This window comes from Lithobates pipiens, unplaced genomic scaffold, assembly GCF_037356315.1.
Source record: "Lithobates pipiens isolate NorthernLeopardFrog02 unplaced genomic scaffold, aLitPip1_a1.2 Scaffold_16, whole genome shotgun sequence".
NCBI classification, from domain to species: Eukaryota; Metazoa; Chordata; class Amphibia; order Anura; family Ranidae; genus Lithobates; species Lithobates pipiens.
Window position 1 is genome coordinate 211595004 of NW_027507748.1, and position 66646 is coordinate 211661649.

Genomic DNA, 66646 nt, shown 5'->3' on the forward strand with positions numbered 1-66646 from the left:
CTGCTCTACCTGTGGTAGCCTGTTCTTCGCCAAAAGGCCTTTGTTTGGTGGGCACGTTATTCTCCTCCTCTGAATCTGTAATGTGTCTCATTGCTTAGCACTGGCTTGTAATTGGAATCAGAGTGAGAAGCGGGATCAGATACAGAGAGCTCCCCACTAATCTCGCCGGCCACACTTAAAATGTGGAATGCCTCCTCACTTTAAAAAAAATTATAATTTACATGGTGGTGACACTGGTGAGCTTGCACTGATAGGTGCTGATGAGGCTGCACAGATGGGTGCTGATGAGCCTGCACAGATGGATATTGATGAGGCCGCAGCACTGATCAGGCTAAACTGTTAGAGCAAGAGCAATAATATGATTTTTGTACTCACCGTAAAATCCTTTACTCTGAAGTTCATTGACAGACACAGCTGCTTTAAATCTTGACCGCAGGGTAAAAGAAAGCCAAGGCTGATATCTGTCCCTTGATGGTGCGTAAAGCCAGTTTCTGGTCTACTCCTCGCTGTAAGAACAACAGGATCCTGGTAATGGAATAGGTGCGCAGACGCCACTCCATCTCCTCACACATGGAGAAATAAGCCTTCCACGTACAAATGGTATATCTTCCAAGAAGAAGATTTTCGTGCCCTCAGCATAGTGGAGATTACCGAGTCCAACAGACCTTGGTTCCTTAGTACCTGGCTTTCAACAGCAATGCCGTTAAAACCAGCGACGGTAAAGCAGGATGGTGTATCGGACCTTGTAACAGAAGGTCTTCTCGCATCGGCAACCGCCAAGGAGCATCCGCCACCAGGCATACTAGGTCGGCATACCAGGGACGCCGGGGCCAACCTGGGGCGATCAGTATCACTGGAATCCTCTCAGCCTCCACACTGCGAAGCAGACATGGCAACAGTTTGAGGGGAGGGAAGGAGTAAATCAGCCGTTACTGCTCCCATGGAGCCACCAACATGTCTGACGCATCCGCCCAAGGATCTCTTGTCCTGGACATGAACCTCCGCACCTTTCAATTGAGCCGAGAGGCCAGGAGATCCACCTCTGGGGTGCCCCACCACAGGCAAAGAAGCCTGAACACCTACGGATGCAACGACCATTCTCTTGGGTCCAGCATCTGGCAACTTAAGTAGTCTGCCTGCCAGTTTTCTACTTCCGGGATGTATATGGCCAACAGGGCCGGTACATGTTGCTCTGCCCACCGGAGGACGTGAGCAACCTCTCGTGCTGCAGCCGAGCTCATTGTTCCTCCTTGATGGTTGACATATGCCACCCTTCAATAGGCAGAAAAAAACTGAGCTGCAGGAAGCAGGCTGAGGGGTTATAGCCAGAAGGACTGCCCCCTGGGCGGAACTGTAGAGTTTTGTTATTTTCACATGTATTACATGTTCTGCCTAGTCCTCTCCTGAAGGCGGCTTGATAACCCTACGGTCAAGATTTAAAGGAGCTGTGTCCGTCAATGAAAGAAAGAGAAAACCCTAGCGCCAGACCACCTCTGTAACTCTAAACTGCTAAATAGCGCCTATGGAGAGTAAGTACTTAATCGCCGTAGGTGTACTTCGGCTTGCGCAGGCGCAGTTGCGGGCTGGCACACGCTCGTGCCCTCTTTGGGAGTGTGCCTGTGGGTCTGAGCGGACTCAATGTCTGCCGACGACCTGCGATCACCTAGTACAGAGGCAGAACGGGGATCTGCCTTTGTAAACAAGTCAAATCCCCATTCTGACAGGGGACATGTCAGATATCTACTGTTCCCAGTGATCTCTGTCATGTCCCTGGCAGCCCACCCCCCCTACAGTTAGAACACACCTAGGGAACACAGTTAACCCCTTGATCACCCCCTAGTGTTAACCCCTTCCATGCCAGGGTCATTTTTACATTGATCAGTGCATTTTTAAAGCACGATCAATGTAATAATGTCACTGGTTCCCAAAAATTGTCCTTTGGGGTCAGATTTGTCCGCTACAATCCTACTAAAGATCGCAGATCACCGTCATTAACAATAAAAAATAAAAGTCCCTAAATCTATCCCATAGTTTGTAGACGCGATAACTTTTGCGCACATCCATCAATATACACCTATTGGGATTTTTTTTTCTCCAAAAGTATGTAGAAGAATATATATCGGCCTAAACTTATGAATAAATTACATTTTTTTATATTTTTTTTTTGGATATGTATTATAGCAAAAATACGTTTTTCACAGTTGTCGTTCTTTGGTTATAGCACAAAAAATAAAAACCACAGAGGTGATCAAATACCACCAAAAGAAAGCTCTATTTGTAGGAAAAAAAAGGACGCCAATTTTGTTTGGTTAAAACGTTGAATGATCACACAATTGTCAGTTAAAACAACGCAGTGCCGTATCGCAAAAAATGGAATGGTCATTATGGGGGCAAATCCTTCTGGGGCTGAAGTGATTACATTTTTTTTCCTTCAAATTGCGTTTGCAAAACCGATGCACAAATACCGTGTAATATAAAAACTTGCAACGATTACCATTTTATTCCTTATGGTCTCTGCTAATTATATAAAAGAATTTCTAGCAAAAAAATACTGAGTTAGCCCTGGTGCACACTGAGTGCGGGAATGAAAAATGGTGCGCGTTCAGCTGAACTTGTATCATTTCATTCCCGCATGTCAGTCATGATTTTGGCAGCGATTTCAGAGACCTCTGTGCGTGTTTCTGCACAGATGTCAATGGAAATCGCACCCCGAAGTCGCAAAAAGTAGTACAGAAACGGCTTTTTGAAATCGGTGCGGCATCATTGCCGCCGATTTGCCGTGTCAACTCGGACTAATGTGAACCAGGGCTTAAAATTGTAAACAAAAGTTGCCTGAAAAAAGCCTGGTTGGCAAGTGGGAGTCCTGCAAGCAAGGCCATGGAGAAGAGTCCTCTATAAAAGGCGGCAGAACAGAACACAGCCGCTATAGAATGAATGAAATCTTCTATCCCGCATTCTCCTCAGAGAGTAGGCCTGAGGTATCCCTGCGGTCTCTGGCCCCAGCCTGCCTTCTACACACCAGGCACTAGATGGAGAAGGAGGGAAGGACGGGGGAAGGAGGAGTGAGAGGAGGAGAAGGAGGGGGGCTGTTTTTACGTCTGGTTGCGTAGGAAAGATCATGGCGGCTGCAGATTGAGCTCCCTGTACTAAAGCCCGGGAGGGAAAGCAGTCACTGAGCCAAGGGGGTAAGTGAGCACTGGGGCTGACCGCTGTGAGCGGGAAAGACGGCGGGCGTCTACTACCTCCAACCTCGTCACTTTACGGCAGTGTTCGAGGAGGGTGAGGGAGCCTGGTCCAGCACTGGGCCCTACTGGAGCTGGGAGAGAGCCTGGCTGCTTGTGTTTATAGGAGAGGGAGGGGAGGAGGGCTCCGTCCATTAGATGAAGGTGTCACATTAGACTAGGAGCTTATTGTGTGATGGAGACAGGGTGACAGCTTCCCTTAGTCACAGCTGGGGAGTGTAAACAGCACCAGGGGCTCTATTGTATGGACTGCTTTCACCTCCTCATCAATGACAGCTGGGATCTTACTTCCCTGGCTGGTCAGCTCTAGGTGCTGCCATTATCCCTGACTGCAAACGTCATTGTTCTGTTCATGTCTGTAGTCTGTACATAGTACACTGTATACGAGCATCATAATACAAAATAGTATACATCAACAGTGATTGCATGTTAAAGTAACATCATACACTGATCAGCCATAACATTAGAACTACCCACCGTCACAGTAGGCTTCACATTTGCCAACAAAACAGCCTTGACCCATCAAGGCATGGGCTCCAAAGTAACATCCACATCAGGGGTCTCCAAAGTTTGTAAATAAAGGCCCAGTTTATTGTCCTTCAGACTTTAGGGGAGTCGGACTGTGGACAGTGGGAGTAGAAAATGTCAGTGGGAGGAATAGTGCCCCGTCATTGGTGTCAGTGGGAGGAATAGTGCCCCGTCATTGGTGTCAGTGGGAGGAATAGTGCCCCGTCATTGGTGTCAGTGGGAGGAATAGTGCCCCGTCATTGGTGTCAGTGGGAGGAATAGTGCCCCGTCATTGGTGTCAGTGGGAGGAATAGTGCCCCGTCATTGGTGTCAGTGGGAGGAATAGTGCCCCGTCATTGGTGTCAGTGGGAGGAATAGTGCCCCGTCATTGGTGTCAGTGGGAGGAATAGTGCCCCGTCATTGGTGTCAGTGGGAGGAATAGTGCCCCGTCATTGGTGTCAGTGGGAGGAATAGTGCCCCGTCATTGGTGTCAGTGGGAAGAATAGTGCCCCATTCTTGGTGTCAGTGGGAAGAATAGTGTCCCGTCGTTGGTGTCAGTGGGAAGAATAGTGTCCCGTCGTTGGTGTCAGTGGGAAGAATAGTGCCCCGTCGTTGGTGTCAGTGGGAAGAATAGTGCCCCGTCGTTGGTGTCAGTGGGAAGAATAGTGCCCCGTCGTTGGTGTCAGTGGGAAGAATAGTGCCCCGTCGTTGGTGTCAGTGGGAAGAATAGTGCCCCGTCGTTGGTGTCAGTGGGAAGAATAGTGCCCCGTCGTTGGTGTCAGTGGGAAGAATAGTGCCTCGGCGTTGGTGTTAGTGGGAAGAATAGCGCCCCGTCATTGGTGTCAGAGGTAGGCATAGCGCCCCGGCGTTGGTGTCAGTGGGAGGCATATCGTACCGTCGTTGGTGTCAGTGGGAGGCATATCGTACCGTCGTTGGTGTCAGTGGGAGGCATATCGTACCGTCGTTGGTGTCAGTGGGAGGCATATCATACCGTCGTTGGTGTCAGTGGGAGGCATATCGTACCGTCGTTGGTGCCAGTGGGAGGCATAGCGTCCGGTCGTTGGTGCCAGTGGGAGGCATAGCGTCCGGTCGTTGGTGCCAGTGGGAGGCATAGCGTCCGGTCGTTGGTGCCAGTGGGAGGCATAGCGTCCGGTCGTTGGTGCCAGTGGGAGGCATAGCGTCCGGTCGTTGGTGCCAGTGGGAGGCATAGCGTCCGGTCGTTGGTGCCAGTGGGAGGCATAGCGTCCGGTCGTTGGTGCCAGTGGGAGGCATAGCGTCCGGTCGTTGGTGCCAGTGGGAGGCATAGCGTCCGGTCGTTGGTGCCAGTGGGAGGCATAGCGTCCGGTCGTTGGTGCCAGTGGGAGGCATAGCGTCCGGTCGTTGGTGCCAGTGGGAAGCATAGCGTCCCGTCGTTGGTGTCAGTGGGAGGCATAGCGCCCAGTCGGTGTCAGTGGCAGGAATTATGCCCCACTATTGTCGACAGTGGGGGGAATAATTTCCCAGGGGCCAGACAAAAACAAGCAAAGGGCCGCAGTCTGGAGACCACTAATTGCATGAATGGCAGGTCCCAAGGTTTCCTCGCAGAGCATTGCCCAAAACATCACACTGCTTCTGCCAGCTTTTCTTCTTCCCATACTGCATCCTGGTGTCATCTCTTCCTCAGCTAAGTGAGGTACACGCACTGGCCATTTACATCAAGGATATGCAATTAGTGGACCTACAGCTGTTGCAAAATTACAAGTCCCATCATGCTTCTGCCTCTGGGAGTCATGCTTGTGGCTGTCAGTCTTGCTATGCCTCATGGGACTTGTAGTTCAGCAACAGCTGGAGGTCCGCTAATTGCATATCCCTGACCTACATGATGTATAATGTGATTTAACAGACTAGGCCACCTTTTGCCATTACTCCGTGGTCCAGTTCTGATGCTCACATATCCATTGTAGGCACTTTTGGCTGTGGGCACCCTGACCTGTTGGAGGATACACAGACCCCATATACAACAAACCGCAGTGCACTGTGTGTTCTGACAGCTTTGTATTGGAACCAGCATTAAAGAGTTTGTAAAGGCTTATTTTTTTTCTATAAAATAAATGTTATACTTACCTGCTATGTGTATTAGTATTGCACAGAGTGGCCCCGTACCTCCTCGGCTCCCTTGCCGATGCTCTCCATTCTGCATCTTCTCCATGTGTCTCCATAGGAAGCAGCTTCCTATGGGGGCACATGTGCAGGTTCAATCCTAAGCTGGGCTGTGTGCATCTGTAGATACACACGGCACGGCTCTGCCCCGTCTACAGCCCCACCCTCCCTCCTCATAGGATTTGACTGACAGCAGCAGGTGCCAATGGCTCCCACTGCTCTTAGCCAAGCTTGTAAGATCAGAGAGAGGGGAGAGTAGTTTAGAGAAAACCTCACTCTCTATGTGTACCAACGACCCTTTCGTCAGTTCGTCAGATTTCCTTCCTTGGACCACTTCTTATAGGTCCTGACTACTGCAGACCAGGAACTTCTCACGAGCTACAGTTTTGGAGAACAGAATCCAGTCATCTGGTAGCCACAATTTGGCTATTCAAAGTCAAAGTTGCTCGGGTCCTTACACTTGCCCTTTTTTTTTTTTTTGTGTGCTTTCAACACATTAACCTCGGGGACAACTTGTTCACTTGCTGCATAATATATCCTGCCTACTTTCAGTTGCCATTGTAACGAGATAATTAATGTTACACTGCCTTGAAAAAGTATTCAAACCCCTTGAAATTTTCCACATTTTGTCATGTTAAAACCAAAAAAAAAACATAATTTATTTTATGTGAGAGATCAACTCAAAGTGGCACATAATCGTGAAGTGGAAGGAAAATTATAAATACGTTTAAACCATTTTTTACAAATAAATATCTGAAAAGTGTGGCGTGCATTTTTTTTCAGCCCCCTTTATACTCTGATACCACTAACCAAAATCTAGTGGAACCAATTGCCTACTTAGGTCACCTAATTAGTAAATAGATTCCACCTGTGTGTAATTTAATCTCAGTAAAAATACAGCTGCTTCGGTGAAGCCCTCAGAGGTTTGTTAGAGAACCTTAGAGAACAAACAGCATCATGAACGCCAAGACACACCAGACAGGTCAGGGATAAAGTCGTGGAGAAGTTTAAAGCAGCGTTAGGTTATAAAAAAAATATCCCAAGATTTGAAAATCTTGTGGAGCACTGTCCAATCCATCATCCGAAAATGGAAAGCGTATGGCACAACTGCAAACCTACCAAGACATGGTAAACTGACAGGCCAGGCAAGGAGAGCATTAATCAGAGAAGCAGCCAAGAGGTACAGCCATGGTAACTCTGGAGGAACTCTGCGATCCACACTTCAGGTGGGAGAATCTGTTCACAGGACCACCATTAGTCGTGTAGTCCACAAATCTTGCCTTTATGGTAGAGTGGCAAGAAGAAAGCCATTGTTGAAAGCCATAAGAAGCCCTGTTTACAGTTTGCAAGAAGCCATGTGGGGGACACAGAGAACATGTGGAAGAAGGTGCTCTGGTCAGATTAGAGCAAAATTGAACTTTTTGGCCTAAAAGGAAAGCGCTATGTGTGGCGGAAAACTAACACTGCACATCACCTTGAACACACCATCCCCACTGTGAAACATGGTGGTGGCAGCATCATGTTGTAGGGATGCTTTTCTTTGACAGGGACAGGGAAGCTGATCAGAGTTGATGGGAAGATGGATGGAGGCAAATACAGGGCAATCTTATGCCGCGTACACACGACCGCACTTTCCGACAGAAAAGGTCAGACGGAATCATTTCATCGGATATTCTGATCCTGTGTGGGCTTCATCTGACTTTTTTTTTTTTTTCAAAAATTCTGACGGACCTAGAAATAGAACATGTTTTAAATCTTTCTGACGGAATCAATTCCTATCAGGAAAACCCTTCGTCTGTATGATATTCCGATGGACCAAAAACTACGCAAAGGCAGTTATTGGCTACTGGCTATTGAACTTCCTTTTCTAGTCCCATCGTACGTTCTAAAGGAACAGACTTTGGTGTGATCATGTGTAGGCAAGTCTGTTTCAGTGGAACTCAGTTGGAAAGACCGTCAGAGTTTATTCTGACAGAATGCCCGGTCGTGTGTACGCGACATTAGAAGAAAATCTGTTAGAGTCTGAGAAAGACTTGAGACTGGGGTGGAGGTTCACCTTCTAGCAGGACAATGACCCTAAACATACAGCCAGAGCTACAATGGAATGGTTTAGATCAAAGCATATTCATGTGTTAGAATGGCTCAGTCAAAGTCCAGACCTAAATCCAATTGAGAATATGTGGCAAGACTTGAAAATTGCTGTTCACAGACAGTCTCCATCCAATCGAACAGAGCTTGAGCTATTTTGTGCTAAAATGTTACACTCTAAAGGCCCGTACACACGGTCGGACTTTTTGACAACAAACATGCAAATTAGCTGTTTTGGAGCAACATCCGACTGTGTGTACGCTCCATCGGACAAACTTTTTCTGTTTTCATCAGACTTTTGTTGGCTGTGCGAACGGACAAACTTTCTGGCAACAAAAGTCCGATGGAGCAAAGTCTGACCGTGTGTACGCAAAAGCATCGGACTTTTGTACAAGGTACAAACACGCATGCTCAGAACCTATGCAAACGATCAGACTACAATACAGAAGTTGACCAAAGGTGGCGCTGGAGTCATTGAACGTCCTCTTTTGAAGTGGCGTCCGTACGTTGTGACGTCACCACGTTCGTGTTTGTTGTCAAAAAGTCTGGAAGACGGAACTTTTTTCTGATGTCGGAGCGACTTCAGTAGTGTACATTAAGACGGCTCTCATTCACTTACATTGATTTTATCATGTTGTGTGACTTGAGGCAACTTGGGACGACTTCAAGTCGGATCCAAAGTTGCATCTGTGTGAATGGACTCTAAATGTGCAAAGCTGGTAGAGACATCCCCAAAAAGCCTTGCAGCTGTAATTGCAGTGAAAGGTGGTTCTACAAAGTATTGGCTGGGACACTGAATACAAATGCACACCACGCCTTTTACACACTTCTTTGTAAAAACAAAAATGTTGAAAGCCATTCATCATGTTTCTTCTACTTCACAATTATGTGCCACTTTGTGTTGGTCTATCACATGGCCCTCCAGCTGTTGTAGAACTACACGTCCCACAAGGCATTGTAAAACTCTGATATTCACAGACATGACTAGGCATTATGTGAATTGTAGTATCTTAACCACTTCAATACAGGGCACTTATACACCTTCCTGCCCAGACCAATTTTGAGCTTTCAGCGCAGTCGCACTTTGAATGACAATTGCTCGGTCATGCTACATTGTACCCAAACTAAATTAAAGAGCTTTCTTTTGGTGGTATTTAATCGCCTCCTGGGTTTTTTATTTTCTGCTAAACAAATAAAAAAAGACAGAAAATCTTGAAAAAAAACATGTTTTTTTTTTGTTTCAGTTACAAAACTTTGTAAATAAGTAAGTTTTCTCCTTCACTGATAGGCACTGACGGGGCTGCAGTGACAAGCACTGATGGGCACCGATGAGGTGGCACCCTTGAAGTGGCATTGATAGGCAGCACTGATAGGTGGCACAAATAGGCACTGATAGGTGGCACGGATTGGCATGGATAGGCAGCACAGATAGGCGGCACGGATGGGTATGGATGGGCACTGATAGGCGGCTAGGATGGGCACAGATAGGCGGCATTGTAATTTAAAGTTTTGTATGGAGGGATGCCAATCAGTGCCAAACAATAATGCATGCCAATCAGTGATGCCCATTGTGGGCACTGATTAGCATCCATTATGGGCACTGACTGGCATTCATTATGGGCACTGGCTGGCATCCCTGGTGGTCTAGGGGGCATACCTGGTGCTGGGCATCTCCTGGTGGTCTGGTGGTGTCCCTGGTGGTCCAGTGTGGGCATCCTCGGGGGGGCTGTGCTGATAATCGATCAGCAGAGACCCCCCCTGTCAGAGGAGCAGCCGATCGGCTCTCCTCTACTCACGTCTGACAGACGCGAGTGAGGAAAAGCCAATCACCGGCGCTTCCTCTTTACACTGTGATCAGCTGTGATTGGACATGGCTGATCACGTGGTAAAGAGTCTCCGCCGGAGACTCTTTACCGAGATCATAGTTGCAGGGTGTCAGACTGACACCCGGCAAAAAACAATCGCCGCGATTTGCGCCCCGGGGGCGCGCAGCGGCTTAATATCCGGATCACGTTATATGACGTCTGGTCAGGATATTAAAACCACTTTGCCACCGTCATTTTGCTATATGGCGGGCGGCAAGTGGTTAACAACTGGAGGGCCATAGTTTGGAAACCCCTGGTCTATCACATAAAATCCCACTAAAATACATTTACGTTTTTGGTTGTAACACGACAAAATGTGGAAAATTTCAAGGGATATACATTTTCAAGGCTCTGTAAATGGTCACAATGTTATGGCTGATCGGTGTACATGCATGACAGCAGCTTCTAAAAATGTAAGGTCATGTATTTACATGTTGAGGAGTTTCTTGTTATATATTTGGATCATTTGCCAAGCACTTCCTAGAATTCATTGGGGAAAGGAGAAGCGTGGGTTTTGTTCTGATCAGCACCTGCTAAATTTTGAGCAGTGCTTTTCTGCACTCGATGCCGCTGTCCAGCAGATTTGTACAAGGCCTCAAGATGAAAGCCAGCTTGGGCTTCAGTAAAGGTGTTGGATGCACTTAGTCATCCAAATGTTTTTATGCTTTATATAAAGCCATCAAATTTACATACTTTGTTCCTGCTTACGCTCTAAGTCCCTACCTCATATGCATACACGTACTAGGACCAATATAGATAGGAGCCAGTAAATCTACCAGCTTGTCTTTGAAGTGCGGGAGTTAATTTAAACAAGCACAGAGAGAACATGCCAGCTCCATGAATATAGTGGCCTGAGTGGGATTCCAACTGAGGAACCCAGGGCTGCATGGCAGATAAACCACTAAGCCACTGTGCTGCCCAGTTATAGGCACATTATGAGACATTTAGTGACACATTCTGTAGTATTGATAGTTACCATGTGTGGGTTTCCTTAGTGGAGGCCACTGGGCTCATAGCTTGGTCACCTTACACAGTTCTCCAACATGCTATAGTGGGGGTATAAAATGTAATATTGAAGGAAGTCTAGTCAGTATAGTTTTCTTCCTGCCCCCGGATCCCACCCCTGCAAAGAAAAAAAAAAACATGGCTTTGAACAGGCTTTGTTAAAGCTCTCTGTCTGAATGCGAGTCAAAGCTCCTGTCACTAAATAAAATGGTTAGCTTACAGTCCTGTTTATACCTTGCTTTTTCTTGGTGCTTCAATGAGGCTTCGGTGGAGCTTCAGTGGGGCTTCAAGCGATCTTTGCCATAGACTTTGAAGACACTTTGAAGCACTACTGATGCTAAGTGGGTGTCTTTTTTTTTAACAGCCTGTCCGAAGCCTCGTTGAAGCAGAAGGAAGGTGTAAAAACCCACTAGTTTTTCTTTTTTTTTCCCCCAGACAGAAAACGCCCCTGCCGAAAACCGCTGATTGCCTCTGTGTGCATGGACACATAGGATAACATGCTGGGAAGTTTACTGGCTGCAGAAAAAAAACACCTGAAGCCAAAAACAGCAGCTGTAATAACATCCAGTGTGCATGAGGCCGAAAGCGTTTGTTACCCCAATGTTTCATAATCCTGATATGTGCCTGTTGTACCATGTACTTGTATGAGAAAGTATCCTGTTCTCTTTGTGTTGCTTGCTTTATGTGAAATCCCTGGTGTTCCTGTCAGTCTATCTGCTTTCCTATTTAAAAAAACTGACCACACTAAGCAGGAGAACACACCATGGTCAGTTCTCTAGCATTGCTGGGAACTCAGCCTGCTCTCCTTCAATAATTAGACGTCCTGATGCACACCCCCCTCCCATAGCCACTCACTGGCAAACTTAGTGCGGACAGAGGGAATGTGATCACAAAAAAAAAAAAAAAAGAAAGAAGTGCTTTGTTCATGTTTCATGTCTAAACTTTACAACCACTTTAGTATATCTACTTTTTAACTCAAAATTATAGTAAGAAAATATGTACAGAAGAGCCACACTTTTTATGTGAATGTATCGATAACTGACACCATCACTGTGAAAATCGTCTTTCTCCTGATACTAATCCCGTATACATGTTTGTAACTTGTGTTTATTTCAGATACACTCCAATGGCCAGCTTGAGAAACAGAGCGTGACAGACCCAAGAATTGTATATACAAATGGATCATTTGAAAGTGTAACAGGAACCACCTGCTCAGCTGTCCACGTTCCACTGTCCTACTCTCCCAAGGCTGTGTGCTGGAGTCAGTCCCTAGAGTTTCCCTTCGCCATTGTGTGATCTGTCACCTTAGGAACCTGCGCATCATTGCTTGGCTCCTGGAATCATGAGAAAACCTGGTCACTTAAGGGGTAATTTTTTTACTGAGATGACTATTTACATGGGTATGTTGGCTTTTGAAAAGAGGTTTTTTTTCTGCATGTTTAAAAACTATATAATTTTAGATCGTTGTTACTCTTGGTCCATCTATGCTCCTCCTCAGGGTAACAGGGCTTGATGTTCAGCATTGGAATATTTTATTTGCATCATTGTGTAAGTGGTTTAAAGCTGAACTCCAGGCAAACAGCTACATGAAGTGCACTTAAAGGAGCTGTTATACCGGCCAAAGGATTTGTACTTCTGCCCATCCAGTTCTGGGTGGTGGGTAACAACACCTTTTTTTTTTTTTTTTCTCTCTCTGCTGCAGTTTATTAACAATTACACCGATCAGCCATAACATTATGACCGCTGAGAGGTACAGTGTATAACAGAGATATGCAATTAGCGGACCTCCAGCTGTTGCAGAACTACAAGTCCCATGAGGCATAGCAAGACTCTGACAGCCACAAGCATGACACCCAGAGGCAGAGGCATGATGGGACTTGTAGTTTTGCAACAGCTGGAGGTCCGCTAATTGCATATCCCTGATGTATAACATTTATTATCTCATTAGAAAGACATTAGAAAGTAGGTGGGATATATTAGGCAGCAAGGTAACATGTTGTCCCTGAAGTTCATGTGTTGAAAACAGAAAAAAAGGGCAAGCATAAGGTTTTGAGTGACTATGACAAGGGCTAATTTTGTAATGGCTAGATGACTGTGTCAGAGCAGCTCCAAAACTGTAGCCTTTGTGGGATATTTCTGGCTTGTATTGGTCAAGACCTACCAAAAGTGGTCCAAGGAAGGAAAACCGATGAACCAGAGACACGGTCATGGTAAAGCTGCACGATTCTGGCTAAAATGAGAATCACAATTTTTTTGCTTAGAAGATAGATCACGATTCTAGCGGCATTTTAGCTTTTTCTTTTATTCATCGAAGTGTATTTTTTTTCCAAAATATTGCGTTTGAAAGACCACTGGGCAAATACAGTGTGACATAAAATATTGCAGCAATTGCTATTTTATTCCCTAGGGTCTCCACTAAAAAATATATATATATAATGTTTGGGGGTTCCAAGTCATTTTCTAGCAAAAAATATTGACTTTAACTTAAGAAAGACGTGTCAGAAAAAGATTTAGACTTTAAGTGGTTAAACTTCCTACATTTACATGTTGTTGAAAACTTGGCAGACTGCCTGGATTTTTTTTCTTTACAAACAGAAGTGTATACCTTTGCTCTAAGAAGGAAGCTTAGTTACAATGTTTCATATTAAAAACTTGGCAGACTGCCTGAATGTTTTCTTTTGACAGCTGAGAGAGCAGATAAGTCTCTCCACTTATATGAAAGAATCGGCAAACTCTGCAATAGAGATCGTCAGAGGGGGTTTAATCAGGATCGCGATTTTGTAACGATTAATTGTGCAGCTCTAGGTCATGGGCAGCCAGGACTCACTGATGCCCGTGGGGAGCAAAGGCAATCAAACAGAAGAGCTACTGTAGGTCAAATTTCTGTAAAACTTAATGCTGGTTCTGATAGGTGTTAGAGCACACAGTGCATCGCCGTTTGTTGCGTATGAGACTTTGTAGACATAGACCAGTCAAGAGTACCCATGTTGATCCATGTCCACAGCCAAAAGTACCTACAAAGGCACATGAGCATCAAAATTGGACCACAGATGCCTGGGTGCAGAAATATTTCTGGCGCCCTTACATGGGTGTGGTCATAATACTAACTCCTCCCCTTTACAAATGTTTCTATGGCAGAAAATCAAACACAGTTATGCTCCCCTAAGTAGTCTTCAATACCCTGGGATCCTCCTATGATCTCTTAACAATAAACAAAATACAGGAAGAGAGTACTCTAATGCGACCTGGGGGGGAGGGGGGTCTCTCTGTCGGACACAGAGAGGGCTTCTGTTAGAAAGAGCCCCCAGACATACTGCAGATATAGTACAGGAGATGGTCAGAGACTGCAGACATACAAGAGATCAATGCCTCAAATGCAGCTTATTGGTGTCCATGAAATGAAGCCACATCAGTGCCCACCAAATGCAGCCTACCGGTTCCCACTGAATGCAGCCTATCAGTGCCCACCAATTGCAGCTCATCAGTGCCCACCAAATGGAGCCTACCAGTGCCCACCATTTGCAGCCTGCCAGTGCTCCTGGATCATGCAGAGCGGCGACGATCTCCTACTGTCACTGAGCTCGGATTTGAATCTACCGGGCGGCCACTGTAACTGCTTCCTATACCTGCTTGCGGCTCCCATGATACACGTCACACTGATTCAATTTCACTGCATTGGATTAGTGTTCCATCTATCAGGGAGGACTTACAGCGCCGCTGGGCATTTCAGACCAAAGCTTGTGTGGTGTGTGTGTGTGTCTTAAAGGGGTGTGGTTAACTAGAGTTTGAGAGTATTATTTAGTTCAGAATGTGTTAATGTTATATAGGGAGTACCTGGGTCCTGGCCCCACTGAGTGAAGTGGCACATGTGTTTCTTTGGTAAGAGACACCCCCCCCCCCCCCTTGCTAGGTATATAGAGTGGCAGTGGGAGTACCTGGGTTCTGGCCTTGCTGAGTGACTCCTCTCAGCAGGGCCAGAATCTAGGTGCTCTCATTGCCACTCAACACCTGGGCTAGCTGGAGGGGGGGCTCCCTTACCAAAGGAACGTGTGTGCCACTCCACTCAGCAGGGCCACCAGGTACTCAAGAGTTTTCCATTTCGGGCTGCCACAGTCGCCACCATGTCAGTACAGGCTGAAGCAGCTTCCAATCCAATCCTCATTTCGGCACCCAGCTCTCTCTCTTCACGCTTTACCCTTGCAATTGTATAGGGTGCGCAAATGCCGGGGGAAGGTCATCCAGTACCGAGAGCAAACACGGCAAACACCTCACCCCTATATACCCCCTTCCAAGATAAATTCCCCCAAAAACCAAATTCTCTTACCCCCCCATCCCTCCTCTCAGCGAGTATCCCCCTTCTCAGCACAGACACCCCACCCCCCAACTTCCATCTACCAGAAAAAATCCCCCCTTCCAGCACAAATCCTCACCCCCCCCCCTAGTTTTCCCTTCCAGTACAAATCCCCACCTCAGTACAAATACCTCCTCAGAATAAACCCTTGCCTCCACCTCCCTTTCCCAACTCAACCGCCCCCACACCCCTCATTCCAGTAGAATTCCCCCCAAATCCTTCCTTCTTACAGAAATTCTCTTACTCCTCAATCCCTCCTCTCAGCACAAATCCTCACCTCTAAATACATACCCCCTTCCATCACAAACCCTTGCCTCCATCTTCCCCCTCCAAACATAAATCCCCCAAACTTCCCTTTCTTATATAAATTCTCGTACCCCCCCCCCCAACCCCCAAATCCCTCTCTCAGCAAAAATCCTCCTTGGGGTATAAATCTTGCCCAGACCCTTCCCTCCATCTTACACCAATTTTCTTATTCCCCCAACTCTTCCCTACAAGCACAAATCCTACTCCCACCCCCCCCCCCTCCCCCAGTAAACCTGTCCTCACCTCCCTCATTGCAGGGAGATCTTTTTCTTCCCAGGCTCCTTCTTCTGTTCTGTCAGAGCAGCCTGCTAAGCTGTAACCTGTAGTGCCCTAGACTACAGGGGACTGAAGAATGCCATCCTACTATGCTGGGACTTGTAGGCCCTCTGTGGGGAACTGAAGATTCATCAGTCCTCCCACAGCATAGGGCATTAAAAGTCCCAGCACTCCTCCATTGCTTCAAATTTCCCACCTACACCCCTTTCTCGTGCACAGAACTTTCCAGGGATTGGAGTGTGGGTGGGGCAGACACAGAGGAGGGGGCGGGAGGAGGAGAAGCAAATCAATATCTCTCTCCTCTCCTGTCCTGTCTCTGCGGAAAGGGGGAGTGTGCTGGCTTGGCTTTGGGGGAAATCAACACTCTCAGGTGCAGCCAGCCCGTCCGTCCCATCCTGCCCTGACCCAACCTAACCTGACAGCTTCTTCTGACCGACATTTAGCAACACTGCCCAGGCACAATCGTCATCCTGGTAGGTGTTGCCTGGGGGGGCAGGCACAGCGCAGCTCCCTAGATTCGGCCATGAGCTGTCCCCGCTGCTCCAAAGCTGAGACCATTCGAAAGTATTTTATTTACACACACAAGGAAAGGAGGAGGGAGGGGAGCACTCGGGCACTTCAGAGCCCCCCCCCCCCTTCAGGGCCTGGGTGCGATGCACGCGGCCCACCTGCCCAGGATCGGCCCTGCACAGATCAATCAAAGAAAGTGATACAAAAAGACGCCACCTGCTCACACCTATAGCTGGCTATCGCAGTAATAAACTTGGAAGGCTAACAACAGATACAAACAAACCCAAGGATAAACCGAGGAAAAAAACAAGCTTTACTTACCACCAGCCCACAGACAACCAATTAACCAATGAAAGAAGGTGGCCTGATCTGATGAATCGTGCTTTCCTTTACATCATGTGCATGATCGGGTGGGTATGCATTGCTTACCTGGGAAAGAGTTGTCACCAGGATGCACTATGAGAAGTCTGATTCGTGGAGGCCCCACCTTGCACGTTACAGGATCAGCTACTGATGGCTTGGTGCCAGATACCACAACATACCTTCAGAGGTCAAAAGAAGTCAATGCCTCAGCAGGTCAGGGCTATTTTGATGGAAAAAGAGGGACCTACTCAATATTAGGTGGGTCGCCATAATGTTATGACTGATAGATGTATAGGTCTCATCTCCACCCCCACTCGCTGACTGGAACGTGAAAGGAAAGGCAGCAAGCTGGTGAGCTGATCTCTCTGGCACTCTGATCTCTCCTTTTATCAGCATATTTCTTACACTGCAGCACAGCTGATTGGCTCCTTGTGCTGCTTCTCTCTCGCTCTCTCTGAACTCTGATGTATAGTGTGTTACAAGAGGCAGATGACAAGTCATTGATCTATTTGCACCAATTGCATTTAGAAATATAATTACAAATGAGTTAATGAATACGGAGCTGCAACGACCTGCCTGTTTGTATCTGTCTGCAGTTCAGCTTTAAATTGTCAAATATTACATTATGTGAGATACAGCTTGACCTGGGTAGGATAGTAGGCTGATTATTTCACTGTGCTGCTTATCTGGTACCTTTAGGTGAATAATAGCTATGCTTTGGTGTCTATTTTGTGTATCACTAATCAATCCATTGCCATTTCCCCACTATTTCTAATTCCATGATAGTGATCCGGTCTCCCCAACTGCACTCATACATACGAATGGCTGACATGCATATACACTATTCATTGCATGATTTTCAGGGCCTCCAGTGACAAGCCAGTTTATGCTTACACAATTATTTTGCCCATTGCTCTAGCCAGTAGATTCCCTATTATAGGTAGCATGGCCCTGCAGGTTTTCATTGTTTATTTTTCAAGGATTCACAGTTTCTTTCATATAGTTTGGCTTGAACTGTGCATGTGAGTAGTATTAACAGACCTTTATTTTATCTCCGTCATGTAAAAGTTATATCTCTGAATGTCAGCTTTAGACAACCTTCAAACTGCTGACATATATAAAACTACAAATAACATACTGTGTATGTATCTCATCAGTGTATATCATTTTTTAGCGGCAGACTGGAAAGATGGGAGGAGACATGTCAGACCTGCTGATACGCATACTCATCAAGGTATAGCTAATCCTGTCTGTAATTCATATTGGCATACATTAAAATATATCCATATCCAAAACAGCCAAAATCCCCAGATTTTAAAACCCCTGTATAGCCAAAACCTCTAGCTTAAAATTTCTGCTTGGCCATCCCATGGTTCTAGCATTCTTTCTTGGTACAAACTCATAGTTCTCAGCAGAAATCTCTCAGTTCCTAGATAAATAGTGGACGGAAATTAATATATTTTAAGTGCAATGCATAGTCTTTTTTTTTTTTTTTTTTTTAGATACACATATAAAAGAGATCTGCTTGATCCAAGTAATCTAGGTGTTTTTGTTTTTACAAAACATTGTTTCTATGTAAGTTTTTTTTATTTCTATATGTATGTAGTGCAGGTAAGTTCATTATCTACACATGTTCTGCTTCCTCCTTTGCAGGCCTACACAATGTTTGAGCTTTACTGCTTCTTCTAACCGTGCGTCTGCTGACTCATGGGAAACAGTGCACTCCCAGTGTAGCTGATATGTTGACTTAAAGTGATGCTAAACACACACTGTTTAGTTTTATATTCTCCCTTCTATTTATGTATGTGGATGATGACGCTGTAATTATTTTTATTTAAAAAAAAAAAAGAAATCTAAATATAAGCAGAAAGAGCTTCCAGTCATCTGCTGCTGGTCACAAGGTAAAAAAAAAAAAAAAACAGTTTTTGGAATAGAGTAAAAATAAATAATATCAATAAACTGTTTTAAATTGTCATACAAATATATACCGTATATACTCGAGTATAGGCCGACCCGAATATAAGCCGAGGCCCCCAATTTACCCCCAAAAAAACTGGCAAACTTATTGACTCATGTATAACCCGAGGGTAAGACATGCCTGTCCATCCCTGTGTGTGTGTCCGTCCATCCCTGTGTGTCCGTCCATCCCTGTGTGTCCGTCCATCCATCCCTGTGTGTGTGTGTCTCCATCCATCCATCCATCCATCCCTGTGTGTGTGTGTCTCCATCCATCCATCCATCCATCCCTGTGTGTGTGTGTCTCCATCCATCCATCCATCCCTGTGTGTGTGTGTCTCCATCCATCCATCCATCCATCCCTGTGTGTGTGTGTCTCCATCCATCCATCCATCCCTGTGTGTGTGTATCCATCCGTGTGTGTGTGTGTGTGTGTGTGTGTGTGTGTGTGTGTGTGTGTGTGTGTGTCCAGCCTACCTGTGTCCCGAGCCTTTGTCCCGAGCCTCCGTCCCGTGCCTTGCCTCCGTGCCTCGCCGCCGTGCCTTGCCTCCGTCCCGTCCCGTCCCGTCCCGTGCCGTGCCTTGCCTTGCCTCCGTCCCGTGCCCTCTTCGTCGGCGGCCATTGTAAAATTCAAAAGCTGCGCCGCCGCCTTCGCCTGTGATAGGCGGAACACTGAATTTCCCAGCAGCCTGTGTTCCGCCTATCACGTACATCGTATCATCCTCGTCCGTAGTACGAGGATGATACGATGTCCGTGATAGGCGGAACACAGGCTGCTGGGAAATTCAGTGTTCCGCCTATCACAGGCGAAGGCGGAGCCGGAGGCGCGGCTTTTGAACTATAGAATGGCCGCTGTCTGTCTGCTCGACACGCTGATCGAGCGGGCAGACAGCGATGACTCGAGTATAAGCCGAGGGGGGCACTTTCAGCCTCAAAAAAGAGGCTGAAAATCTCGGCTTATACTCGAGTATATACGGTATTTGAAATTGATTGAAAATTGAAAATCTTTTTGTTGAAATAACAGGGTGTGGGTGAATTTCTGCCAGCCATGGTTTGTGTCAAACCCCTCCAACCTATGTCTTAGAATAAGAGGGAGGTGAAGCCTCCATCAGTCTACATGTAATATTCTGTAGCTGGTTAGTGGGTATGGAGGAAGTGGGCTGTCATTTACCACTATGTATACCCCTACATGTGTGATTCTATAGTCACATCGGTTGCTCAGATTTGATATGGAAGAAATGCTCAGCATAGAAACTCTTTGAAAACTGAGCATGTGCAGAGATGTCCACACTGCTCTGCAAAATCCTTAGCTGAATTGAGGGCATGAACAGAAGGTGGAGAACAACAGGATCAACCTGTTTTTTTGAAGAATACAGATAAGGAATCTCATAGTGACTAAGTATGAACAGCATGTAAAACAGCACTTGTTTATAGCTTTAGTGACACTTTTAACAGTTGTTGGGCACAATAATTATAGTAGCAATGAATGCTGTACGCGTATAGCCTAGTGCTCCTAATGTTTTGACATAATTATAGTAGCTAGTCTGCCCTCAATGGCTAGTCTACATATCTCTGAATTTAGGAAAATGGCAAAAAAACTTGTAAAAATATAAAAGACACATAAGTTGTTATCTCTGTAATAATCTATCTTATGTGATGACTAAAATTATACTGTAATTATTTATTTAAAGACCAAATCTGTGCACCACACTTTCCATAGTCTTAAAGGGCAAAGTTGATAGTTACACCCTTCTTGTAATCAATTTTTTTTTTTAAAGAATAATGTTTTATTCTTTTCCAAGTTTAAGAACAAACAGTTAATATGTACAGTCAGTGTAAATCCAGAATCATTTCTGATACAATAGGTAAATTACATTCAGAAAGAATGTAGAGAAGGCGAATAAATATGCAGTTATGAGGGACTGTCCTAACATTGGCTGGGTGATTGGCTGACTGAACAAGGTTTGCCAGCAGTCCCATTTAACAGAAACCGATCCAATGATTGCCTTTCGTCGAACTGGAAGGGCTACACACACGCAATTCGGCTGGTCTCTGCTGAACCAGCTGAATTTCGATCTGTGTGTACCCAGTTTAAAGTATAAGTTTATCTTTACAGAAAATCTGTAAGGTGAACTTACGCTGCATGCCCTCCCCATGGCACCGGTCCCGCTGACCTAGAGTCCAGCAATCACCTGCTAGGAGACATCGGATAGCCGCTTTACCGGTCCAAGGATTTAAAATCCCAGCGGCTTTCTCTCTTCTTCTCTCCCACTGACAGGACAGGCTACGGGGGGTTGTGATTGGTCGGGGCCGACCAATTAGAATGCCTCCTATATGTAACCTTAAGGAGATTAAGCCAAGGGGAATTCTAAGCCCTGGACTGGTAAAGCGGCTGTCCGGTGTGTGTGTACGGGGATCGCCAGGTCAGCAGGACCGGGGGGGGGGGGGGGGGTGAGGGGGGGGGGGGTCCAGTGTAAGTTCACCTTTACAGAAAAATCTGTAAGGTGAACTTACCCTTTAAGTCTACCTGATGGTGTACTGACAGAGTGGATGTCAACAAGAACCTTATGGTGGTAAGAAGAAGCCACAGGGTATATACCAGTAGCTCAACTGGCAATAACAAGTGGTATATCTCCTGATCTCTATGCTTGTTCTGGGTCTTTGATTTAAAGTATTGAAATCTTAGCATGAGCATAATAGCCAGAGAATTAACATTCCTATAATAAAGGTCAGCAATGGTAGCCTACATAACTCTCATGACCGGTGCAATTTTAAAGGAAAACAGCACTTCTTTTTTTTTTTTTTTTTTTTTATCTGTTTATTGTAGATTGTCAAGAAAAAAAAAAGAGAGACTATGTACATAGGGTTACAGTGGATATTGATACTAGACAAGAGAGTATCCCAGCAATGGATTAGGATATCCACAGGTATATCAACAATAAGACTCATATAGTGGAAGTCTAGAGGTCAGTACATCTGAGATAATAATACAATCAGAGTTAGCTGCAGAATAGCACAAATACGTAAGGCCTATAGGGTTCCCCCTGAAGGCAGTTGTATAGGGTCATCAAAAACAGAACATCCAGTGCTAGAACATCCATAAAGTATGTTATATAAATAACTTTTGTAACAAAAGTTCTACAACTATATCAAATACAAAGAGAAGAATAACCGAGGGAAAAATGAAAAGTAAAGAAAAAGTAGAAGAGAGTTCAATCGTCAGACAATTCCCAACACCTCCAAGTAGTTCAATTAGATATTCCAACTATACAGGGTGAGGTCATGTCCAAAAGTTTTGTTTAATTTGGGAATATTATTATTAAGTGGACCTGTCACATGTTGTGAATACGTTTACTGAGATCTATATGGGAAGGTGGTAGCTGCTGTTTCCACTTTAGGGCTGTCAAGCATCTAGCTGCAGTCAGGATATGGTTTATTAATTTGGTGGCTAGTTTGGCTGTATTCGGCATGGGCACCCCCAGGAGGAAGTGAACTGGATCCAGAGAGAACCGGAAAACAAACAGATTCTAGACTTCTAATGATTTCCCAAAAAGAAGCATGTCGGAATAAAACAATGGAGCTACTATTGTTCATTTGTTTTTATATAGTAAGTTTAGGGAGTAGCTTCCTTATTCTTGCTATGCTACTTGGTGATTCCGTGACCTGGAATAGGTATGCAGGTAAGCTGTCCCAACAGTACTCCGATGCATATTATTTCTGGATCTATGACTCAATGAGTAGTGACTCAAGGATATGACTTCTACAGTTTGTAATGTAGTCCTGTTGGTGTATACATTGCCTCATTCTTCAATTAGTGTGATTATCATTTACTGCTAATAGTGTTTTTGTCATGTTAACACAATCGGCTCATTTCGCAAAGCATAAGACACTTTTTTTAATTTAAAAATAAGACAACATTAAAGTTAGCCCATTTTTTTTAGTATTGTGAAAGATAATGTTGCGCCGAGTAAATTGATATCCAACACGTTTCAAAATTGCGCCCGCTCGTGGAATCGTGACAAACTTTTACCCTTAAAAATCTCCATAGGTGACATTTAAAAAAAATTCTACAAGTTGCATGTTTTGAGTTACAGACGAGGTCTAGGACTAGAATTATTGCTCTTCCTCGAACTATTGTGGCAATACCTCACGTGTGGTTTGAACACCGTGTTCATATGCAGGCCCTATTCACTTATGCGTTCGCTTCTGCACGCAAACTCTTTGGGACAGGGCACATTTAACAAAAAAATTTTTTTCCACTTAATTTATTATACCTTTTTATTTTTACACCGTTTAAAAAAAAAAAAATTAAAATGTGTCACTTTTATTCCTATTACAAGGAATGTAAACATCCTTTGTAATAGAAAAAAGCATGTCAGGACCTCTTAAATATGAGATCTGTGGTCAAAAAGACCTTAGATCTAATATTTACACTAAAATGCAATAAAAAAAATTCATAAAAAAAAAGAAAAATGGTCCTTTAAGAGCTGTGGGTGGAAGTGACGTTTTGGCTCGGTATCGGGACCGATACCGATCATTTGCACGAGTACTTGCGTAAATGCTCCCAATGCCTGATCTGATACCTGGGAGAGGCGGTGTTTCATCAGATTAGGCAACCCGGCGCAACTGGAAGTCAGCGGGCGGAACAACGGAAGTGGCGCTTGTGACAATGTTAGCGTTTGCACATCCTGACGCCCATCTTGGTACACCCTGCACTAGGCCGCAGTAAGCCAGCAACAGACATTTTGTTACACCCAGCCCATATAGTTTGGGCTGGGTGTAGCAAGATGGCCGATGCCGCTTTTATGCGGCCGAGTGCAAGGAGTACCAAGATGGACGTCGCAGGCAGCCTTTCCTTTCATGGCATTTCAGTGCCTGCTCATCAGTGCCCATAAATGCCACCTATCAGTGCCAGCCACCTGTCAGTTCCAGCCATCAGTCGGTGCTGCATATCAGTGCCCATCAGTGCAACCTAATCTGTACTTTGCTCTGAAAACCTGTCACATGACATTAAAAGAAAAGTATCGGTATCAGCGAGTACTGTGCTTCTGGAAGAATGGTCAAACATTCCCATAGACACCCTTCTAAACATTGTGGACAACCTTCCCAGAAGAGTTGAAGCTGTTATAGCTGCAAATGGTGGGCTAACTCAGTATTGAACCCTACAGACTAAGATTGGGGTGCCATTAAAGTTCATGTGCGTGTAAAGGCAGGTGTCCCAATACTTTTGGCAATATAGTGTAGTTAAGAGTCTTTATTCGATCTTTAACTCACAATATGCCTTTCAGTATGTGTGAAGAATGAAAAAGTTGGTCCTGCAGGGAAAGAGATATCGTTACATAAGGATACTTGCAGATCTCCACATCATCATTGATCCACATCTTTTCTGTCATAGGTTTACAAATATATAGGAAAGACAGAGGTCAAAGACATAGCATAGCAGTACCTGTATATTAATAGCAGCTCAGTCTGGCCTCCTTTTAATATGTGGTTGGGGGGGCAGCCGTTGAGCCATAGTTTTAAGACCCCCCCATATCAATCTAACAAAGTGGTTGGAGGTGGTTGTGTCAAAAAAATAAAACCCCAGTCACATTCGTTCAAGTGAATAGGGCTGCGCCACAATCTGCCCGCTGCAACATGCAATGCTTCTGGTGCTGTGGTGTAGACTTTACAGGGTTAGAACAGGCCGTGAGGAGGCGACATATCGCCTCCCAGCTGCCTGTCAAATGCCTTCTGAAAAGCAATCTACCACATATAATTTTTAGAGGGCAGTGCAGGTGTACACAAGCCCTATGTAAGAATAGGTGTCATGTCCCACTTACTGTTTTCTTTATGGAGAACACAGAAGAGTCGGTGAAATGAACACACTGCATTTTCCCACTTTACACCCCGCAATGGTGGGGCAGCAGTATAAGTATTACTGGTCCTTTGCTGATCACCTCGCATTATAAGTGACACAGAAAAGGCCTCCATGTGCACATACCATAACTAACTTCCTAGCCCAGTGATGGCGAACCTTGGCACCCCAGATGTTTTGGAACTACATTTCCCATGATGCTCACCTACATTGCAGAGTGCATGAGCATCATGGGAGATGTAGTTCCAAAACATCTGGAGTGTCAAGGTTCACCATCACTGTCCTAGCCTGATAAGATCTGCTTGTAAAGTACACCTGAAATGCACTGATATACAAGAAAACGTCTTATTCTGAGTGGAGAGGTAAGGAGAATAAAGTGCTTTGATATTCTGTTGTGGCATTACAGTAACATTTACTATAAAATGTTTCTTTTCAGGGCACTTCAGCTGGGAGAAATACCTGAAGGAGACGGGATCTCAGCCGGCCCCAACACACTGCTTCAAACAGGTGAGAGGTTTGAAAAGTGAAGTTGTTTGGAAGGCTACAGGGGCATAGTAGAAAAATACCCTGAAATGGATTTATTAAGATGCTGAAAAAATAAGCGATTTGAAGTTTTCTTTAAACTACCCAGTTACCAGCAGAATTTCTCGAAGAAGATCTAAAACGTGATTTTAAAAGCCATTACTGCTGAAGTACAGTGCAAACATATGGTATCTCACAAAAGTGAGTACACCCCTCACATTTTTGTAAATATTTTATTCTATCTTTTCATGTGACAATACTGACGAAATGACACTTTGCTACAATTTAAAGTAGTGAGTGTACAGCTTGTATAACAGTGTAAATTTGCTATCCCCTCAAAATAACTCAACACATAGCCACTAATGTCTAAACCGCTGGCAACAAAAGTGAGTACACCCCTAAGTGAAAATGTCCAAATTGGGCCCAAAGTGTCAATATTTTGTGTGGCCACCATTATTTTTCAGCACTGCCTTAACCCTCTTGGGCATGGAGTTCACCAGAGCTTCACAGGTTGCCACTGGAGTCCTCTTCCATGGATGTTAGAGACCTTGCGTTCCTCCACCTTCCATTTGAGGATGCCCCACAGATGCTCAATAGGGTTTAGGTTTGGAGACATGCTTGGCCAGTCCATCGTCTTTACCCTCAGCTTTTTTAGCAAGGCAGTGGTCGTCTTGGAGGTGTGTTTGGCATCGTTATCATGTTGGAATACTGTTCTGTGGCCCAGTCTCCGAAAGGGAGGGGATCATGCTTGGCTTCAGTATGTCACAGTACATGTTGGCATTCATGGTTCCCTCAATGAACTGTAGCTCCCCAGTTCCGGTAGCACTGATGCAGCCCCAGACCATGACACTCCCACCACCATGCTTCACTGTAGACAAGACACACTTGTCTTTGTACTCCTCACCTGGTTGCCGCCACACACTCTTGATACCATCTGAACCAAATAAGTTTATCTTGGTCTCATCAGACCACAAGACATGGTTCCAGTAATCCATGTCCTTAGTCCGCTTATCTTCAGCAAACTGTTTGCAGGCTTTCTTCTTTAGAGAAGGCTTCCTTCTGGGATGACAGCCATGCAGACCAATTTGATGCAGTGAGCGGTGTATGGTCTGAACACTGACTGGCTGACCCCCAGCCCTTCAACCTCTGCAGCAATGCTGGCAGCACTCATACGTCTATTTTCCAAAGACAACCTCTGGATATGACGCTAAACACGTGCACTCAACTTCTTTGGCCAACCATGGTGAGGTCTGTTCTGAGTGAAACCTGTCCTGTTAAACCACTGTATGGTCTTGGCCACAGTGCTGCAGCTCAGTTTCAAGGTCTTAGCAATCTTCTTATAGCCTAGGTCATCTTTATGTAGAGCAACAATTCTTTTTTTCAGATCCTCAGAGACTTTTTTGCCATGAGGTGCCATGTTGAACTTCCAGTGACCAGTATATGAGAGTGAGAGCTATACCATCAAGTTTAACACACCTGCTCCCCTTGTACACCTGAGACCTTGTAACACTAACGAGTCACATGACACCAGGGAGAGAAAATGGCTAATTGGGCCCAATTTGGACATTATCACTTAGGGGTGTACTCACTTTTGTTGCCAGTGGTTTAGATATTAATGGCTGTGTGTTGAGTTATTTTGAGGGGACAGCAAATTTACACTGTTATACAAGCTGTACACTCACTACTTTACATTGTAACAAAGTGTTATTTCTTCAGTGTTGTCACATGAAAAAATATTTACAAAATTGGGAGGTGTGTACTCACTTTTGTGAGATACTGTATATTAAAGCACTGTTTCATAACTCTGTGCTCAATTATTGCTAGAAATGCATGTTTTACAGGTAATCTGCAGTGATAGAGATATGGTGGGGGCATTCCTGGCTTTCAAGATTACTGGTTGCTTGCCTGTCTCTGGTTTCAAAGATCTTTTAGACTCCCAGAACTTGTCCTCTTAAGCCCCATACACACTATCAGTTTTTCTGCTGAGTTTTTCCTTCAGATTTACCAAAACCATGTAGTACAAGGGCCTGCCTGATTGCATACAAATTGAAACTCCTAAGGTTTGACCTCATATTATATGGTTTTGGTAAATCTGAAGGAAAAACTCAGCAGAAAAACTGATAGTGTGTATGGGGCTTTAATCTGCATACTTAAAATCAGTGCCTCAGAGCCATTGGATTAGCATAATAGCCAGGCAAGTAGCATTTTCAGGAGAAGTCAGCAATGGCTGTCTTCATATTTTCTTAACAGGCTAGTGAGAGACTAAGCTCTGTCAGTTATATAGGGGACCTAAACGGTGGCTCTTGATATGTGCAGCTGCACATAATGTTCACTATAAGTGCAGCCATGGCCAAAAGTTTTGAGAATGACACAAATATAAATTTTATAATTTTAAAAGTCTGCTGCCTCATTTTTTATGATAGCAATTTGCATATACTCCAGAGTGTTATGAATAGTGATCAGATGAATTGCAATTAATTGCAAAGCCCCTCTTTGCCATGAAAATGAACTTAATCCCATAAACATTTCTACTGCATTTGTGAAGAAGGCTTCAGGGCGCTGGGGAAAGTCCAGCAAGCTCCAGGCTCGTCTCCTACAGTTGATTCAGCTGTGGGATCGGGCACCAGCAGTGCAGAGCTTGCTCAGGAATGGCAGCAGGCAGGTGCGAGTCCATCTGCATGCACAGTGAGGTGAAGACTTTAGGAGGATGGCCTAGCATCAAGAAGGGCAGCAAAGAAGCCACTTCTCTCCAGGAAAAACATCAGGGACAGACCGATATTCTGCAAAAGGTACAGAGATTGGACTTCTGAGAACTGGGGTAAAGTCATTTTCTCTGATGAATCCTCTTTCCGCTTGTTTGGGGCATCCGGAAAAAGCCTTGTCCAGACAAGAAAAGGTGAGCGCTACCATCAGTCCCATGTCATGCCAACAGTAAAGCATCCTGAGACCATTCATGTGTGGGGTTTCTTCTTAGACAAGGGAGTGGGCTCGCTCACAATTTTAATATGCGAACACAGGGAAAATGGCACTGTTCAGAAAAAATACACCTGCACTCCATACACTCAGTGCACACAATAAATGTAATCAGCCCACAACTATGTGTAAAAGTAATATCTCTTTAACTAAAGTGCTAGTGCGTAATCTAAACAATCAAAAAAGAGATAAAGTGCAAAAAAGCATATAAAAAACTATGGTATGTGAATAGAAAAAAATCTATTAAATCAATACTATATAAATAAATACGTCTTCCTACAGTGCACAGAAATTCATGGAATATAAAAATAAAAGGTGTCTAAAAATTACTTAAAATTACTGTAAACTTCCACCCACAAATATAATAATAAAGTGCAAATGAGATAATGAAACTATCCAGAATAAATAAATAGATAAATAAAAGGTACCTAAAAATTACTCAAAATTACTATAAACTTCCACCCACAAATATAATAATAATAAAGTGCAAATGAGATAATGAAGCTATACAAAATAGATAAATCAAGTGTTCAAAAATATGAGAGTCAAAATATTAATAGAAAAAAATAAAAAATATATATAAAAAATGATACCAAAAATATAAATAAATATCTTCCAACCACAGTCCACAGTGAAAAAATTAGCAAAAATAGCAAGGGGAAAAAAGTGACTGTTCAGTGCTCCCCCCTTTCTTCAGCTCTCCCCTCTTGCGTATGCACTCACCAGAGCGCCTCACCCCAGATGGGGTAACACGCATATATAATCCTAATTCCGTAGGCGGTGTTCCTCCAATATGGGTATCTATAGGGTCAGATGTAAATGGTACCTCCAATCGTTATATCTCTCCACAAACAAAGAAGTGTCGGCAGCAGATGATCCTTGCACCCATTAATGTGTCAGCAAAGGTCAGCCAGTTTATTAGGTAATCCTGTTCAATTGCTTGATAACACAATATGCTAATCAGCCAATCACCTTCCAGCAACTCGGTGCATCTGGACGTGGAGAAGATGACCTGCTGGTAAACTTGTGGCTCAAGGTGTGAGAGAACTTGACCAAACTGACAAACGGCAGAAAAAACGAAATTGCATATGTGTGTCGAAAGTTGTGGGATACACATATATCATGTGGTCTATAGTAGATACCACTGGTATATAGTAGTCATGTATAGGTATTTTAGTATAAATCACACACAGCGGTAAGTGGTCACAAATTTCCACTAAAAGTGTGTTCAATTTTAAATACGATTTAACAGCCGGGGTAACTGGCGCTACCTATTTAGCACGAACACGTATTAATTCTCAATACTGAAAAAGATGTATTTTTAGAGGAAAAAGTCAAAAAATGCCAGAAAATCCAATAAAAACGACCGATTTCACTACTAATAGTTTTCATATATCCAATTCTAACCAAATAAAGATAATTACTCCATCCGGAGGGCAATAAATCCTTTAGAACCCACTTATTTCAGTCCAAACCAAAAGGAACACAAAAAACAGCTTCTGCCAGAATCGTGTGCAGTCGCACAGGTTGCCTAATGCGACTCAGACACGGCCGTGGTAAATATGATTGTTTATAACCTTATTTTGAAGACTCAATGTAATCCCGAAACAAACCATACATAAATCCTGTGGGAATGAAACTAAATAACGAAAGATAGTACTTAGTGCGATTTTTCCTTAAAGTCGCATCAGTGCTAAAGTGTAGTTATACCAACATTCTATCAGCTAAGATAATGGTTGTAAAAATGCAACTCAATTAATATATGTGAAAAATGAGTATGACAAAAGTGCAAGTAGGAAAAACAAAAAGTATATAAAGAAACAGCAAATTATATAACACAGCTCGTACACAAAGTCACAGGACCTAAAAAAAAAAAATATATATATATATATATGTGTGTGTGTGTACTTAAAAATACACCTGTGAGAAAATTTTTAAAAAAAATATATATAATAATGACACTCAAAATATAAAAATAAAATTACTAAAAATAAAAAAATAAAAATAAAAGTGAAGGTATAGTGTCCAATTATCCAAAAAATCTTCAATAGTGCAAATCCAACTGAAAATGTTCATAAAGTGACTTTAGTGCTTCTTGTGCAATCTTCAAAGTGACTTCCGTGCTCCCCCACAAGGTACCACACTCACCAGAAGAATACACCCCTGCAGGGGTAATTCGCCTTTAAACCAAATCTGACGGTATCCAGCTCCTTGACCCCGTGTATTTCGTGATCATTCGTATCCAAAGGGAGATTCCAATTATATCCTCATAGGAAAGAAATTATAGTCTCCATAGTGTAATCCGTATAAAAAACACAATTTATTTCCACAAAAATTACAAAAACAAAAAACAAATTTCATATAATAAGAAAAAAATGTGGAAACACAATCCACCAAGAGATCCGCTTTACATAGACTCCATAGATTATTGATCCAATTCTCCGGTAGCAGTCCAGAAAAACAAAAAATAAAAAATATAGTATTAAAATCAAACTATGGAAAAACACGCTAATGACTCTCTGTCCCAGGAAAAACAAAAAAAACAGTATCAGATATAACAATCGCTCCAAGGCGATGTCCCGGGATTGATCCTGTTTAGTTAGATAGCTCTAATATTTGTAAGTCCCCTTTAGTATGGAGCCCTTTTTAGCGCGAATTCCAAATGAACAACGGGTACCGTTCGGTGGATACGCAGCGTGCGCTCCAACTGCGTTCCAACCACCATAGGCGACCCGGAAATGACGTGGTAAGCGTAACTCCGTCGAACGCGTTTCGTCATTGACGTCTTCAGCGGCGGTCAATTTTGCCTAAACACAGCTATAAATAAAGAATGGTACAAAAACACCTCCAGAGAGAAACTTCTCCCAACCATCCAAGAACAGCTTGGTGATGAACAATGCCTTTTCCAGCATGATGGCGTAGCACCTTGTCATAAGGCAAAAGTGATAACTAAGTGATTTGTGGAACAAAACATCACAACTTTGTGTCCATGGCCAGGAAACTCCCCAAACCTTAATCCCATTGAGAACTTGTGATCAATCCCCAAGAGGCAGGTGAACAAATAAAATCTGACATTGTATTGCTTATGCAGTTTGCAGTCAACACTGCAAATATTGACTCTGCATAAACTTCATGTAATTGTCAAAAAAAGCCTTTGACACTTGAAATGCTTGTAATTCTACTTCAGTATACCATAGTAACATCGCTCCAGAAGGTTTTACCCCCTTAGTGGCCAGGCCATTATTTCCTATTTAGCACTGTGCTACTTTAACTGGCAATTGCTCGTTCATGCAACACTGTACACAAATTAAAATTATAATTTTTTCAAACAAATAGAGCTTTTGGTGGTATTTGATCACCACTGGGTTTTTTTTTTATGTAAATCTAAGAATACCAAAATGTAAAAAAATGCTATTTTCTACTTTCTGTTATAAAAGCTATCCAATGAGAGCTGCCTAAATGTAGGGCAAAATGTATTCTACAACATGTCTTTGGTAAAAGAAAATCTCAATAAGTGTATATTAATTGGTTTGTGTGAAAGTTATAGCATCTACAAACTGTGGTATATGTATTTTAAAATTGATCAATTCTGATGTACTGATGACCTATCTCATTTCTTAAAATGCCAGGACAGTACAAATACCCACTAATCTACGCATTTTTGGAAAGTAGACAGACAGAGGTATTTAGTACCAGACAGAGGTATTTAGTAAGCGGCATTGCAAGGTTCTTGAAGTTTTTGGCACAGTTTTTTTGAAAAATGAACTTAAGGCCTGATTCACACCTAATGCGTTTTTTGGTGCTTTTTGCAGAATCGCACTACAGTCCTATGTGACACGTTTACATCCTATGCTTTTTCAGAAAGGGTCAGTGACTTACTATTTTACATGCAAAGCTGTTCTTTTTTTGGTTCCATAGCCTGGAGAAGCTGCAGAAAAGCATGTAGTGCATTTTTGCCGTGATTTCATTGTGCTTTTTTCACGATTTGCCAGGGATTTTGCCACGATTTGCGTTTTTTAATCAAATTGGCCACAAAAAAGCATAAAAACCGCAGATTGCGATAAAAACACACTACATGCTTTTCTGCAGATTCTCCATTGAAGTCTATGGAAGCAAAAAAACAGCACAGTTTTGCATGTTAAAAAAAATCACTGACCCTTGCCATCAGCAGCTGAAAAAAGCATAGATATGAATGTGTCCCATAGGAAACAATGTTAAAAGGACTGTACTGCGTTTCTGCAAAAAGCACCAAAAAAAATGCATAGGTGTGAATCGGGCCTCAATAAAATGTTTTTTTTTTTTTTGGTTTTGCATCCTATAACCAGTGCAGTAAAGCATCATTACATGACAGGTGTGGCGATGATCAGGAATCATCGCCACACCAGTGACATTATGTTTTTAACCACTTGCTTACTGGGCACTTAAACCCCCCTCAGTCCCAGACCAATTTTCAGCTTTCAGCGCTGATGCACTTTGAATGACAATTGCGCGGGCATACAACACTGTACCCAAATGAAATTTTTATCATTTTTTTCCCACAAATAGAGCTTTCTTTTGGTGGTATTTAGTTACAGCTCGGAGTTTTATTTTTTGCTAAACAAACAAAAAAAGATGCAAAAAAAAAAAAAAATCATGTTTTAATAGTTTGTTATAAAATTTTGCAAACGGGTCATTTTTCTCCTTCATTGAAGTGCGCTGATTAGGCGGCACTGATAGGCTGCATTGGTGGGCACTGATGGGCTGCATTGGTGGGCACTGATGGGCTGCATTGGTGGGCACTGATGGGCTGCATTGGTGGGCACTGATGGGCTGCATTGGTGGGCACTGATAGGCTGCACTGGTGGGCACTGATAGGCATAGTCAAGGCGGCACTAATAGGCACAGATAAGGCGGCACTGATGGGCAAAGATGGGCACAGATAAGATGGCACGGATGGGTGGCACGGATGGGTGGCACGGATGGGTGGCACGGATGGGCACTGATAGGTACCACTGATGGGCACTGATAGGTGGCACTGCTGGGCACTGATGGGCGGCACTGCTGGGCGGCATTGCTGGGCACTGATGGGCGGCACTGGGGTGCAGCACCTTTGAGGCAGATTGTGGGCACTGTGGGTGGCACTGCTGGGTGGCACTGTGGGCACTGCTGGGTAGCACTGTGGGCACTGCTGGGTGGCACTGTGGGCACTGCTGGGGGGCACTAAATTTTTATTAGGGTGGCACTGCAGGGGGCAGGTGGGCACTGGCAGGGGGCAGGTGGGCACTTGCATTGCTGGCCGTGATTGGGACTGATGTCCAGATCACGGCCGCCGGTGATCGGCTTTTTTTTTTTCCTCCTCGCGCTGTCAGCGCGAGGAGGAATACTAGCCGATTACTGGCTCCGTTATGTCACCTGATCAGCTGTCATTGGCTGACAGCTGATCACATGATAAGGGGTCGGGATCGACCCCTTGCACGGATCGGTGATCAGGCGAGTCTCATGGACTCGCCGATCACAGGGCGCGCGCAGGCCGCTCGTACACGGGACGACGTCAATAGACGTAGTCCCGGAAAAGGATATCCGCGCTGTAGCCGTCAATTGACTATAGCGCGGATCTCAAGTGGTTAACCTTCTTTTTAATGAATGGGTTTAATTCATAACAGCTGTGATTTCTTTTGTGATGCTGTGATTAACCTAAAACTATCACATGGTACAGGGTGCTGTGATTGGCCCAGATATCATGTATAGTTGTGGGCTAATCACAACATCACAATACTAAGCACAGCTGTTATGAAGGATAACCTGGCTGCTGCAATCTGCTGTTACCAGTGGATATAGAGGTCACGGCAGCATGTATGCATGTGCTGGGCGATGTACAGGTAAGTGGCCTGGCCTGTAGCCTCCACCTGCTCACGGTAAAACTACTGTGGGCAGGTGGCAAGTGGTCTGAGCTTCAGTCAGATGTGCGAAAATTAGACACTCGCCTGCCCAAGGATTTAGAGTTGTCCTCACTCAATACAACTTCCTTCACTGGTCTTCAGTCCCCGACACCAGCATTTTAACTGTGGGCAGCTGTCTGTGACTCCTAGTGGCCTCACAGCCGGCTGCCCACTGCACATCTGCAAGCTGTGCTATGTGACTGGACCCACAGCCTTCTGGGACCTGTGATAGGTCCCAGCAGCTTGGGGGCAGGGAGACGGGAGGAGAACTTTCCTTTGGATTGCCTGCCCACCTCCTCAAAAAAATACAATCCAAATGTGGACGAGGAGAGGAGGAGGAAGCATGCAACTTCAGCTTTTGGTTGAATTTCCGCTAAACACGTTGGCTTATATTGACCAAACATATTTTTCTCACCTTTTACCAGTCTGGTTCTCCACCCTCCAATGATTACAAGATTGGAATGAAGCTGGAGGCTCAGGACCCTAGGAACACAACCTCCACTTGCATTGCCTCTGTGGTGGGCCTCACGGGAGCTCGGCTGAGACTGCGCCTTGATGGAAGTGATAACAAAAATGACTTCTGGAGACTGGTGGATTCATCAGAGATTCAGCCCATTGGCACTTGTGAAAAGAGTGGGGGCATGTTACAGCCACCCCTGGGTATGTATTTCCTACTTTCATAAAACAAAAAACAAACATCTGTTCATACTACAGCTAGCAAGAATATAACTCTGAACAGTGAAGGTTGCAGTAAAAACTGCAAATAAAAAACAACCTGTAAGTCAAACACAACTAAATACACAGTGGAAAGACATATATGTAAACAGTTTTACCTGCTATAGGATTTGCAGTTCTTTGCCACCTATGCTGCAGTGAGGCAATAAAACCTGTGCTTGGATAATGAAAGAGCAGCAACACAGGTCATCTCTGTGCTCTCCCCATCTGTAAGCATATTTCCAGTGTTAGACTGATATCATTATGCAAAGCAGAAGAGACCTTTTGTTCTCTTCCTCCCAGTGATTGCTGCTGTATAGGGGATTGAAAGAGGCTGGTATGAAGTCAGTCAGGTATTTATGCTAGTTTTATTTAATAAAACATTTATTTATTTTTTGTAATAAACATATAACTTGATTCAATTATGTTTTTGAGGCCCGTTTCACACTAGTACGATGCCATACATTGCATGTGCACATCACATGCGATGTCTGTGCGATGCGATTTCAGCCATGCAAACTGTATGGCTGAAATCACATTGCATTCACACCAAAATGGCGCAAGACCCTTTTTTTTGCCCGCACTGGAATCGGATTGCAGCCATGCGATCCGAATCCTGCACCATTTTACAGTTCGCACTGTGCTCTGGGGGTGTCGTTAACTTTAGATTTACACTCGCAGCGTTTTGCAGATCTCAGTGTGAACCACTGTGCGATTCAGGTGCAATGCGGGAACCCGCACTGTATTCGCAGGGTTCTCACATCAGACTAGTGTGAACCAGGCCTAAACCTACTTGGAGTTCAGTTTTAAAGGGTTAGTTGACCTTTAATGACTATGCATTATAGCGTATTCAGTACAATTTAATATACAGTGCTCTGTTTTGTAAAAGAATGGTTGCATTTTAAGCTGAATATTCTATTGCCCCCTCCTCATTCCGGCAGATGATAAGATGTACTAAGCATTGGATGCATGGCCCCAGAAACTTAAAAATTAGCATAAGGCTTTGTTCCCTACCCACACATGCGCAGTCTGTTGTCCCCACTCAGTTTTCTGCAAGGGCTAAGTGCAGTTTAAGGCAGCTAGAGTTAAAAATGTATTCAATGTCCTCATTAAAGTGCTGGAATATGTGGTGTTAATATAAACAAATAAAATAAGCGATAGCATAGATAATCTGTGACATGGTGTTTTTTTTTTTCTTTGTAGGTTTTAGGCTTAATGCCTCCTCATGGCCAATGTTCCTCTTGAAGACTTTAAACGGGGCTGAAATGGCACCTGCTAAAATATTCCACAAGGTACAGATAAAATGCAGTCTTTGACTTTTTCTATGAGTTCTGCAACTCCATTTCAATGCTACTTTTGGCATTCTTTTTTTTTAAGAATGAGCTGGCTTTTGGCATTCTTTTTGTTTTTAAGAATGATCTGGCTTTTTTGGGGGAGCCAACATGAGAGAAAGGCATACACTATAATTTCTCTTATATTCATGGACCGACACAGCTCCTCTCTGTAACAAATGGGTTGTTGGCCTTATCACTAGGAGAGTACTAGGCATAGTTGTAATACAACACTCAGAACTCTTAGTTCCGCCCAGAGGGTGGTCCCTTGGGTAACAACCCTCCCGTCTGCAGACAGACCTCAGTTTTATTTTGCCTAGTGAAGGAGAAGGACCTAGGAACCCTGCGGGCCCATCGGTCCGTGCTTTTTTTATGCAGAAGCTTGGCTTTTTTGCGCAAGATGAATGATCCTGTGATCTTCTATCAACAGCCGGCTGGGTGACAGGCTGGATACCCTTATCCTTATAGTCTCCCCAGTCCAGCCATCGAGCGTGTGCAGGTCGCAGCTACTGCTCGGCAGGCCACAACGACACCTCAGCTCCAGAGGTGGTCGGTGAGCTTTTATGCTCCAGGGCATACGTATGACCGGGCTACTGATGTCTGCGTCACAGTATGCTGGGCCAGCAGCTAACCCTGTACTGATCAGTGAGTAGTTCTGCAATGGAATGACTCCCAGCTCTTCATTCCCTGGGAGATCAATTCGGGGGTCCCTCACCTCCCTCTATTCGGATGCTGCATGTGGCTGCTGAGCGGTGTATGTGTGCATATACAGGGGATCTCTTTGGGCTGTCACTTGAGATGGGGGGCTGGCTAGCTGGGGGTGTCCTGGGTCCTGTGTGTTATGCTCCTAGAAGGTGCCTGTGAGGGTCTGCTGTGGTCTGGTGCGGCGCTGTGTCTCTCCTATCATTTTTTCTTTCTGTACCTCATGGAGCTGCTGACGGCCATTTTAGGTGTGGGCGAGGGCAGCATGGCTTCCTGGGCTTCAGCGGCCATTTTCCAAGTGATCTATTCAGGACACTGGCAGCCATTTTCTGGAAGCCTGAACACGTTTTCAGTGTTCTCTAGCAGCAGCATGGCTCATGTGCTCTCACAGCCATTTTCCCTGTGTTTCCTGTCTGTGTACTGGACGCTAGGCGGCCATTTTATTGAAGCCTGCGCACACTTCTAGAACGTTTTAGCGCTCATTCTGGCGGCTGCCACCGACACAGCTTTTGTTTATTCTGCACTTGGGAGCACTCAGGGACTACAGGCACTACTTGTGGACAGCATAGAACTCCTCAGGGTGGTGAGTCTGGCGGGAAAGAGACCCTTAGTCAGCGGCAGCAAGGACGGTGGGACTGTCACTGTCCTAAGTCCCCTACGGGTGGCAGACAGAGTAGGATCAGCAAGGCTTCAGAAACTGGTGTTTCTTCCCCCGAAATCCAGGCAATTGCAACCGGGTCACCTGCGGACTGCGCAGTGCCCATGGACACCCTGACGGCGGTCCTCAATTTGTTCGTTGCCAAGATGGAGGCGGTGCGTGGGAAAAAAGGTGCAGTAAAGAGGCCCCTGCCCCCCCCCCCCGTATAGCTCTGACGCAGACTCTGGTCCTGCTGAGGCTGGTGACCCCTGTTCTGTCTTGTCAGATGACGCTGACCAGGACCGTTCGGACAGTGAGGATGAGTCCCCGTCCGGGTCCAGCACTTATCACAGCTGTGCATGATACCCTGAAGATTCAGGAGCCAGCGGATCCCTCTGCTGATGTACTGTACTGATTATTTTGACAAGTTCATTTACAAGGAATGGGGTCGCCCGCAACTGACCTTTTCAGTCCCCAAATACATGGTGGTGCGTTACCCTTTTGAGGAGAGCCTTCTCAAAAAATGGTCGGCTCCTCCAGTCGTGGACCCCCCAGTATCCAGGTTAAATAAAGTAACCACGATCCCAGTTGAGGGGACTCCTGCATTCAAGGATCCCAGGGACAGGAAGGCCGAGGCAGTGGCTCGTTCCTTGTTTACGGTGGTGGGGTCAGCCATGTGACCTGTACTGGTATCCACACTGGTGTCGCAGACACTGACTGAGTGGGCAAAACTTTTGCACCGTGAATTGGGAGAGCAACAGGCTTCTCCTGTCTGTGTGGAACTAGCAGACCAACTAGTGCAAGGTCTTAAGTACGTCTGTGACGCGGCCCTGGATACTCTCCCTCTGCTATCCAGGGCTTTAGTGTCAGCTGTGGTGCTGGGGCGCCTCATTTGGCTAAAATGCTGGTCTGCTGACCAGGCATCCAAAAAAGCCCTGCCGGATCTTCCCTTCCTTGGCGACCGGCTTTTTGGAGCCTCATTAGATGACATTATTAAAAATGCCACCGGTGGTAAGAGTACTCTACTCCCACAGGCCAGGAAGGCTAAGGAGCCACGCCGTAGGCAAGGGCCCTCCTTTTCCGCTCGCAAACGGCTTTTTCGTCCGCCCGGAGCTTCGACAAAACATCCCCAGCCCGACAGGACGTCCACGGACGGTCAGAAACATCCCTGGAACCGCAAGCCTGCGAATAAAAGTGCTACCGCATGAAGGTTTGCCCCCACCCATGTCTCGGGTGGGGGGTCACCTTCGGGAGTTTGCAGCCCGGTGGTCCTCCCGGTTATCCGACCAATGGGTCTGCGATCTGATTTCCACAGGCTAAAAGATAGAGTTTCTCTCTTGGCCACCAAACAGATACTTCCCCTCCAGCATACCCATATCCCCGGCTTGCCGAGAGGCCCTCTTGGGGGTGGTAAGGGATTTGTGCCTCTCCACATGGTCGATGAGACTGCAAGGGCGTCCGATCAGGATCCAGTCAGACAATGCCACGGCCGTGGCATACGTCAATCGCCAAGGGGGAACAAGAGGCTCAGCCGCTGCACAGGAGGTCGCTCACATACTTTGGTGGGCAGAGCGACACGTACCGGCCCTGTCGGCTATTTACTTCCCGGGAGTGGAGAACTGGTAGGCGGACTATTTGAGTCGACAGATGCTGGACCCAGGGGAATGGGCATTGCATCCGGAGACATTCAGGATTCTGTGCCTTAGGTGGGGCACACCAGACGTGGATCTGCTGGCCTCCCATCTCAATCGGGTGCCAAGTTTCGTGTCCAGGACAAGAGATCCATGGGCCGACATGCCAGGTGCGCTGGTGGCTCCGTGGGATCAGTACCAGCTGATCTACGCCTTTCCTCCACTGAAACTGTTACCACGTCTGCTTCGCACAGTGGAAGCCGAGGGGATCCCAGTGATATTGGTTGCCCCAGATTGGCCTCAGGGTCCCTGGTACACAGACCTAGTGCGTCTGGTGGCAGACCCTCCCTGGCGACTGCCGCTGCGAGAGGACCTTCTGTCTCAAGGTCCGATTCTCCATCCTGCTTTACCATCTCTGGCTTTAACGGCATGGCTATTGAGAACCAGGTGTTGAGGAACCGGGGTCTGTCGGACTCGGTGATCCCAACTATGTTGAGAGCATGGAAATCTTCTTCTCGGAAGATATATCATCGTACCTGGAAGGCCCTGCGTTCCTTTTCTATATCCAGGATCCTGCTGTTTCTTCAGCAAAGAGTAGACCAGAAATTGGCATTAAGCACCATTAAAAGGCAAATTTCAGCCTTAGCTGTCTTTTTTCAGTGACCCCTGGCATCTCACTCCTTAGTGAGTACCTTCGTTCAGGGGGTGCGACATGTAGTCCCTCCGGTGCGTCCACCATTACCCCCTTTTGAACTGAACCTGGTGTTGTCGGTGCTTCAAAAACCGCCATTTGAAAATTTCAGGAAGATTCCCCTGTTGACGCTTTCCCAGAAAGTGGTCTTCCTAGTGGCCATCACATCGGCCAGGAGGGTTTTTGGAACTGGTAAGTCGCCCTATCTGGTTATCCACAAGGATAAGGTGGTGTTGCGTCCACAACCGCCTTTTCTACCAAAAGTGGTCTCGGCTTTTCATATCAATGAGGACATTGTATAACCATGTATGTATAACCATCTCTGCGTACTAAGCCGAAGCACCCTAAGGAGGTGGCCCTTCACCCTCTGAAAGTGTATTTGTCTGCCACTGCTCCCTTTTGGAAGACTCACGCCTCACGCCTTGAAGGGGCAGGTGCAGGGTCACGGCCCACTCCACAAGGGCAATCGAAACGTCTTGGGCCTTCTGACACCAAGCGTCTGTTGCTCAGGTGTGTAAAGCGGCGACCTGGTTGTCTGTCCACACGTTTACCAAGTTCTACAAGGTAGACGTCAATGCATCACCTGATGCCTGTTTTGGCAGAAAAGTTTTGCAGGTGGCCGTGTAGTTACAATTGAATATGCAAGGTATATTTTCTGTTTTTCCCTGGTTTTTCGATAAAAACACAGTATTGTTATGTTAATGCACTGTTGCATTATTTCCTGCAGTTTGGTGCGGTTTTGGGGTAATCACTCCTGTTGAGGATACCCTGATTTTTGTGATGTTTTTTGTGGGTAAAGTTTCACTAGTTCCCACTTGCCATGGTGAATGAAGTTTTTTGTGCTGTTTTCCCACCCCTCGTTTGGCACTGCTTGGGGATGTCCAATTTGTTACAGAGAGGAGCTGTGTCGGTCGGTGAATATAAGAGAAAATAGGATTTTTTTTGTACTCGCCGTAAAATCCTTTTCTCTGTAATTCACCGACCAACACAGCACCCGCCCCTCCTTTTATCTTTACGTTATACTGTTTGTTGACGTACTGAGGTCTGATGTGTCTGCAGATGGGAGGGTTGTTACCCAAGGGACCGCCCCCCCCTGGGCGGAACTGCGAGTTCTGAGTGTTGTATTACAACTATGCCTAGTATTCTCCTAGTGATAAGGCTAATAACCCATTTTTTACAGAGAGGAGCTGTGTCGGTCGGTGAATTACAGAGAAAAGGATTTTAGGGTGAGTACAAAAAATCCTATTTTTTCATTGCTGCTTTTATTGTCATTCATTTAGTATTTGACATCTTTTTAAAATGTATATAATGCATTTGTTGATCAACGCATGCCAGTGCATCTGGTATGAAATTAACCTTAAAGCATTTTTGTCATCCATTGGGGTACACAAGAAAATGTTAAACATTGTTATATTGCTGTCTACGGGAGGATTGGACACTGGCACACACAAAAAAATGTAGGCCAACCCCCCCCCCCCCCCCCCCCAACTACCAGGCCTCTGTTTTTTTTACTAGTGTCCTAGGAAGATGGACAACTTTTTTCAGCTCTCTCGGTTTCTTGCAATCTTTTTCCTCCTTAGGTCAGGGCTCCTCTCTGCACATCTGCTGGTGTTTCCCCACCACTTGCAGCTATTCTTCAGTCTTCCTCCTCAACCTGGCTCTTGGACCATACCACATTCAGAACCTGTTTTGTTGTGGTTGGAAATTACCCTCCTCAGGCACAAGTTTTGGTTAAATTATCTATGGAGCAATTTCCAGGTCTAGAGCTGCTGGTATGGCCTCTATGCTTGCCTTTTCTCTGAAATCTCACATATTGAGTAGGCTATTCAGGTAGGACTCCCTCATTTTTTGTTGGTTGCTGTGCGTCATTATTTCTTCATTTCCTTTTGTCTTTTACCCTATCAAAGAAAGCATTGATGTCATTCTGCTGGATGGTGGTCACACATACACTTTGCTCTCTCTGTCCCACCATACAGCATCAAGGAAGCACCTTGATAAGGGACATCTGTCCTAAAAAAACAAAACAAAAAAAACAAGCTGTGCAGCTTTTGACTAGGGTTGCACTGATACCGTTTTTTTATTCAGTGAGTACGAGTATCGATACTTTCAGTCAAGTACTCGCCGATACCGAGTGCTAATACTTTGTGGTGCGATTTGTGTCAATACAAAAAAAATTGGTGCACATTGCACTGCAAAGATCCGCATGCAATTTCTGTGTGTGTCACACAAAATTCAGCAGAGGGAGCTGTTCTAGTAAGAAGGTAGTGGCAGATTAGAACTTCAAAGCAGCAATCATTTATTGGAAAACTGAACAGACTGATGACATTAGGTACATCAATTACAAGGCTGTGCAGGGAGATGATAGTGAAGTGCTGTGACTCACAGGTTCCGTAGTTTACTCTGCTTAGCCTGGTGGAATGAATGCCTCTAACCCCTGAGCTCCTGGGGAGGGTGGTGAGCCCAATGGACTTCAGATCGATGGAAGCATGGCCAGTGCACCTGAAAATGACAGCTGCCATCAGGGCTCGTCATTGCCGGGGGGAAACGGCAGGAGCGGGCAGAAGTGCTTCACTATGGAGACCGCACTGTGCTGGCAACCGAGGATGTCCATCGATCTTGCATCCATTGTGCTTAAAATATTATTTTTGTACTCCCTATAACACAGTTTTCTTGGAGTCTATGGAGGGGCACAGGTCTGCCCTTCTTTGTTTATATTCATGCTCCTGGTACTGCTTGGCTACAAAACTGAGACATGCTGGTAGTAGCATGCCCTGTACACGCGTTCGGACTTTGCAACGGAAAATGTGCGATCAGATTGTGTGTTCTGATCTGACTTTTTCTGTCGGAATTTCCGACACACAAAGTTTGAGATCTGGATCTAAAATGTTCCAATAACAAAATCCGATCGTTTAAATTCCGACCGTGTGTAGACAATTCCGACGCACAAAGTGCCACGCATGCTCAGAATAAATTACGAGACGAAAGCTATTGGCTACTGGCCTCTTTATAGTCCCGCTGTATGTGTTTTACGTCACCTTGTTCTGAACGATCGGATTTTATGACAACTTTGTGCGACCGTGTGTATGCAAAAAAAGTTTGGGCCAAAATCCGTCGGAAAAAATCCAATGGATTTTGTCATTGGAATGTCCAACCGTGTGTACAAGGCAGGAGAGATTATATCCTGGGTTGTCCTACAGTCTTTTCTTTGTTTTTCAGTATCCAATCCTCCCATAGAAGGCAAATTAGCCAAAGTTGAGATTTTCTCTGTCCTTCAATACATTTTTTTTTGCTATTTACATGGTGGGAAACGGAACTTTAATAATTTTTGTTTTAAACCATTTATCTGAATGTTTGGTTTTACAGGAGCCTCCTGCACCAGCCCAGAACCATTTTGAGGTAGGGATGAAACTGGAGGCTGTGGACAGGAAAAATCCACATTTTATTTGCCCAGCTACCATTGGGGAGGTAAGGGGCAGCGAAATTCTTGTGACCTTCGATGGCTGGAGAGGAGCATTCGATTACTGGTGTCGATACGACTCCCGGGACATCTTTCCTGTAGGATGGTGTTCCTTAACTGGGGACAACTTGCAGCCTCCAGGAACTAAAGGTATGGAATCTTCAATCAGTAGATAAGTGGCCAGGCTTATATGCTTTAGTGTATAGTTGTATATAAATACTTTGCTACATGAAGTTTTTATTTTATTTATTATGAACGTGAATATATAAAAAAAAAAAAACAGTAGTACAAGAGGAGCACTGGAGATAAACAGCTTATAGGCTAGAAAACTATTATTTAGTAATATAGGACATAATAGCACAGTACACATTTCTGAGGCCATATTTACACACATCTGGATTTGTGACAGCATGGCATAAGTCTGGAGTGGCCATAATTTAGAGTCTGTAGCCTGTTCCATTTTTTTTTAAATCTGTAAATCAAAAAAGAGAAGTGTTTTGAAAAGTAAATTTTTTTACTAAGAGGCATACATTTTTTTTATACCATCTTGGCTGTATATAATTGTACATCCATGTAGCCTAAGAATCATTCATATCAGCCCACACATGGTATGCTTATATAATGTAGTGTGTGTTTTGTAGGGGTAGTTCAGTGCATTGTTACAATGCTTCACACTGTTTACTTTTTAAACTTTATTTAAAAATTACAAAAATACATTTAAAAAAACCCACTTTATTGGAGTTTATGCATTGCAGCATGTCATGATACACTGCAGTACAATAAAATGCAGTACATTGCATATGTTGCACTGTGTAAAAATGTAGTTACGCTACATTTTTATGTAGTGCATACCCATACACATGTATTATGGGAATAGATCACATAGAGCATGATTATTTTCTGTGTGCCCTTGTGTCGAGCCTATGTTGATGCAGATTAACCCACTTGTGTTAACAAGCTCTAAGGTGCAACCTTAGTAAAATCTTGCTTTAAAAGTGTTACTAAACCCACAACCATAAAATCAGTGTGTGTATGCAGTAAAGCATGCTTTTTGTACTCACTGTGGAACCTAAGGGGTTAATCCTCTACTTTGTGTAAAAAAAGCTGTTCGATCCTTTGTTCTCTGATCCTCCCCTTCTTCCACTGTCTCCAAAAAAAATAACCTGATATTTACAGAGCCAGGGGACAAGCTGCACATGTTCAGTTTGGTATGTATTGCTAGAGAGTTTTTTTTCTTGGTGAAGTGCATGTGAACAGCACAGGGCCAATTGGCACTGTCCAGACAGAGGGTCAGGGGTCCTATATTCTCATTGGGCAATCATGGGAGAATGAAAACTCCTACACGCTTTAACCAGACACACAAAGAAGTCATATACTGCTGATGAGACAAGGTATTTACTAAAATAATTTAATTTCCATGTTCTGTGTACTGTGGGAGACCAGATATGGTGAATGCAGGGTCCTGGGTTTAGTAACACTTTAATGTAAAGTCTTTTGGAAACTGGTTGATTTTACCATCTGTGAAGAAGAGTAGTTATACGTGAGGACAGCACTGTTCACTGCACTGCAGGAAACCTTCTCATGGCTTTATTATAGTTCTAAGCGTGTTTGCAAAGCTTTGCACTGTTGTGACTCTCCAGCCAACCTTTCTTTTTGGTGGTATACCTTTAGCAAGATCATAGCATTATACAGTTACTTTATAAATTGGCCAGTTTCGTTTTTATGTTACTCCTCAATTAACTGGCTGTTTCAATACCAGTAGCCTTAGAATTATTTTACTTACACAGCTTGTGTGTTTAGTGAAGTGTCTAATGAGCATGCACTAAGGAAAGGATAAGGGAGGCTGTTATGCGTTAAATGAAAAGAAATCATCGGCCAGCCTTTGGATGTACTTGCTCATTTCTCTTACCTGCAAAGAGTGCTGACCTAGCCTAGGGAGCATGAGCATCTGTAGAAATGCAGGAGATGCCGCATTTGATGTATTTAGATAAGCAGAATCCTGTGTCCGAAAAGAGGAAGAAGGAAATTTGAACCATCTAGATTGCTGATGACCCTTTAAGATCCCAGTAAATCTCTCAGGGAGGGCTCAAAAAAGCATAGCATCTGCCTAACTTAGCTATACAAAAGGAGATACGTGTTAAAAATTGACATTTTCTGTAATATGAAATGACCAGAGCTAATTGTGAGAAATGTCCATAATATATAAAATATCAGTATAAATATCTAGGACAGCATCAACCAAATACATGACTAGGACATTACAATGCAAGTTATCAAATAAGAGAAAGCATCTTTGAGTGACACTTTATTGGGTTATTGTTTGTGGTAACACACAAACCAAGTGGTGTCAGTATATTTTACATTTCTGCAGTGTCCAGTACTCCTTTTTGTTTTGATCTGCTTTCTTTATAATAAGTTTTTATTTTTTTATTATTATTTTCTTCTTTTTTTCTGCCCTTCCTGAGTCTACTTGTTAATACATTTTTATTCAACCTTTCTTCATATTTTTTTTATACCCAGAAGCATATCAAAGGATTTTTGTGTCTCTCCTTCTACTTAGTGGCTATACCAAAAAGCCCGGCTCCAGCTGCAGGTCTGGCCTCCGGTATTTTGAGAGGTCCCAGAAGCTTAGTTTCAGGCGTGCCTGGTCGAAAGCGTCGAAAGCCAGGGAGGAAGAAGGGGCAGGTGCCAAAGGTTCTCGCCCATCAGTTGACAGGGCAACCACCCAACCTTAACGAACCTTTCCGTTTCCCTAAGAAGAGGGGTCCCAAACCAGGAAGCAAGGTATATATTTTTCTGTATGCTTAAAGTGTATAGCTCTAACCTATAAAACGTCCAGGGATTGAACATTTGTATGAAGAACAGATTTCCACTAATGATTGATCTGTGAATTGAATTGAGGTGACTTTAATGCATCTACACTTACCTCTGTGCTTTTTAGTTCACAAATACTCCACTGCAAAGTGCTGTTCTGGCACATTTCTGTTTTGTTCTTCCCGCTTTGCCATTCACTTTTATATATAATCAGGTATCTAGATGTGAGAGTTTAATATTTCATAAAGTCTAGTACACACGGGCCGAATGTTGGGTGGCATTGGCCAGTTCAGTAGAAACTGGCTGATATTCAGCCCATGTGTAGTGCATGACTGAAAAAGATCTGCTGAGTGTTCCTGGCAGGGGGGCGGATGTCAGAACATAATAGAACAGCAGGGGAGATTGCTGTACTAACTTTAGACAGTTGGCACAGCAGCTCCTCCTAAGCTGTAAGTTTTTATTTTTTTTAATTTTTTTTTTGTTTTTTGTTTTTTGTTTTTTTCAGCCCAGCTGGGTTGAACAAAAGAGAACTGCTAGTGTGTACTAGGCTTAACAGTAGAGATTCAGGCGTGTTTGAAATCCCACATGCTTAATCCCGCCAGGAAGCCGACACTGCACACCGCTAATCACAGGCAGTGGGACATTTCCTAGTCCACAGCTGCACAGATCGGGAAATGTCTCGCTGCATGTGATTAGCGCTGTGCAGTGTCGGCTTCCTGGTGGAATCAGGCATGTGGGATTTTGAACACGGCTGTGCCCATCTGTACGTAACAGTATGGAGACTGAAAATCAGTGAGCAATGGCTCAATGTGTGGGGCATAGAGGAAGTGCACATAATACCCTTACATTTACTTTGACTTTTTTCATTAATAGAAAGCATAGGTTTATGCATATATCTGAGGAACAATGCCATTTACAATAATTCACACAATTAGCGGTTTGAGTCTTAAAGCCCATTTCCACTTGGGCACTGTAGCAATGTGCACAAAAACAAATGGGCTATATTATTAAACAAACAGGAAGCGCAATCCATAGAATAGTTAAACCTTTATTACAAAAAAGATATATAAACCATTGCACTCACATGTCATGTGGAAAAGTACAGCATCGGGCTCCCAGCTCTGTGGTGTGTAGTGCCAGTGGAAAATCCTCCATCTGTGAGTGCTGCAAGTGTACCAAGCTGTGCTGGCTATAAGCAGTGTGTCTTACTGATCCTCCATTACAAGTAGTAGTATAGTTTCAGCTTGGAGATTCCTTCCATTACTATGACCAGCTGCTGGTGATACCACTACTGATGGCAGCACATCTACTGTAAATGCGGTGCCATTCATTGTGAATGGCACCTCAACAGCTTGTACAGCAGAGCCCAATGCACTGCAGTGCACCCAAGCACATATATCATGCGGTGTAATGCACTGCATTGTTAAAAAAAAAAATGGTCCTGCATTTTTTTTTTCATCTGTCCTACTGAGTTGCAGGCCATTCATAATGAGTGGGCTTCCTTAACACAGAGCATGTTAGGGCATACCATAGCTCTCATTAACGCACCACAGCGGATCACTCTAATGTGAATTGGCTTTTAATGTTTCTAGAAGAAATAGATGGATATTGTATTTGAAATGATCGGATAACAATAGTAAAATAGTTCTTACTGATTAATTTAACAAATGCATATTGTTTCTTAGAGGAAGCCTCGTGTTTTGCTGAACCAGGTTCCTACTTCTCCGACAAATAGTACACCAGAACCAGACACCAGCACTGTACCACAGGATGCTGCCACCATTCCATGTGCTGCCATGCAAGCACCTACAGGTAAATAGAGAATTGTTCATCTATACTGAAGATGAAAAGTATTTAATGTACTTCTAACATTTTAAGCGCAAAATAACAGGTGTTGCTGATAGCCCATTTCCCTCTGCTGCTATTTACTTTTCTCAGTAACGCTGCAGATGAGAAGCAGCGGTGGCATATGTTTATAGTGCTGCTTCCTGCCATCAACCCAAAAAGTACGTTTCTAGTAGTTAGGGTGCATTAAGGTGAAAAAACACGAAGGTTTACAACACCTTTAAATAGGATTGGTCCAGCACAGAACCCTGAGGGACCCCACTACTCACCCCTCATTCTTTATGAGGCCAATATGGGTTGTCCTCCCTTTTTTACTGTTTACATACATAAAGAATTTCTTGGGATTTTTTTTTGCTTTCCTCCGCTATGTGTCTTTCGTTTCTATCTTAGCCGCCCTAATTGCACCCTTACATTTCTTGTTGCGTTCTTTATAAAGTCTGAATGCTGATGATAATCCCTCTTTGAAGGCCTTCTCCTTTGCTTTTATATTCATTTCTACATTGGAGTTTAGCCATCCAGTACTTTTGTTCTCTCTTTAAAATGTATTATCCAATGGGATGCATTGGTTAATGCCCTTATTTTCACCTCCTTCCTTCCACTTTTCAGTTCTCAGCGCTGTAACATTTTCAATGACAATTGTGCGGTCATGCAACACTCTACCTAAATTACATTTTTATCATTTTTTTCCACCCAAATAGAGCTTTCTTTTGGTGGTATTTGATCACCTCTGCTTTTTTTTTTTTTTGCGCTATAAACAAAAGAAGAGCGACAAGTTTGAAAAAAATACAATATTTTTTACTTTTTGCTTTAAAGAATATGGCAAATAAAAAAAAAAAAATTATCTCAGTTTAGGCCGATATGTATTCTTCTACATATTTTTGGTAAAAAAAAATTGCAATAAGCATATATTGATTGGTTTGCGCAAAAGTTATAGCGCCTACAAATGGGGGATAGATTTATGGCATTTGTATTATTATTTTTTTTACTAGTAATGGCAGCGATCGTGACTGTGACATTGCGGCGGACATATCGGACAATTTGGACACTATTTTGGGACCATTGGCATTTATACAGCGATCAGTGCTATAAATATGCACTGATTACTGTCGAAATGTCACTGGCAGGGAAGGGGTTAACACAAGGGGCGATCAAGGGGTTAAATGTGTTACCTAGGAAGTGATTCTAACTGTGGGGGGAGGGTACTGACTTGGGGAGGAGACCGATCGGTGTTCCTATTTACTAGGAATACACGATTGGTCTCTTCTCCCCTGACAGGACATGGATCTGTGTGTTTACACACACAGATCTATGTTCCTGCTCTGTAACGAGCGACCGCGAGTGTCGGCGGACATCGTGACCGCGAGTGTCCGGCGGACATCGTGACCGCCATGCGCGTTCATTGGCTCCTCGGTGATGTGGCGCATATGCTTTAAAAACAAAAAAGTATACTTTTGTTTACAATATGCTTAACTTGTGTTTTCTTGTCTTTAGTTTGCATTTACCTAAACAAAAATGGAGATTGTGGCCCTCACCTTGACCGAAAGAAAGTACAGCACCTTCCAGACCACTTTGGACCTGCCCGGGCATCTGTTGTTCTCCAGCAAGCTGTACAGGCCTGCATAGACTGCGCATACCACCAGAAAACAGTCTTTAGCTTTCTCAAGCAAGGTCATGGTGGGGAGGTTATATCTGGTGAGAGCTGTTTGTTGTTTCCACAGAATACTTAAGTAATGTAAGACCATTGCAAACTGCTTGATTCCAAAATAAATGCCTTCATAAATTCAAAAGAGGTAAAAGTTTTCTGTTGTAAAATAACTGTAATGAATATGTATAGATTAAGTATAATATTTTCAAAAAGATATCGTATTATGATAAAATAAAGAATATGGTGAAAATAATCCATGCACCTTAAGAAGGTTAACATTTAAAGTGAACCTGAACTTCTTGTAAAGGAGTCCATGCAACATTAGCCAGCAATTTTTAGTTTTACTTTGTTACTATGGCCTGACTTTAAAAGGTAGATTCTGCCTAAGCCAAGAGGGGGCACTGCAAGATGCTGTTACTATCTTTATTTGAAGAAAAGTTTCCTCTGTGCCCCCTCTGATTTAGCTTCACTTTAATACTGGTGCCTTAGTTAAGCCGGCCATATATGGAGCGATTTATTTCCTGAAACCATCAGTGTTGATGAGGGGAATCCCTTCTGTGATGTGACTGTATTCTCCCAGCAGGGGGAGCCATCCCCGCTGGCGGAACACAGTGATCATTGCTAAGTGATTATTGCTAGTGGCTAGAATAGCCAGTATCAATAATTGCATATAAAATCCAACCTTCTGGTTGTACCCAAGTTGATCGATCCATCAACTTGGGTACATTTAGCCTGCCCATGCATGGTTCAAATCAAGTCGAGTCTGAACCAGCTGATATTCGAGCCGTCTATGGTGGGCTTTTCCCTGACTTTATCACTAAGCCCCAACACCTGCCATCCCCCTGTCCAATGACACTGTCTCAGTGGTTAATCTTATTGACCTGGGGGATGGCGGTTGACTTAGCAATGATTCGGGGGAAAGCGAGGCATCGTTAAGAAAGGGAAACTAAATCAGAGCAGCTTTAAAGAAGCTTTTATAACAAAAATAAAATAAAAGGAACAATTTGTGGTGTCTTCCATCAGGCAGGAATTTACTGTTTAAAATGCAGTACACATTCACTCTGTTTTATATTGTTTGTTATTACCTTCAGACACATTCCTTTGGCTGGGTAGCCAGTGCAATTAAACATTTACACCTGGGTTTTCGTTTTTAGTTCTCTCAGGATTGTGAGATTGGTCTAACTGGCTCCTAAACACTGAGTGGTTCTCAAATGTGTAGTTAGTGATGAGAATAAGACGTGGATGGTAGTCGTTAATCTCTGTAATTTGCTTTTAACTAGTCTCCAGCACTTTAAGACCAACTATTGTAAATCTTTGTCCACCCATGGTGATGAGCATTGCCTCTTATTGAATGTAATGGACCCATGTTGGTACTTGTATTTTTAGTGCTGAATTAGTATCTTTATTTTTTTAGCGGTATTTGAGAGGGAACAACATACACTGAACCTTCCAGCGGTAAACAGTATTGGTTATGTCCTTCGTTTTCTGGAGAAACTTTGTCGGAATCTACATAGCGACAACCTGTTTGGTAACCAGCCCTTTACCCAGAATACTTCACAGCAATCAGGGTCATATGAGAATGAGAGATATCTGCCAGGTAAGGCTACAGTGGTCTTTTCTTAAGGGACATATTTATGCCTTACAACACTTACAGTGACACCCAGTTTCCTTTTCCCCTTTCTGCAGAAAGGTGTAACTCTGAAGGCAGTATTCATGGACCAGGAAGAGGCGCAAAGAGATATTCTCATGAGACCCCTCCGTACAATGCCCCACTGTGTCCCAAAATACCAAAGAATGACTGCCATGCATCAGAAGGTAAGTCTTTCTGCAATGTCTTTTTTTTTATTTTAGTTTTTTTGAAGGATCTTCTTTAGCAGAAGCGTTCAATTGTTTTCACCAAGGAGACTGTGACTATGGAACTTCGTCAGTTTTTGTTCTTCAAGCCCAATAAAAAATAGAGCCCAAATGGAATAAATGTGATGCATTTTTGGCTCTAAAATTATTTGGGGCCTAGATTCAATACCAATGTGAATAATGGCAGCAATTTGGAATTAGATTTGTCAACTGGCACATAGGGAAAAGGTTCACTAACTAAAAAAACAAAAAAAAACTCCCAAAACAGTCCACGTGGCTGATCGCATAGTAAAGAGCCAACATGATTGGCTCTTTACCCCAATTTGTGATCAGCTGTGTCCGAGAGCTACAGCGATCACAGATCACTGCTGATTCGTGTTGCAGGGAGGTGCGCAAACATGGGAGGACATCATATAATGGCCTCCCAGGAAAGTGCGGGTGCGCTGTAGCCATCATTTGGCTATAGTATGGTCACAAAGGGGTTAAAAGAACTCAAATTTCAGATCTCTTCACAAGGTGGCTGGTGAAATGGTTACACTGGGTAACTGACTATCTTTACTGCTGCCCCATAGATTGAAAAGCATGACCTTTTCTTAAAGGACACAGGATGAAGTGTTCAGATACATTGGTACTGCGGTCTTCAGGAGATTGGACACTGGCAAACAAGCTGAAAAAGGACATTTCAGTATATCCCCTGCTCACTCCTAGTATGCCTAGTTGTATGTTAGTGTTCTAGGAGATTGGCTGTCTTTTCTAAGACCCCTCCCATTGCTGCCATTCCTCCTAATCCCAGGAAATAATATGTTTCCTGTATTGAGAAAGCATAATGAATTTATAGCTGAAGTATAATTTGCATATATTTTGCCTTCCTTGATTCCTCTTCCTCTAGCAGCAACATGCCAATTAAATAGAAAAAAAACATTGATTTTGTTGTATACCCTATTGGGAGATACCTAGGCGACCTTCTGTTGAGAAAACAGCATGGGCTTTGTTGGATAACATCTGATTTCCAGATGTCAGTGATTCAGTTGAATCCAGAATCTTCAAAAAAAAAACTGTGCTGGAATTGTTTCATATTCAAGTCTTTAGGTCCTGGAAGTTTTCTGGATTTGCAAGAGAGTTATGGGTCAGTGGGTAACACTTTTTGAGGAAGCCCTTCTTGTCTAGTCTCACCACTATGCTCTGTTGTCGTGGGGCAGGCAAAGTCCATGAGAAGACTGATCACTCTGCCCCTGGGAATGAAGCACTTCCTTGTCTGGTGAATCAACGTTTCCAGCTCTAGATTCGGGTTATTCCTTCCTTCTCACCTTTTGCCAGATGCTGTCATTGGATGCCAGTCTGTTCATTGCAGTCTTGATCTAAAAATAACTAATTGTCGCCTGGTCTGCATCCTGGAGTTACAGAAGATTTTTTTTTTCATAATCATTTCATTGGATCATTCCCTTGGATGATCACCTGAACAGGATCCAGTTGGACAAGGCCACAGTGATGACATGGACCTGTTGCAGCAAAAAAAACTTGGTTTGGATCCTGGTCTGGGCAGAGGTTCACTTTTTAGCAATGTTTGCCATGTTCATCTCAAGTGCAGACAGACCTCCTTAAACTGGACCTAGGGGAGCAGCCCACATATCCAGATGCAATCTCTAGGGCCTGCAGAATGTAGACCTCCTGATATTGTGGTCCAGTGTTTCCTTAGGAACCTTTTATTTGTGTCCGGTGGACACGTTACTGTCATAAATGGCATCCATTCATTATTTACTATTGTGATCACATGGTATACAAGAATAATTGGGATTGGAGGGATCGTGGGTATGGCAAGCATTGGCCTTGAAATCCAAATGAAGAACAAAAAACACCTGGTGCAGTCCGCTCCAGTGCAGCCTACTCCCAGTTGTGTGCTGCTGTCTGGCTTAAGGTAAGTCAGTATGTATGACAGCTAGACCACCAGTATCTATGGGCAGTATGTGCCAAACATACAGAACGCTCTATTATGGGTATTATGTATTATGATCGTCTATTCACAATCGCATTAATACTATATTATAATCATTGTTGATTTGTACTATTTTATCATGTTGTTATAATCAAATATATATATTTTTTACATACATTTTGGTCCGCCTGTCAAAAAAATCCATGAGCGGTTTTACCGTGCTATATGCATCAGGTGTTTTTTGTTCAGGGATACAGGATTAATCACAGCAGCCCTGTACTATGTGATGGCTGTGGCCAATCACAATAGTAAACCAGTGCAAACCAGAGTCGTGAATGAAGGCCATTCATGACACTTAAAATGATTGCTGTTACACTGTATAGTGCATGGGTCTTCAAACTATGGCCCTCCAGTTGTTCAGGAACTACAATTCCCATCATGCCTAGTCATGTCTGTGAATGTCAGAGTTTTACAATGCCTCATGGGATGTGTAGTTTCGCAAAAGCTGGAGGGCCGTTGTTTGAGGATCCCTGGTATAGTGTAACAAGCAATCACAATGTAAAAAAAGAATACAAATTGGGTCACCTTCCTAGAGTAGTCCAGTGTCACTAAAATAATAAATATTATGAAGAATAATATATATATATTTTTTAATATACTGTCACCAGCCAGTGTCCCTAATCACGGCCGAACCAGTCAGTGTCCAACACCAGTTAGGCTCCTTTCACATGGTCAGGTTGGTGCGGCCACCGGATTCCTGTGGGAAAACTCTGCAGATTTCTGCTGCAGGAATCCAGCAGCCGCACCAACCCGGCAGTGTGAAAGGGGCCTTACAGTGTGTCCCTGATCACTGCCACAGCAGTCATATTTGACAAAAAAAATTGCCCCTTGAAATCCCAAAGGCACTCCTTGGATTTGGGCCCTTCTGTGCACCTAGGCTGTGAAAAAATGAATTCTTAATTTTACAAAACTCGCCATGCCTCTTAGTAAATACCTTGGATGGCCTACTTTCCAAAAAGGGGGGGGGGGGGGGGGGGGTATTTATACAATCCTGGCATTTTAGGCTCTCAAGAAATGATAGGCAGTCAGTTCATTCATCGATCAATTGTCAGTTATATATACCATAGATTGTAGCTAACTTTCACATAGACTAAATAATATGCACTGATCGCCCCCAAAGTCATACAGGAACCTTTTTCTAAGTCGGAGCGACTTGTGTCGCTCCGATTAGAACGGTTGGATTGTACAGAACGGGACGCTACTTGTCAGGCGGCTAAGTCGCCTGACAAGTCGTCCTAGTGTGAACCGACCCTGACAGCAATGAAAACTTGAAATGGCCCGGGCAGGTAGGGGGAGAAAGCGTCCGGTATTGAGGCAGTTAAAGTGGGGTTCCACCCTAAAGTGGAACTTCTGCTCCTTGGAACCCTCCCTCCCTCCGGTGTCAGAGTTGGCACTTTTCAGGGGGGAGGGGGTGCAGATACCTGTCTAAGACAGGTATTTGCACCCACTTCCGGGCATAGACTCCCACGGGAGTCTATGCTTCTTCCTGTCCCTCCGCACTGTCTGCTGGGACACACACGGGTCCCTGAGACAGTGCGGACCATTCCTAGTGTGCTGCGGGACTAGCGCATGCACAGTAGGGAACCGGGAAGTGAAGCCGCAACGGTTCACTTCCTGATTCCCTCACCTAGAATGGTGGCGGCAGCAGCCGAGAGCCGAGCGATCGATCGGCCTCGGCTGCCGACATCGCTGGATCCCGGGACAGGTGAGTGTCCATTTATTAAAAGTCAGCAGCTGCAGTATTTGTAGCTGCTGGCTTTTAATTTTTTTTTTTTTTTACAGTGAAATCCCTCTTTAAAGATCCGTTTCCTCTCTTTCTTGATAAGACATACTTTACTGGTCATGTGAGTGTTTCCTGATCTTTCTGCCACCAAGTATTGTTGTCCCTATGCAAGGCTGCCCCCTGGTCTTTTATTTCTTTCTACCAGGAGGAGATTGCAACCCCACCTGATGCCAGTTACAGGCATAAGATCCTTCAGGCGACTTTTGAGCTGCTCAATATTATTTTTCAGTTGTTCATATTGGGCCTGTTAGCATCTGTGTGCTGTGTTGGCGAGCCCTCAGTTGACTGCTCTTGGATGCCTTGAAAGTGAATTACTTCTTGAATCCCTCAATTGATGAGAAAGAAAAGAGGCTCTGTGTGCTCACAGTATGATCCTTTTCTTAGTCTACTGAGAAGCACTGGTCCCACCCCTCTGTATTTATAACCATGCTCTCTGTACCGATTTGCTACAGAACAGAGGCATGCCGATGGTGGGAGGGATTATTCTAGGCTGGACTACATTTTGTTTTTGTCAGTTTCCAACCCCTCTATAGGCAGCAATATAACCCAAAGGTGAATGCCTTTCTGTGCCCCTCAATGGATTCCAAGAAAAAAAAAAGTTTAAAGGGAGTACACAAATCTTTTATAGCATATCATTTTATTGTGTTACTTTACTTCCTCTTTCGCCACAGGAGAAACATTCCTACAGGATGCCGGCCTGCCGGGATCTGTGGAACAGCGTTTGGGTCCAGGAGACTCTCCCAATAGTCCAAACACGTGTAGAATCTCCAGGGAGTACCGATCTCCAGCATACAGAAGTCACCACCAACCTAGCAGTCTCTCACAGGGAGGTGTGCGTAGGCTCAGTTCAGGTGGTGAGTACTATAAATGAAACTGTAAAATGTTGTACATATTCATATCCTATGGTTACAGTATTTATGCACTTTAAATGAAAAATGTATAGCTAAAGTGCTGATTTGCAATTATTAGTATCTAGATAGATATTTTCTGTACATTTTTTACATGGAGATATTCAGGCTTAATTGTTTTTACACAGTAGCTTTCATAGCATTAAGCCTCTTGTTTGCAGGCTATCCTGTTATCACTCGTGTATGAAAGTACCAGCTCTTTCAACGTGGGATTTAAAAATACAGGGCTGCTCCAGTTATTAATCCATGAATCAGGTATGACCTCTTGAGAACAAAAGAAACATTGGGTACCATTTCATTGATGCAATAGTGATGTTGCAAGGCCCTACCTCCTTTTATTTGCTGTATCACAACTGTTAAAAGAAGCTGCACTGATGCTACACCCTGGGGTGGTAAAATTTATGAGCTGTCATTCCTACCCATATGATATACATATGCTAGAATATGGGTAAAGAGTGTAGTTCCTAATGCTCTAGATTCAGTATGTCTTACAAACTGTTGAGCTCATGGTGTATCGTTATAGAGTTAAAGCAACATTGTCACCAGGGTAAAAAGTTTAAATAAAAGGTCTTTACTTACCTATCCTGGTGCTTGCTCTGCTGATCTTTGCTATATTAAAAAGATACTGCTGATTAAAGCATCTTCAATTTCTGACACTTCTGAGATTGACTAATGCCTGGTCCCCATCTGTGCCTTTGTTTTTTCCCCACTTCACTACAGGCACAATAGTGACCTAGGGGCTGGCAGATCAAACCACATCAGGGGACAGGTAAGTATTATATGTGGGACAACGAATCCAAGATTCCGAGAAATGTTTTGGATGATAAAGATTCTGCAGCCTCTGTAGCTTTTATAGAGAGTGAAGATCAGCGGCAACTGAGTCACTTTAACTCAGGTCTTTGGTGCTGACCAGTCGTTTTTCATTGCTGTAAACATGCTCTATTTGGGCATTTTCACAAATCAAGCAGTAATTGAGCAGTACAGCATTTTAGTCATATGGATACAATATACATTATGTTTACAATAATACATCTTGGTTTAGCTACAATCCAATGCATTGAGAGCTACATCCTTTTACCTTTGTGTGCCTACCCCAAGCAAAGGCAGATTGCTGATTTAGACCATCTTTTTATCATTTCCTCTAGAGTCAGAGAGGTACACAAGCAGCCGACAAGGGCCTCGTGACCCTTCCCAGTGGAACATGGAAGATGTAATGCAGTTTATCAGAGAAGCTGATCCACAGCTGGGATCCCATGCTGAGCTCTTCCGTAAGCATGTAAGTCATATTTGTTGTGACCAGGTTTTGGAGTCAGATTCATTTTCGCAGTTTAGAATATAAAGAAAAACATGACTTGTGTCTGGACCAGCTACTAATGGCTATAAGCCCTTCCCTCATAAGGTTGAGCCACAGAGTAATTTTAGCTGTTTTGCTTTCAGTGGACAGAGATTTCAATTATGGGTGTTCGTTATAGGGATTGACATTCAGGGCGATGCCAGTAAATTAACTCTAGTCTAGGCAAAAACCTTTCCAATAGTTTCTAATACAATGCTTGGATCTCTACATTTAGCTTTTACTTTGGTGTCTGAAGTGTGAGGGCTAATATGCAAACAAGCTGATCTTCTAAACCCGATACCCAGAAGTATTTGTTGTTTGTGCATGCAGTGCTTAGCCACTTTAAGTGGTTGTAAACCCTTACAAACCACTTTGACCTACAGGTAAGCCTAGATTAAGGCTTACCTGTAGGTCCAAGAAATATCTCATAAACCTACACGGTTTAGGAGATATTTACAAAAAGACAGTCACAGCTGTCTATGGTGCACTGAGCATGCTGCTGCTAACGGCGATATGCCGTTAGTGGCGGCTCCCGTGCACATGCGTGGGAGTGACATCATCGCTGCTCTGGCGCTGTGAGTGGCCGGAGCAGCGATACCCGGAAGAAGATGGACGCTTTGTGCTATGGGGACAGCAGTGACCTCGCTGGCTCCTGTGTCAGGTAAGTGACACATAATGGGCTACTATGCGATGCATATTAGCCCATTATGCTTTACCTTTGCAGGGAGACAAAGAGGAAGTAAACCCATCAGGGTTTACTTCCTCTTTAAGGACCATATGTTGTACCAGTAATAGTTTATAGGTGGTTATAAAAAAGTCCACAGCTTGTTGTCATTTGTTTTTCAACTGCCGATTGGCTTTCAGATACATGTGATCTGGGTGGCTGTAGAGCCATCCGATTGCTTGTACGGGCCTGAGAAGCTGCCAAGCCTGCCACATTGCTATGTATCCTGGGCTCCACCACCAATACTGTGTGTAGCAGCCCCCCTAATACTTACCTGAGCTCCATCTCTATCCAGCTTTGTGCACAAGTGAAAAAAAAAAAAAGAGTGCCTCGGCCGTCTGGAACTCTCCCTCCTGATTGGCTGAGACACAGCAGTGCCACCATTGACTCCCGCTGCTGTCAAAGTCAGTTAGCCAATTAGGAGAAAGAGGGGGCAGGGCCGAACCAAGGCTCCATGTCTGAATGGACACATGTAGCTTAGCTCCGGTGCCCCCCAAGCTGCTTGCTGTGGGTGAACTCGACCAGGAGGGAGGGGCCAGGAGCGCCGAAGAGGAACCCAAGAAGAGGAGGATCTGGGCTGCTCTGTGCAAAACCATTTCACAGAGCAGGTAGGTATAACATGTTTATTATTTTTAAGGAAAAAAAAAACAAAAACTTTAGTATCACTTTAATCATAGGCGGGGAGCATAAAGCAGGATGAAAGCTTTTATACATCATTAGCCGCAGGGAGAGGATTGTGAAAAACAGGTGCCAACTAGCTAATAGCAATCAAAATTAAAGCTACAGCTGGAAAGAGGAGTGTATAAAAAAACATGTAAGCAACATATATGTATAAACCACAACAAACAAAATAATAGTGGGTGAAAATAAATAATGAAATGGAAAATATCACTTAAAAAATAAAAAAGCAGATAAATAATAATGAGAAAAAAATAAATGGAAGGGTGAAAAAATGAATGGAAATGAACCCATATGAGAGGAAATGTGTTAAAGAATACTAAAAAAGTGACTACAAATAAAAAGACTGAAACAAAAAAAAGAAGAGAAAGAGAGTGAAAAATTCAAATAAAAAATACTGAAGTAAGAGAATAGTAAAAAAGTTTAAATAAGTGTAAGGAGTGAATGTGTTGCTAGGGGGTGTTAATATGGAACTTTTGAAGGTGAAAGTATGTGTAAAAAATTGGTTAGTGGTTAAAGAACATAAACGTAGTAACTAATCAGCTTCTAACTTCAGCTTGTTCAATTAAGCCTTTGCAATGAAAACTAGAATCGGATTGGTTATAATGAACAGGTGTAGCAGATTCTGTGTGCACCAGTTTGAGAAAATCTCCCCCAAAGAGCCAGTGAGGGGTCATGCTGTGTCTGTGCATACCACCAGCACTGCATCAGTTTGACTGAAGCAGAAGGTGGCAAGCTCCTATTGGGTCTTCATATTATTCCTGATTAAGACCTGAACACTAGTGATTTACTGAGGAGGTTGCCCCACACACTTCTAGATGTGTATGACTGTTAAAACAATGAGAACACCATAAACGGTAAGTATTTGGGGGAATATATTTGCACAAAAGGGGATTCTTGGAGGTTGCACTGTGATTGCTACATGGTTTAGATGTAAATAGTTCCTGGTGAATATCTTCTCTGAACTATACTTTTTTAGTCACCACATTGCTTATAGTAAAGTAGTTATTCTTTTCTTGCAAGTTCCTCACATACATTTATGTAACTGTAATACAATGTAAAATCATTTGAAAGAGTTGACATTGGTGACATGGAAAAAAATTTAAATCCTATAATTTCACAGGGAAGAAAAAATGCTACTGATTTTCACTATTGAAGTGTTAAGCTTACTGAACAATTTTATCATTTGACACTTTCTAGAGAGTATTAGATGTCTGGTCCCCCCCTAACAAGAGCCTAAGACCAGGCATTCACATATAGATGTATTTTGAAGGCTGGAGATTCCTCAGCCATGGTAGCTCTTCAAAACTTCAAATACTTTATTATAACTCTGTCTTGATTATATATATATATTCGATATCCATCACTCTCTCATTAGCTTTTTTGTTTGGTCTCCCCTATTCAGGAAATAGATGGGAAAGCCTTGCTCCTTCTAAGAAGTGATGTCATGATGAAGTACATGGGGCTGAAGTTGGGTCCTGCTCTAAAGCTGTCTCACCACATAGACAAATTGAAGCAGGGAAAGTTCTGACCGTGAAAAGGAGCCAGTTATCTCTCACTAAATGGTCATACATTGGACTGCCTCAGCAACGTTTTGTAAAGTCACCTTTCAAGGAATACGTCCCCATTTTCTGGGGTGTTTCACACATTGTTGACTTCTCAACCAACAGATTCCCAGTTTCTGAGATTCTCCTCTAGTCCTGTGAACTTGTCCTTTTAAATTTCACAATCTTGGGAGATGAAGACTTTACACTTTTAGATGGCCTGTTGGTTGCCCTTCTCCTTGGTTAATCCATACAATACTTTTCTTATTTTATATAGCACTGGCAGTGCACACAGTGCTGTACATAGTAGAATAAATGAGGCAAATGAACTTTTGGCCTCAGAAGCTTTGATTTTGATGCTTTGTTAGGTTACTGAAAATCCACTTTACGTCTTGTATATGAGTAAAATGAAGGGGTCGCCAGTATATGTATTAATAAATTCAGATCCAATCACACAGGCTTTGCGCACCGTTAATTCAATGTTTCCTGATTCTGTTGTTTAGGATGCTGACAGTACGGTTTCCAGACTTTGAGGCATTGTTACACAGTGGAAAGATTTGTTTAATTTTCACCTGAATGAAAAACACTTCCCATTGGCTACAGATTGTCATAATCGGTTTCACAAACCTTTTACCTGGGCTCTGAGAACTCTGTTTTTTTTAATGTCTGAGATACTTTTCACAGGATGGGTGACAAGAAAAGCACTATTGAATGAAAAGCCAGTTACCGATATGGTAAGGAGCTGTATGAGCAGATTATAGGCAAAATCAGTTATGTGTGATTAATGCATTTTGTAGTTGATCTCTATGGTGGGCTGAAGAAAAGGAAACCTGATTGATGGTAATATAGCAGTCTACAGAAATATTTGTTGCATAAAATACTTCATATTAGTATTACACTATCAATGGCAGGTGGTTTTTTTTGTTGCACACTTAATTTTGCCTACTATTAGCTATAGTGGACTTTGAGGACATTATTGCGATAGTCTGAATTATGTTACATATAAAGTAGCTACTGAGAAGAATGCAAACAATCAACGCCATATAAAAAAAATGTTTAAAGATATAATTGTCGCACTCATAATTATAACTCTTATCTTTAATCCATTAGCTGTAATTTTTACTTTGTACAAAACTTCCATACTGTGCATACACTTTATAGTTTTTTTAATATTTATTTTAAAGCAAAAAGCTGATAAAATGTAATACCAGTTTGTGGAAAAGCTTTACATTTAACTATGTACTTTTGTATAATGCATACTAGGGCACTCTCTAAACATAAAAAGTTAGCATGGGCCAGGTTGACGTAATATGCTGTGACTGTTATTTTTTTTTTTCTTCAAGTTTTTCCCTAACACTTTAAAATTGCAAGTGTAGGCAAACTGCTAAATACATAAGCGGAATACATGCATGTAAAATGTCTTAAAGTCTAAATTCAACTTTTACATAAACTGGCTAATGCCATACTTGTTGGCCTTTTGTGTCGCTTATTAAAGTGGGATACCCCCTAAAAAAAAAAAGTTTGAAAGTCAGCAGCTACAAATACTGCAGCTGCTGACTTTTAATAATCGGACACTTACCTGTCCCAGGGTCCAGCGATGCGGGGGAACGAAGCCCCCCCTCGTTCCCCGCTCCGCTCGCAGTGCCGTCATTCATACTGTGGGCGCCCGGCTGTGGCTTCACAGCCGGGCACCCACTGCGCGAGCGGCGCAGGGTGCCGTGATATGCCGCGCAGTCACCTGGGACACGTGACAGATCCCAGGTGACTGCGGCGCAAGGGGAAGTGATGTCACCAGCCCAGGCAAGGAAGAAGGCAGACTACGAGGGACCCCCTAGCAACAGGTATTTAGAGGTGAGTAAAAAAAATTTTTTTCCAATTGTTTTTTTTAAGAATTTTAAACAATTTTTTTGATTTTTTGGTGGCAACACCACTAAGTCTGGCTGAAATACTCCAAATGTCTACATCCCTATGTCTGGGCTTTAGTTCAAGGACTTGGGCTACAACAAAATGGCCACAAAGCCTTTATCTTTAACCACTTAAGAACCGGAAGGATTTGCCCCCTTAATGAGGCCATTTTTTGCTATACGGCACTGCGTCATTTTAACTGACAATTGCGTGGTCATGTGAAGTTGTACCCAAGCAAAATGTATGTCCCTTTTTTCCCCACAAATAGAGCTTTTTTTTTGGTGGTATTTGATCATCTATGCGGTTTTTATTTTTTGAGCTATAAACAAAAAAAAAACAACAATTTTGAAGAAAAAAATATATATATTTTTTTTACTTTTTTTGCTATAATATATATCCAAAAAACAAAACACATTTCTTCATCAGCTTAGACCAATATGTATTCTTCTACATATTTTTGGTAAAAAAAATCGCAATAAGCTTATATTGGTTTGTGCAAAAGTTATAGCATGCACAAAATAGTGAATAGATTTATGGCATTTTTATAATTTATTTTTTTACTAGTAATGGCGCTGATGAGCGATTTTTAGCGGGACTGCAACATTGCGGCAGGCAGATCGGACACTTTTTTGGGACCATTGACATTTATACAGCGATCAGAGCTAAAAATAGCCACTGATTACTGTATAAATGTCACTGGCAGGGCAGGTTGCAAGATCTGCAAGGTAAAGCCATAATGTGTTGGTATGCATCGCAAACTTACCTGAAAATGAAGCATTCTAGCAATGCAATGTCATTGCTGGAGGCCGCTTCCATCTTGTGTGACTGGCCAGAGCCATGATGACGTCACTCCAGCACAAGGGGGAGCCATTATTTATGCCACAGGATTCTGAAGGAGCAGCCCAGGTGACCGTTCCTTCAGAGTGCTTGCGCCAATGAGGTCATAGGCTGCATATATAGTAAATATCTAGTTTAGGAGATATTTACAGTACCTATATGTGCAAGTACAAGATTGAGGTTTACAACCACTTTAAGGACAACTAAAATGATAATCTCTTAAACTGGCTCAAAGAATAAGTCTCAGTGGCCATTTTGTTGTAGCCCAGAGTATGAGATGGAAATATGCTATGGCAGTGTGAGAATCCTGGTGAGGATGTGTGACTGGAGAGTGTTTGCTGCAATGAGAGAATACTGCACAGCTTTTGGACCACTCCTGCAATGCAGAAGGTGAGCGCTGGACTATTGCTACTTGCTTAAAAAAAAGCCAGGACATAGGAGTACATTGGGAGTATTTCGGCCAGACTTCACAGGTGACAGAAAAAGCCCACGGTTATGGCATTTCCATTAAACAATATTTTTACAAATTATATAATGCATTAAATTACTGGGGCCATTTGTCTTCATGGGCCAGTTTATGTAAAAGGTAAACTCAGTCTCTAACTGCAAAAAATTGTAAATATGTTTTCTACATCAGATACCTTTGACAGACATTATGCAAGGTCCTAATTGCTATACCACAGTCAAGGCAATACAGGTTGGTTGAGACTGTGATTGGGTAGTGAAGAAAGAGCAGCTCACCGATCAGGTTATTGCTATGCTCAAGCCCAATCAACAATTTGTACTTACTATATGCAGAGAGCTGTGCAATGCCGTAAAGCCTGACTGACTGAGTGCTGCATTCTCCTTTTTCAGATTAAAGACTGTTAATGTAGTTAAATGCAAGGAGCTGAAAGAGGAAGGTGCACAGACAGACTAAAACACAATGAAAAAATTCAATCACTGGATTAAATCAGAGGAAGGAGATGTATATCAGCATACACTTAAAATGATCTATATAAAATGAATAGTTTTTATAAACTCCTCAGTGACCATTTAATAACCCTTATATTTAATATTTTTATATTCAGTAATGCATGTTTCAGTGCGTTTTGTCTCTTCAAAAAGAACCAATAGTGTCGCTCTTTACTGGTATAACAATGTGGTGGAGAATAATTAAATTAGTTGTAGAGACACCCCCCACCACCAATACTTGCCTGATCCCAATCCAGTGATGTGCACAAGAGCAGCTGCTGTCCCGCCTTTCTGCCTCCTCCACAGCGGCCAGTAAGGAGGAAGCAGGGTTGAGGGGCTTGCTATTGGGGTCTCTGCATCGGTGGGGAGGCAGAGCGGCAGCAGGGGACCTGAGAAAAGGAACATCGGGGCTGCTTTGTGCAAAACCATATGACAGAGCAGGCGAGTATAACATGTTTGTTATTTAATTTAAAAAAGTGAGCCTTTAGTGTCACTTTAAGTAGAAAACTGTGAGATGAATGGCTGCAGATGGCAGTATTGTTGCTCCTGCATGGAGTCATCTTACTACTTTTGTACATCCCGTTTACCTCTATAGGTCAGTCCATGTCTTCTGAGGGGTAACTATCAGACTGGCAGTCATGCCTTTATTGTATTTGCTAGAATAGCTTTTTCTGAGAGCATTTTATGCTGTTTTTAAGTGCCACTATACTGCAGTAATATATTAAAGCGGAGGTCCGCCCAAAAAAAAAGAATTAAAAGCTAGCAGCTACACATACTGCAGCTGCTGGCTTTTAATAATAGGACACTGAAGTTCAGCGATGTCTGCACCGCAGCTGATGTTTCCATCAGCTGTCGGGTGCATTGCGGGTAATGTAACCCGGCAGCCTAGCCTTTACAGCTTCACGCCGGGAACCCTACTGCACATACGCAAGGCCCTTTTCCTCTCTCCTACTTGCCTGGCGACAGGGGGAGGAGGAGGGATCCCAGCAATGACGTCATGTGCCACAGCATGGAGTCCTGAAAGTGGGAACAGGATACCTGTCCCCCCTCACCCCGAAAGGTGCCAATTGTGGCATCGGAGGGGAGAGGAGACAAGGGAGCGGAAATTCCACTTTTGGGTGGAACTACACTTTAAAGTTCTCTGTAATCTGTGCACATTTGCTTGAAACCTACAGCAATAGTGTCTTGAATTTTGTCACTCTTAAACATTAATTCTCCATCGGGTGTAGCAAAATGTCACATGCACTCAAGTCCGTTGGTACAGCGCTCCCCTTTACTCCCATTCTGTCGTATAGTGGCCATGAATGATGAATACTGCATGATCTCAGAAGCTTGGCAAACAGGCTAAGGCTCAGACCCCTACAAAAACATTTTGTTTGATTATACTGATTCAGAACAATCACCCTTCTAACAATCTGGACAATAATATTTTTCTTGTTGTATGGAATAAAGGGGAGAATCACTTTTTCAGTCTTTAGAAACATCTAAATACTGTAAAGCAGGTCTAACCAGTTTTTCTTTCTTAATTTGACAACTGCACAAGGGTTGGGAGTGATTCTCTGTGATCTATAAATATCAGAAATGAATTGTAAAACAAATATAGGCTCTATCCTAAATGCAGTTTTTACATTCTGAATAGAACTGTATTTTCTGAACCTAAATGTTTTTAATTTTCTTCTGGCTCTGGTAACTTCTACAAGAGCCATATACAGGATGTAGATACTTCAGAGAAGCATGGGGTATTGGTTTATTTCTCTCTTAAACAAAAACTGTTTGTGACCAAAAGCATAGTTGGGAGGCTGCATTTAATCTTTTAACCCCAAAATATTTCAAATTTCTATTCAATGGTGTAAATCCCTTTTTGTAGTCATAAGTGATTAAAATAAAAACTAGAAGAATAAAGGAGATCAAGCCCTCTATACTTGGCAGGCACTGCCTTCATTTATTGGCTTCTTGATTTTTGTATTGCTGTCCTCATAAAACATGGGTCTGTCTAAAAATGTTTAGCCTCTTTGGCTCCTGCACCTATACACCCCATATGGACCTGAGTCATTTTTCACTATAGGCTTAATAATTGGGCAGAAACTTTGTACTTTTGATACCGAAGAAATACATATATCATTTGTTGGAAACAAAAAGGGCTCTTTTGGCATTACTGACTTGAAAAAAAAATATTTTCTATATATTCTAATTTAAAAAAAAAAAAGTGACACATTGATTTGTTTTGCTAGTTTGACCAGTGTTAGTTTTAAAACAATTAGTGTTATAATACTGTAGATAAAATGTTATTCTTTAATTTGTCCCATCTATAATGACTTGATACAAAGAATTGCAAAGTTATTTGAAAATGAAATAAAGGCTTTTATTCATTTTGTGGGGTTTTTTAATGCAATATTACAAAAATGAACAAAAACTAAAAAAAAGTATTTTTATATATCAATATGAATGGCAAGTCAAAATATATTAAAAAAAAAAAAAAAAATAGGAGGAGAGGAAGGAGTTGATTAGGACTCCAGGATTAAACAGCTAAATGTGTTTTCTGGACTTGGTGTGTGAGATCATTTACCAGTCCTTTGATCCACACTCAAAAGCAGTCATTAAAATATATTGTTTCAATGCATTTATGCAGGAAGCCTGAAAATTGTATCTGCAGGCTTTATTCATACAGAAGTCACCAGCAAATCTACTGATCACCTAACACAGTGGACTAAAGTATTTTTCTTGTGGTATGGGATTGATGGGTGAAGATGTTATTTACAACCCTCTAAATACTATATAGCAGATCTAA

The 66646-nt window shown here is 43.3% G+C and overlaps 1 protein-coding gene across 2 annotated transcripts; it reads left to right on the forward strand.

Annotated features, from left to right (window-relative positions):
• The first annotated feature begins 3058 nt into the window (after window positions 1-3058).
• SCMH1 (Scm polycomb group protein homolog 1) lies at window positions 3059-60615 on the forward strand. Of its 2 annotated transcripts, XM_077480976.1 has the most exons (15): window positions 3059-3185; window positions 11963-12213; window positions 17827-17886; window positions 24902-24972; window positions 34304-34538; window positions 35796-35884; window positions 42948-43191; window positions 45602-45825; window positions 47541-47667; window positions 49192-49392; window positions 50760-50942; window positions 51032-51160; window positions 55647-55829; window positions 57029-57159; window positions 60024-60615. In XM_077480976.1, exons 2-15 carry the CDS (start codon window positions 12189-12191, stop codon window positions 60147-60149), a joined length of 2028 nt encoding a protein of 675 aa, XP_077337102.1. In that variant the 5' UTR covers window positions 3059-3185; window positions 11963-12188; the 3' UTR covers window positions 60150-60615. The 2 variants fall into 2 exon arrangements, with proteins under 2 accessions (XP_077337102.1, XP_077337103.1); XM_077480977.1 differs by lacking the exon at window positions 17827-17886.
• Window positions 60616-66646: the final 6031 nt, after the last annotated feature.

Coding starts and splice junctions, on each gene's coding strand:
- SCMH1 (XM_077480976.1), top strand. CDS start 12,189: ATGAGAAAACCTGGTCACTTAAGGG. Junction 12,214..17,826: donor AAAACCTGGTCACTTAAGGG/GTAATTTTTTTA, acceptor ATCATTTTTTAG/CGGCAGACTGGAAAGATGGG. Junction 49,393..50,759: donor TGGTGGGGAGGTTATATCTG/GTGAGAGCTGTT, acceptor TTATTTTTTTAG/CGGTATTTGAGAGGGAACAA.